Source organism: Odontomachus brunneus, unplaced genomic scaffold (genome assembly GCF_010583005.1).
Source record: "Odontomachus brunneus isolate Ranch 3 - 2012 unplaced genomic scaffold, Obru_v1 Obru_scaffold_081, whole genome shotgun sequence".
Classification (NCBI taxonomy): domain Eukaryota; kingdom Metazoa; phylum Arthropoda; class Insecta; order Hymenoptera; family Formicidae; genus Odontomachus; species Odontomachus brunneus.
The window spans coordinates 267257-337376 of NW_022639531.1; the positions used below are offsets into that span (position 1 = coordinate 267257).

The window sequence follows — 70120 nt, forward strand, 5'->3', positions numbered from 1 at the left end:
TCTCTCTCTCTCTCTCTCTCTCTCTCTCTCTCTCTCTCTCTCTCTCTCTCTCTCTCTCTGTTGAACGAAACCGGGGCTGCTGTTATTCCAAGTAATGGGGTGTGTTTATGCACGCGAAGTAACTAAACTTACCTACTCCTCAAACGAACGAACGAACCAACCTTCTTTAGCAACGGGCTCCTCGCCCTTCCGGCACCTCCTCTTCTGCCCGTTCGCTCCATTCTGAATGATAATAAGATTTGACTCGTTAGAAGTTTCATTAGAGCTTTGTTTACTGCGTCTATGGACGAGAGCGGGCGCGAGAGAAACGGAACAAGATGCAGGCAGATTCGTGAAGGAGCAGTTTGTATCCTGTCGAAGGATGCCTAGCGCCTCGAGTACCTGCGATTTCTAGGAAGCACAATAAAGAATGCCTGGTAATCTTCCGAAAATTATTCCGCTGCGTATATCTACCACAGAGTTTCTCCACACAACTCAATATTCGCCAATAATTGACTCTACAATATCTGTCTGTGATTAGACGAAAAATGATATAATATTGGAGGCTTCCGCGGTGTCCATGAATATTAGATTTGATTTTCGGGATTGAGCCACATAGATCCTTCTTTATCTGATTCCAACGTTGACAATGTCGTTGATGAGAAATGATATGTATCATTCGCTTTCATAAATTAATGGTTAAACCGATTTGCAAGTCCACATATTTAAGGATGTATTGTTCATATCTCGAAAGTAATAGAAAAATTTTGAAAAAATTTGAGATTAATCTATATTACATCTGGAAGTGATTACAAACAATTTAACATTGATTTAGAGTTTGAACCCAAAGTTATTTTACTTCGAAGTGTAAGCTCAGCAAGCATGATGACGTCGAATAATGTTTCAATGACGTGATAATAACGACTTTAACGTCAATAATATATTATTAATAGCTTATTTGACGTCATCCTGCTACTTGGGAATATTTTAAACCGTGCGGTTATAGAGATATATGATGTTACTATCTTAGTAAATGAGAAGATAATAAAAAATAATGAGAGAAATTTCAATTTTTATATACAAGTACCTTAATATTCAAAATTATGTATGCAAAGTTTCATGGTGATTCACAGAGATCAAAGTTAAAATGTAGAAATAATATAAAATAAAGTGAATAAACTATAAAAATATGATGTTAAAGTAAAAATATTTTTTAATATATTATTTAAGTGCATCGAATATGTATATATACCATACGTTTTCATACAGAAAATAGAAATGTCGTTAATTTTTAATTTTTAGTAACATTTTGCAGAGACTATACGGGTAATACGTCCTTAAAGTGAGTCCCCAACTTCTAATGCTTTTCTTTTCCCGAACTTTCAACAAGAACTTTACGTTTGCCAATCTGGAAACCGTGTACCTAGCTTTTCATTTCCATTTTAACAGCACGTCGAACCTTTCATCTCCTACCTATTCCCGTGTTTTGTAAAGTAAATTAATAAAAGCCGTTATCTTTTCCTTTCACAAATTTACAATACTTTTATCGAAAATTTTTCTTGAAAATTAGAAAAATTTTTGAAAACTTTGAATCTACGATTCAAGAAGGATTGACAGTGCAAATACTCATATTTCTACCCTTCGACGCTGGCGCTCGAAGCAGCCATAAGCGCTCACTCACGCCGACATTTCAATTTCAGGTGGAAGCCAGTTCCATTTCTATGGGAGTTACAGAGCGAGTGAGAAGGTAAGAGAGAGAAAGAGAACAAAAAGTGCTCTCGCTTTTACTTCGCAGACTAATTGCATTCTGCATTAATCGCAGTGATTCTTTGTATTCCGCAGCGCTTCGTTCAATCACTTATCTGATGCTGAAATAAATCTCGCGAGCGAATATTAATCACATGATTATAGATCTTTAAGTCTTTAAGTATTTAAGAGAGAAGATAATAAACATCAAATCGATTCATGGTGGATCACGTATCTTCATATTTCGCGACGTATAATACATAACGAGTTTAGAACCGTTTGTTTTATAGAACATGAGACCACATAGAACCGTTAGATCCTGATCGACAGTCACGAAAGAGTTACGGCAAGGTGACAGAATCATTACGCCAACGTATCAATCAGGTGGATTCGAGACTATCACGGAACTTGAGCAACTAGAACAGATAGCGAAGAGAACGCGCATGCAGACTGACTTATTATCGCGAGAAGCGGGTAGATTGACCCGCGGTATGAATGATAAATCTCGACTAGGCAAATACAGTGATTTAACATTCGCTAACGAGTCATCTATATGGTAAACAGAGGGGTTGGCTGGTAGCTCACGGCTCTGCCTATAACGCGACCGCTCTTCAGCCCCGTGCCACAATATCAAATACCCCTCTCCCGTTGCATGGATTTAACCGATGAGCTAACATTTGGACGAGTTCCCAAATTCGCTTTTACCACGGCGCTGGCGCCACATCGAGTGCCAGAGGTACTGTTTCGCACGATACCCTCGCCCCGCGCCTCCGTTCCTTCGTCCGTTCGTTCGTTCGCATTGCGAGGTAACGATAACGTTGACGTCGGGATATAATCGCTATCATGAAATATTTTAATTGCTCGTCACTAAACTGTATCGTACTTTAGCGGCGGGAAGAACGATGTAACGCGTCTTAATATTCACTCGATATGTTTCCTCGCATGGTTACGTGTGCAAATATCGGATAGTCAGATACAAACTGCGATAAATAGAGTGAGAGAGAGAGAGAGAGAGAGAGCTGCATGTAGAAAAATACACACTGCATTCAAGTGAACGTTAGTTGTTTCATAAGTATTTCATAAGTTTTATATATTCGCAAATCTGTCACAAGATCATCATAAGCATCAAGTTTATTCGAAATACATTCTGAGTCCTAATAACTTTAGCATTTCAATGAAGAAAGTATTTGATTAAAACGTAAATTACTTTTGTTTACACTGAGGAAAGGAATATCTAAACATTAGTAAATATTTATTTTAATCAATATTAACAATATATTTACTTAAATCTCAATTATTTTATTTAAATAAAATAAATAATTGCTTTATTGAAAAACTAGGATTTTTTTAGATTTAAAAAAATATATAGGTATTTTTCTATTTGAAAATATTTTATATTGTAGTATACGTAAATATGTTCTATTATATATATATATACATATATATATATATATATATATATATATATGTAAACACACACACACAGTATCTACCAAATAAATATTTACTATTTCTTAAATTTTTTCTCTCAGCATATTGCATAAAATCGAAACCTTTTTCTTCGATAAAGTTTGATAATATTCTTGTAAAAAGAATAAATTCTTCTTTTGAATATATGATAATGAGTTATTCTCAAGTTTACGATAAATATATTTTAAAACTATTATGAGAAACAATTTTTTGTTGGAGATAACCATTGTACTTAAAAGAAGGAAACTGAACAATCGCTTTTCTTAAGAGTAGAATAACATTTTTCTGTGTGTGCGTGTGTGTTTGCACATGTTTCCCGTCTCTTACGCGACAGCCGATGTACTCTTGATGCGTAATCTATAATTTGTATTTATATCATTGGGACACGCGCGTAAATTTGAATCACATGTATAAATATAAAGAAGAGATTATTTCTCTGTATCACATTTCGAGAAAAATGGATTTTCTTGCAATGAAGCAAAATCGCGAAAATATTCGATGGAAAGAAAGTCTGTCATCCGAAAATTTAGAAGACAGTATCAATTTCAGGAATCGGGCTCCTGATCTTTCCCGCCGTCACACGGAGCGTCCGAGAAAGTCCCTTATTGAACGGAGAAAGTCAGTCTGGTACGCCAAAGCCATTTTTCCATAGCTTGATCTATGGTATCAATTTGGCCGCGGCGAATTCTTGGTTGACGTTTGAAATCGTTATTTATTACTCGTAAGTCCGCGGAAGAGAGAGGGAAGAAGAAAGAGAACATTCGTGAACCAAATTAGATCAAGATCAAACGAAAGTGACTTTAAGTATTGAGTTCCTTTATATTCAACGTGCCTTGTGTGAAATTAATTCCATAATCAATAACTACAAAAGTTTGCAAGAATTAATTTTACAAGAAATAATAAATTGTTGCTCGAGAAACAATTTAAAACATTATTGTATTAATAATCTTGATGATTAGGTAGAAAAGGTTAACCTCTCTTGGATTTTTTCTATATTTTACAATAAAATATATCCACAATAAACGCAATTAAGACAAATTAAATTAGCCTTTTTCTTATTACTTAATAATACTAAAAAGTCCTTGAAATCTTTTATCTTTCTAAAATGTAAGTCTATTATATACTAAAAGTGAAGATTCTGCAAATTTTATCAAAGGCCTGTATGCAAAGCTTACGCAAACCCAAACCTTGCATAGAATCTGCTATAGGATTTGCTCATCTTTGCAGAATCTTCACTTTTTAGTTTAGTTTATAATGGATTCATCAGTTTAGAAAGGCAAATGATTTCAAAGACAAAGCAGCAATGTTATAAATTAATAAGAAAAAGGCTATAAAAATTTGCCTTAATTTTCTACAAAAAACAATACATTTTAATGATAAGATTAAAGACTATAAAAGTGTGTACAAAACAAAACAATTAAGACTATTATTCTCTTGACAGAAAATAATTTAATTTACACCACGTTACTCGTATAACGTGTATTTGTTAACTCTCCAGTGATACATATAAATAGAGAGTAAACCAAAATTAATATGTACCAAATATTAATATATTTGAAAACACTGAAGCACTGAAACGAAAATTGTAAATAAAGGAAAATAGTACATGACATGTTTATATTGATAACATGACATGAAAAAATGCGTTCATTGTAGATATATTTCTACGTAAAATTCCATTACTTTAAAGTTATACTCTTCGAAAACTACATACTACAAGCTTCCCAAGTAGCTTAAAGGACAAATAACTCAAAATTCTATCTGTATGACATCTTAAAATCAAAGTAATCTATAAGATATAAATTTTTCTATAAGAAGTAAATTTTTCTATATAATTACCATTATTTTTAACAAGCAACCTAAACATTAGAAAGCTTTATTCGCCGCCGACGTGCGTCCTTCTTCTTGAAGATAATTGCAATTAAAACGTGCGTCTCATGTGTGATATTCTAACTTTTGCCAGTACAATTTGGTCCGAGACATATTCTGTGTCTAGAAGTCAAAGACGCAGCCCGCTACGTATCACAAACACTGCATAATTGGCAGAGAATTCGACAGGCAGCAAGCAAAGCGAAATTGTCGGCCCGTAAAGCCACACCGCACTTCCGGTTCGCGTATTCAGCTCTGAAGTCTGAAACGATATCTCAGTTTCACGAGAGCCCGTCCTCGGAAACATTTTCAAGAGTTATACGCCAGGCATCAAGAGTTGTACATCCGAACATCACACAGTTGCTTTTAACGACTGATAAATTCCGTCCGACGTTTAAAAGAAATTTATTTCCGCTTCCCCAAAAAACTTACAACTTCATCACATGCGAATAATGTTATTTTTCAATATTATGTTTCTTTTCAATATCTTTCATGCTGCAAAAGATTTATGGATAAAATATTATTGTTTGTATCAAAATAATCACCATAATAAGCATCATAACAAATGAACGCAGGCGTTTTGTAATAAATATGAGCTTAGCGCGACGTGAACATAAACGTACTTAACACAATTGCACAAAATTCATTTGAAACGAGGGCTGCATCTTTCGCGCTACCCAAAAAAGAATATTCACCAGCTCCGTGATATTTCCTATATTATTAAATTGCGAATATCGCGGAGGGAACTGTAATATGCAATCGTAATGACAAAATATATGCGGCTTGTGAGGCATCGCGAACATCTAAGTATTAGTAGAAGGGACGAATCCACCGCCGCGGACTTTCATCGGATAGAAAACCCTGAAGGATTTCGGAGGTTGGGGTAAGAGCGAACTGCTGTACCATGCAATGGATCGGATTAAATATTATTATGAGGAAGAACGAGACGTGTCGTGCAGCACGGTACAGTCTCCATTCCACGTTCATCCCCCTGTCCGTCGCCGCTCCTTTCCTCAGCTAACCCTCCCAGCCGCCTCCTCCCCCCTCGTCTCTGCCCCTTTGCCGACTCTTTCCTATGCCGCCAACCCCCGCAACCGCCACTAACACTGTCTCGTTCCATGGGAGCTATGCTCGCGCTCTGAAACCGAAGTCTCGAAAGTTTGGCCCCTTCCCAGCGGCGCTGCCATCGACTACACCGCAAGGAATGCATTTTTCATATCCTCGCGATATTACCGCTTCCCGTTCCGTTCGTTGTATTAATCGGTCTGGAAAGGGAAGATGACGGGGAAAGAAAGTTGCGCGACGACGTAACGCGAATTCGAGGAGAATCGCGCGAATTGCCGAGCACGCGAGCACGCCGCGGGATAAGTGGAAAAAGAACGGCGTTGCCGGACAACCAGATACTTATATACATGGATTGCGCCTTTCTATCGAAAGGTTTGAAAACAAGACTTGAAGGACAGCTATATTCCACTATCTATAGAGCATTCCTTCTTTGTCTAGCTTAATTCCTATTGGAGAAAGATAGAGGAAATGTTCAACAGAAGTTAAGCTGGACAAAGATCGAATGCCTGCACTAACAGGACATCCTTTTCTGGTCATGTATTCACAGCTTTTTGTAGAATACTCTTGTAGAATATTCAATCTATGTATATAAGACTATATTATGTGTGCGTGCAAATAACAGAGACATCTCTGATTTCGATTATTATTTTCAGTAATGGGTCTCAGTAATCAAACATGTCCTGGTAATTGAAACATTGATAATATATATATTTAACATTTTTAAAAATGCCTTTGAAATTTTGTTAAAAGATATTGTACCAATTTATAACATTACTTAATGAGCATTTCAGCCATTGAATCTGTATTGTTTAGTAATTTGTGACTTGACTCATTTTTCAATTCAATTACTAGTACAATCCGAATTGTCTAATATCTCATTAAAATTATAATTGATATTTATTGATTATTTTATTTTTTCTATTATTTCTATTATTACTTTATACTTTATTTCTATTATTACTTTATTTCCATATTTTTTCGATTGCTAACCAACCATGTCTTATATAAATGTTAGTGTTGTTAACAATTCTATGCATTATTTATTAATAAAAATATAATCATTTTCATCTGTTCGCTTTTTCGCCAGTCACATGCATCACATTGCACTTCATCCAGCACAGCCTAAATTAAAAAGTTAGAATTCTTATTATTTCTTGCATTCTATAAATGAAAGCTTGCATAGGACGCTTATACCAAATCGCGGCGAGAATCACAAATCGCGCCAAACTACAGAATCGCGCGTTATAATCAAAATGTAATTAGCAATCAGTCGACTTGGTCGCACCGCGCCGCGCCGGATGCGCTCAATGGAAAGAAACTGAGAGGTAAAAAGTACCACGGCCAAGTAATTAAAGCCGCTCGAAGAGCGCGGCGCGGAGAAACGTAAAGACCGTCTTCTTTGACAACGATTTTCCCGTTCCTCTAGCCGATATCGGCCAACGACCGGGATATCCCCGGGAACACCTCGTATTGGACATTAGAGAATCGCAGACGATCTTCAACGAGCCGCTTTTGTTCCGGGAACGGCAGCCATCCGGTAATTCCTCCCGGAGGGCTCCAATAATTTTGATATGTAAATACAAGGTGGAATCCCTGTCTCGCGGTATCGGCCTGATTAAAATATCCCGGTACACGGATTACCGTGGTCTCGTCGCGGAAGCTGTCCCAGCCAGACATCTTATCCCTACTTAGAGGCCTCTTCCGATCCGGAATAGTCGCTAGGCCAGGTGAGCTTCATTATCGAATCATCGGCAGCCGACGAGCGATACGCTTTCGAGAGCGCGAAGTCGTGATAAACCTCGAGAGCACATTTCCAGATAGGCAGATGTACATAAATTTGGCAACAGCTTTATCAGTAGATATGTAAAGATTACATTCCTTATCAGTGGTTTATATGGCACTCATAATTATCACATCAAATGACGAAACAGAAGTATGAAAACATTATCAAATTTTACTCGAAAGAATACGTCATGCGAAATGTAATATAAACATCTGAGTATACTTTAAATAAATTTGTAGCTGCGTCAATATGACAAGAGATTACATGACAATATTACATGATGTAAATTTAATCACAAATTCAATACAGTTTATTTGCTTCATAAATGTCATTTACGAAATTGTAGAAATTTTATCAGCGATTGTTTCACATCTTGATAATTGAGAGTTTACTTGGACGGATAGACAGAAATACGTAACCTTTATTAATTATTGTTTTTTGTAAATATTGCATTTTTTATGAATGATTCATATAGCACTTATAATTATCACACAGAACGACGAAATGGAAATTATCAAAATTTGTTTAAAACAATATCATACAAAGTGTAATGTAAAAATCTAAGTGTGCATCCACTTTCAATGAATTTGTAGCTGCATTAATGCAACAAAAAAATTGCATTATTGTATAATACAAATTTAATGATTAATTTAATACAGCATATTTGCATAAATGTAAATATAGTATATTTGCATAATTTGTATAAATGTAATAAGAAACTTGCAAATGATGGATTTCCCTATCATTGATTTTTTTACTTGATAATCACAAAAGCCTATTTGGATCAATATTAAGCATTAATCGATTAAAATTTTCTTTGACTAAAATAATCAACAAATCAATAATTAAAGCTATATGATTAATCGCCATATAATTATAAATAATTTAATCGATTAATGATAATTATTTATTAGCGTTTAGTCAATCAAATCAAAGAGATTTAGATTAATAATTAATTTCATCAATCAATGTAATTGTTTGTAATTTTATATATGACAATTGAATAATTTTGATTATTGATTTGTCGATTAGTTTCATCAAAGAAAACCTTAATCCATTAACTCTTACGTCAATATCTAAAAGTTTCATGTTAAATTAATATCCATTATGCAATTTCCTATGTTACAAGCAGAAAAAGGCTCTCTATGTTCTCTGATTTTTAGAGTACTTTCACGACTTCTTGTAACAATAGTTTGCGTAACGGTCAACGTTCTATCTCTTTCCCTTTTCGACTTGCATAAATTTTTTATACGCACAATGGGATAAAAGACATTTTTTGGATTACACTCACCGGTCTAATATTTAACCGATTTTAATAATTTTTTCTTTTTATTTATTTTTTACTCTTTGCTTTACAACTTATGCAAATTAAAAAAAAATAAAGCTGAAGTTCAAAATAGCAGATCAGAGATAGATGTGAAAAATAATGAAATTCTAGGACATTGAATATTCCCAATTTTAAATAAACAGATAAATTTATGTGAAATTGTTAAAATAATGGGAATCTGGAACCATTTGGCAATATTTCAATAGAAAATACTGAAATTTTTGTGTAACGAAATCTGAAATAGATAGAGAGTATCCAGGTTGTCCAAAGGTTAATGCTCAATAATAATAATGATAATAATGACAATAATAATAATAATGATTTGGGTTGATTTCATCAAAAGTGCATAATAATATCGGATATCAAGCACTCAATTCATATTATATCGCTCATTATCGAACAATCATGCCTGCTCGACATCATTGATCAATCATTTCTCTCAACGATCATCAACCGTACAAGTGGCAATAATTACTCAAGCAGGAAGAGCGACCTCTTTTTAGCTAACTGGCTAGGAATTTTAGATATTGGCTAGTTTCTAGACAGTTTCTAATTAGTTTTTAACCAGTTCTTATTTTATACAAACCAAACCTGTTTTTATACAAAGTTTTGTCAAATAGTTTTTATCGTTTGATTCTCTACATTGTAAAATATTATATTTTATTATTCAATATAAAAATAACGTAAAACTCGTATTTTTCAAAAGATGTCTTAGAAAATAGAGTCTTTTTACGTGCAAATTCATTCATTATTAAGGTAATTGTAACTCTAGTTTTAATTATCACTTTCTTACCTAGTTTCTGGTTAGTAACTGATTAAGAAACATCACACAGCTAGTGTTTTTCGAATTTTTACTAGATAAAAAAACTGCCTAGAATTTACTTATCATCTTTTATTATTTAGTTTCTGATCAGTAACTGGCCAAGAAAAAAATACTGATCAGTATTTTCTTGTCAAGTTTCTGAATGATTCCTGTCCAATAAATCCTAGCCAGTGAAAACTGGCCAGTTTCTGACTAGTGAACAGTTATTTTCTGAAAACTTTTCTACTTGGGTACCATCGTGATTTATGTGTCTGCCAGTATAAATATGACTTCCACATGATCAAGACGAACAGTACTCTTTCTCTCTTTCTCGAACATTGAAAGCGACGTCGAGATGCAACGCGTTGCTGCCGGCAGATAATAATTAGCGTCAATCGCGACGATTTGTCTGAGAGAGATCCAAGATTGCCGTCGCGGACGATTTCCCGATATCGAGTCTACCCTCAGAATTTCAGGCGCGCCCAAACGCAGCGACAGAATTAAAAATAAAAGAAGGAGGTGGAGAGGGGGTCGCGGTGCGCGCTGACTTCGATGAGGGTGAATGAACAATTAATAGTGGAAGCAAGAGGGTGACTCGATGCCAACTCGAACGGCTATAGCCGTGTCGGCGAGGGTGGGTGGTGGTGAAACGCGAAGAGGTGGCCGGGGTTATAATGACGAGGCATTAAATAACAGCGGCGACCGTTAAGGAATGACGAGATAAAAACCTTCGTGGATCGTTAGCGAGCGTCCCGGCCATTTCTTATTCTCTCTCTGCTCGATCTGCCTCTCTTTCTTCTCCGCCACCCTATACGAGAAATGGACTCCTTCGCTCCACGTCGAATATTTCTCTCTTCTCACCGGTCGTCGTCGTGGTCGTCGTCGTAGTCGTCTTCTTCTTCTTCTTCTTCCTCCTCCTCCTTCTCTTCTCGCTATGCTCCACCCATTTTCTCTCTTTGCCCTCGTCTTCCTACTCAATTCTCGCGCCCCTTACAGAAACTTTTAATGTAATTGCCGCGGGACGTGAAAACCGCTGATACCGTTACCCCCGGCCCGGAGAAATCCGATCCGTGAAAATAAGTCGAGATAGCGGGCCCTCCTGAAATCCCACCCACTCGCTTCTTCGCTCCTTCTAGCCTGCTCCCCCAGAAACCCCTCGTCTTCCCCTCTTCGCCAAGTATCCCCCGTCGAAAAATTGTTTCATCTGCTCCTGCCGAGCCCCGTTTAATTTCCACTCTCGAGACCGTCCCTGATAACGTCATGAACGTCCTCTCCTTGAGAATCTATCTCCCTTCGCACTCCTTTATCGCGAGCTCATGCTCCCACTCTCCTCCGCCGGCTCCATTTTTCTATATCGATATAAACTTTATGCTCTAATATTTTCCATTCGCGTCCGATCACGATTCGGTGTTGTAAACAAATCGTAGAACACAATAAAATGCGAAAGTACACTGGCGTCACAAAGATCAGAATCTTCCCTTCAGCAGTGTTAAGCGTCAAACGACTAAAATGTTAGTTGACTAAAATAATCAGCAAATCAACAATCAAACTTGATCAATCGTCATACATAAATTCATGAATAACTTAATTGATTGGTGAAATTAATTATTAATCGAACCTTGATTTAATTGATTGTATGCTGATTAATAATATATTAATTATATATATAATAATAATTTAGATTATAATATTATATATGTAACAATAAAGAGATTAATAATTATATATTTATTACATATTTAAGGATTGGTATAGTTAATTATTAATGTATAATTATTAATAATTAACTTCCTCAATCGATTAAATTATTCGTGACTATGTGTATAACAATTAATTTATTCGGATTATTGATTTGCCGATTATTTCAGATAAATAAAATTTTAAGTGATTAATGCCCACACATACACACACAATACTGAGCATATGCGCTCTTTAGCAGATGCGTATTTCTTTCGTTATCGCTTTAGGTGCTTTAGGCGGCAAGTTTACCGCTGCAGATGTATATTCTGTCGAGATGTGTATTTTCGACAATATGTGATATAAACAATAGATTATGTATGTTGGAAAATAAGATATATCTTAGACTAGCGATATATAGACTTCAAATTACCTAATAGATCACGTGTCTGATGAGAGGTCAAAAGTGTTCGCATTCTCTACTCGTTTTCATAGAACTTCTAACAATAAATAAAGCTTTGCAATAACGAAGCTTTGCTCAAATGTAACAACATATTACTCGTTCTACATCAAACGATGGTGCGCTCCAGTTTGAATATCACGGACGCAGCCCTAATCGCGCGCACATTACAAGCCAAAGAGCATCACTCGGAGCCGCCTCGTGATGTCCCGAAGACCACGAAGAAGCCCGGACACCAGCGATACCGAAACGCCCCTAACGATATTATTACGCGGTTCATTTAAGTTAGATAACAATGACTCTATAGCCATCCTGCCGGCGCACAGCGCAAGCAGGGAAACAGCTACCGTGCTACAATATCCGCCACATCTCTCGCTTCCAGCCTAATTACTTTCCGGCCTCCGGCAGCGGCGGCGGCGTCAGCAATGAAGCAACGGAGTAAGAGTAACACGGTAAGGCCACCTCCATCGACCCATCGCGAGCCACCTCCGACCTAACACGGCGTAAGATAGGTAAGGTAAAGTAGATAGGCGCGACGTATCCAGGTTGAGCACCTGGCCGGCACGGTGGGAGACCGAGCGTCTATTCGAGGGGAGGACGAGAATTCCTCTGCCGTTCCCTTTGTTTTATTTCTTATACTCCAGTTTAATTAGTTCCCCGATAATGCCCGCTATCTCTCCTCCGCAGCGCGGGAGAAGAACCTCTCTCCACCGGAGCCGGGCTGCTCGCCCGTACATACCACCCGTCCAACTCGACCTCCTCGCGGCGCGTCCCACGTAAGTTCCGCAAACCGACCGATCGGCCAGCCGTCGAATCTAATTTCGACGATCGTTCTCCGTGTGCGCGCACGCGCGCTTATGTATCTCGTCGCCAATGCGGAAATCTGAGGGGTTCTCGTTACGATCTGCCAGCGAGGAGGAAACGCCAAGTTAAAAATTGACAAAACAACTTCAGCGGCTAGCAACAAAAGTATCGTAATGGATACAAGTACGAGGGAAATTAAAACGATTTTCCAGAATCCCTGGTAAAAATATATACAGTCTGCGTAGGTATCTGTTCAGTTATTGTCTAATATCAATATATTCTCATTAGTTATAAAAATACCGCGTAGGATCTGGACAAGAACTTGATAAATTCTTATTCAATCGTTGAAACTGTTTGCTGTAAAATATGTCCACCGATCTTTCCAAGATCCACATAGTATATCAACAATATTATTAGGTGTTTGCAAAAGTTTGTGAAGTCACAAATAAATGGCTATAGAAGCGATTTAACGGTTGTTTTCCTTTAAGTTGCTTTTTATTGTTTAAATTATACTTTGATCAGAATTGATGGTTAACAATTCATAGTTTCAAGCAAGACATTACGTACGTCATATTATATCCGCTGCTATCTACACTGAGAAAAATTTCTGGAAATAATTATCCAGCCTGTGTTATAATTATTACATTTAGTAAAATAGTATCAACTAAATATAAGAGGTGAATATTACTATATGAAAGTTAATGTTACTAACAATTTTGTAATTATTACCAAACATTGGTAACATTTACCATTATTGATTATTATTTACCAAATGATATGGTAAAACACATTTGGTAAGTATTACCAAACTTTTTTTTAGTATATGAAAAGTGGTTTAGAAACGATAAACCGCATTCTGGTCGTCCAAATGAGATGGAAAACAATAAATTGGAAGCATTACTCAACGAAAACTCGGCCCAAACATTAAAGAAGCTTACAGGCCAAAGTTGATGAATCAACAATATCCTATGATTTCAAAGTAATGGGAAAGATTCAGAAAGAAGGAAGGAAGATGACTTCCTCATGAGAATTCTCTGCAAACGCGATTGGAAACCGGCTTACCATATTGCTTTCCAAGCACAAAAAAGTTTTTTGTAGCGAATAGTTACTGGTAATAAAAAGTGGATCTATTTTGACAATCCTAAATGCAAAAAGTCATGGACTGATTTCGAACAACATCTATGGTCATAAGATTCTTTTGTGTATTCGATGGGACTAAGAAGTACTTTACTATGAACTATTATCACGAACAATCAGAGGAGATCGCTACAATCAACAATTATGGCGTTTGAACCAAGCCCTGAAAGAAAAGCATTCTTAAATAGCCGCGACTCGACGCAAAGTTATCTTGTTCCACAACAACGCTAGACCGCATGTTGCTGTTGCGACTGAAGAGACATTGCTCGAGTTAGATTGGGAATTCCTGCTGCACTCAGCATACTTTCCAGACATCGCTCCATATAATTTTCATCTATTCAGATCGATGCAACACGGTCTATCTGATACGGTTCCGAAATGCTGAGGAAATGCGAAAATAGATCAATGAATGGATTGCTTCAAAAGATGAGTCATTTTATCAGTGCGGGACTAAACTATTGCCCGAAAAATGGCAAAAGATTACTGACAGCAACGCGGACAATATTTTCGATTAAAATATTATAAGCCATCTCATTGTTATTAATAAATAAAAACATTTTTAATATCATATAAACTTTTGCAAATACCTAATAATTCAATATGATAATTCTCAAGTATTGTAATGTCTATTGCGAGTAAATTTCAAACATATTCACGCAACAACTATTCAGTGACACTTCAAAAACTGCATTAAATCTCTACTAGGCATGTTAGGACGTTTCTTTTTCCAGAATCAATTTCTGGAATGTTAATGTGCGTTTCAACAAGCGGCTCCCATTCGCAAAAACTCCCAACCGTCCACGATAATGTCGCGCCACTTCCGCCGTTAACATCACCAAGTTCTATAGCATCGTTACTTGTCGGGAATAAATTCTTCGGCTAGCGCGCTGGAATTGCGAGATACGGGGTTTCACGAATCTTCTTCCATCCGTGTACTCTTCAATCGCGTAACTTCGCCGACGCGACGACGAAGTAACGACGCATTCGCGGGAAATTCACGAGGCACCGGTCGATCGGTACCGGTCGGCCGAAACGCCGACAATAACTCGCGCCTTCCGCATACGAGCCGCGCAGCGATTTCCAGGCGAGCTTCCAACCAGGAAACGATTCGGCCTGTCCAAGTCGTATGTTTGTTTTGGAACAGCCGCAATGTGCCCTCCACCCCTCCTGCTGCCATCGTATAGTCACCCCTATTGCCGCGGTGGTGGTAGCGTCGCCGCTATCTCCCATCGCCACCCATCGTCCATTCGATATGTGGCCCCACATCCCGGGGTGGCGGCGGCGGCGGCGGTGGCGGCGGTAGCACCAGTGAAAGAGCACCCTTTCGGGGTTTGTGATGCGTGCAGATGGTCGTGCACGGGAAAATCACGCGTGGCTGCGCACAACTGCACGGCTACACCGAATGCAAAACGTTCGGCCGACCGACGCCAATTAGGCCAATGACGCTTCGTGCCACCTATGATAATGGTAACGCTCGTTGCCCGATGCAACCTGTACGCAACCGGCAATGAGATACCAAAAGGGCGCAACCGGCAGCGCGGTTGTTGCCGATTACAAATCGCATGAAACATTACGTTCCAAACGTATCGCGAAAAAATACGGGGAGTCTCGTCTACTTCAAGTCCAGCCAATCGAATTCGAATAAAATCGTCCGAATTAAAGTTCAATTAGAAACACGGCGGACAGCGCTTCCTGTCCCACTGATGATTTATCAATTTTTTTCGTTAAGAATGATGAATTTATAAAGTTTAATAATGTATTTGAAAGTTTGCTTCGTTCTCTTTTGTCTTTATGAAACCAGTTGCAATAAGAAACATGCCTTATAACTGCACACATATGCACGTAAAATGTTTATATTTTTTAAATCGTGAGATCTTTGACCGGCTGGTTGCAATTATTTTCAAGCGCCGTAAATGTTTTTCACCGTCTAGACTTAACTCAACTGTGCGTCGTTTCGCTAAATTGAGGTTCAAGACCTTAAACAAATCCTGATCTCCAGCTAACTGGCAATGCTACCGGAAATTACGTAATCACACGAATGCTGCAGTGCAAAGAGAAAAAACGTTTATAGCCTTCTCATTGCATAAAACCTTACCAAGTGTTTTCTTGAATCTTTTCTTACTAGGCGATCATACTATTAACAATTGCATCCTCCTAAACAATTCCTCTTTTTTATTATTTCATTGATTTTCTTCCTTTTCTCATATGCTTACCTTTTGTTATCAATCACTTCCTAACTTCCAACTATGCTTCCCATGACAAATTCCAGTTCTACCAAATCAATCTTATCAATCTATGTCATCTGCTCAAATCGATTAAATTAACCTCTTTCGAACCGTATAACTTTAGCAGACGCATGCTTCTGCTATACGTAGCACACAATGTTTAACTCTATTATTTAATATTATTTGGTCATTAATATCCATTAATATTATTAATTATACGTGAAGATATATTTCCATTGGCTTAGAAGAATTTCATTCTCCATTCTATTTCAAAGACTCACAAACTTTCCTCCTTCTTTCTTCTATCCTATATTGTTCTTTTCTCTCAAAATTCTCGAACATGTATGTTTTAGACAGCTGCACGATTATATGTTCAAGTCTAACATCATTCGGGACAATCAATTAGGTTTTCGTATATGCCACAACACTATAACCTCTCTTCTGCATATGTCCAACTACAATATTCTTATTGCTTTCGACAACGCTCAGCCAACAGTCTTGATTTCTTCCAACAGCACTTGATTACTCGAAGACTTTCGAGTACACTATGAGCTCCTTATTGCTAATCTCAAATATATAATAACTCAAAATATGGATTCTGTCATTGTGCTCGTTTTCTGCCGCTCTTTTCTTCACAACCGATTTCAGTATGTCTTTTTCTATACTTTCTATATACTTTATTTAATGACATCTTCTCCTCTGTTCTTCCCGGTGTCTCTCAGAAATCTGTTTTGGGTCCATTTCTTCCCAACATTTTTACTGCTAACTTACCACGCCAGTTGTTTAAATGAAATTTTAACTTTGTATATTTTTAATTATTAATTAAAGAAGATTGGATAATCGGTCGAGCGATAATATATTAATGTTATCTAATTAATAACTAAAAGTCTAAAATTATTAGGAAAAAAGTAAAGGAAACTTTTAAAAAGTAAACTTTTTTGTTTAGTTTCATCTAACGTACAAACATACAACGGCAGATTTCGCTACTACAATTCATCTACCATATTTCGCGTGATCATTCGCAAATCTTCTTTAATTAACATCTGGATAATTATAGTGAATATCGAAATGATATATCCCCGAGAAGAAAAGAAATTATTATATTCATCTCAATCTGTACTATATCTTCATAAAAGCTTCAAAGGTTCTGAGACTCTTTAAATACAAAGTTCTGAATCTCTATAAATATAAATTTAACTTATATCAATTTTTAATTAACTTTATTGTAAAATAATATGTGTAATATATAAAAGAAAATTAATTAACCTCGATACCAATAACATGTAAGAATAGTTATATTACATGTTACTTTTATGTTATATAATACAATTACTCTATATTTGCTTCTATTATTACATAACATTTATCTTGTATTTACTATCTTATCTAATGTATTTATTATCTTATCTAATATTGTAATTCCCTAAATGCACGTTTAAAAACACGTCGACAAATAGTAAAAAATAAGTTAAAGAATGAGCAATATAGTGAAAGCTGCTGTATTTTATTCCAAGGCATGCCTCTCGCAGTGGCGCATTTTATAAGCAGATTAATTATAATAGTTCCAATACTATAGAAGATCACTGTTGGTACTAGTTGTATCCTCGAAGTTTTCCCACATCCAACCCACAGTCAACAGGTTTGCTCATTTAATACTCCGGAGCTCGCGCTTCCAGCCAGACAAACGTGCTCCCGCAGTATCTGTGAGATACATGTTTCAATTTTTGTAAATAATATCAAAAACTCTATTAATTATATTACGGGAGAGGAGAAATAAATTATATTATATGTACTTGTAACAAAATAGATATCTTGTTGCAAATGTATATATTTCAAAACTTATAAAAACAAAATTTCAATCTTATCTAACCATGATCTAGTTACCTAGAAAGTAACCAAGAAAGTTCACCTTAGTTATTCCAGAAAGAATGAATTATGTATCGCAGATAAGTTGCGAGCACCAAAATATTAGCAAATTAGATCACATTTTATGTTTATAAATAATTCCATATTCATTTGAACGAATATTATAGTCAGATAACGAAAGTGCAAATTTGTACGAGCAGAGAAAGCATGCTTACATTATACAGAGTGTCCCGCATAAGACGTGCCAAAAGAAAAATATAAGTAGAACAGATAAAAGTGAACAAAAATATTAGATGTCATTTTTCAAACAACCACGTAAAATTTTGAGATATTAATTAAAATAGTTGGGCAAATCAAAGCGCGCGACGTGACAGACGGGACATATGGCTCGCCGTGACCGGCAAAGAAAATGGACGATTGCTCGGGTCTATCTCATAGATCTAGAGGTGGGGACTACGTCTTAGATCTGACACTGCGTGATAGGCCCGCCAGCAATCGTCAATTTTCTTCACTGGCCGTAGGAAGCCGTATGTCTCGCCTGCTGCGTTGCGCGCTCTGATTTGCCAAACTATTTTAATTAATATCTCGAAATTTTACGTGGTTTTTTGAAAAATGACATCTATTTTTGTTCACTTTTATCTGTTTTACTTATATATTTTTTTTTTGGCACGTGTTACACCCTGTATAATGTAAGCATGCTTTCTCTGCTCGTATAAATTTGCACTTTCGTTATTTGACTAAAATATTCGTCAAGTGAATATGGAATTATTTATAAACATAAAACATAACCTAATTTGCTAATATTTTGGTGCTCGCAACTTATCTATGATACATAATTCATTCTTTCTGGAATAACTAAAATGAACTTTCTAGGTAACTAAATCACGGTTAGATAAGATTGAAATTTTGTTTTTATAAGTTTTGAAATATATACATTTGCAACAAGATATCTATTTTGTTACAAGTACATATAATATAATTTATTTCTCCTCTCCTATAATATAATTAATAGAGTTTTTGATATTATCTACAAAAATTGAAACATATATCTCACAGATACTGCGGGAGCACATTTGTCTGGCTGGAAGCGCAAGCTCCGGAGTGTTAAATGAACAAACCTGTTGACTGTGGGTAAAAGATGTTAAATTTCTTAATGTATGTGACTTAAAAGTAAAAAAGCTAGAATTAAGGAATAAAAAGAGCTAAAACCACAGAAAAAGACTTGCAGTTACAATTGAAAATCTTCGATAGAAAAACTTCAATCGGGTAATAACATATTTTTCATTACATACATTTCCATTCAAAATTAATATTTCTTCATAAAAAGAATAAAAATATTTTTTCATTATCTATTGAATAAGTGCATGATTCGTTTGATAGAATTAATGAAATTGTTTTGCAAATTTCGATTAGCTTAAAGTACGAAATAATTTATTACAGTGAATATAACATCAACAAAAATGAATTTGTTCGATGGGAAGGTTAAAACAATTACTTTCACCCAAAATTTTTTCGCTGCATCAGTAAATCCATTTGTTTATAACGTTCCACTTTGCCCAGCAAGTTATAGATTTTCTCAATCAACCAATCCATTTTCTTTCGTGAAAAATAACAATTTTATCACATTGCGATCACAAAATATCACATAAAATTAAATAAACGTTTAGAAAAGGAATAACCTTTTCAAAAAGCTTCTCGAATTTCATGATAAAACACGGTATGTAATTTTAGCATTATTTTTATAATACTGTTAATGTGATACATAGATCATGCGGTTTTATAAAATCAAACTATTGGTATTAGGTCGACTATCCGTTCTGCTTTATTTTATTCCATCAATGCCGATCGAAGTGTCGAAAGTAAATCGCCTTACCTGTATGCAGTGGCATATTAAATAGAATTATATTTAACTAGCGTATACAATATATCAACCTGTTGCACACTATGAATTTTCACGCCATGCTCATCTGCTTCATATATTTTCGTTTAGCATAACAGAAATATTGTAATTTATCGAACCTGATATTTGTCCGCTTGAGGAAAAGTTTGATCCCCGCTTGAAAAACGCGCATATCGAAAATAGCCAGCCAGCTTACATTTATTATATCGCTTTCATATGCGCATTTTAAAAATACGAGCGTAACTTGCGTAACTTGCGTCACATATAGATAAATATTCGTATCACGCAAAAAAGTTACTGACGTTTACTCCGATAAATTAAATTTGTTCTCATATTAATATATTATATAATACCGCGAAAAAATATTTCAATACATTCATTATCGCTTATGCAACTCACTTTATATTTTAAAAGCACGACCGTGCTATCAATTATCACAGAAACACTTGCAAAATCACAATCGCGTTCCGTACACTGTTGCAGAAAATAAAATTTCTGCTTTTCAGCGATGGACGAGATACATAGAGAAAATATGGTAATAAAAATTACAATACAATTTTAGTAGTCCGAAAATAGAGTGGTACTACAATGAAAATTATAAGAAAACATAGTAAAAAGTGATCATGAACACTAAACCGGGTCGAATTAGGAAAAAGTTTGCGAATCATCGATCAAAAAACTACATCAAATAACATCATGATGATATTTCTTGAAATGACTTTCATGTGATATCATAGTAATATTTTTATGAGTTTTATTTGGGATATATTTTTATTGTATTCTACTTAGGATTGCTATTTTGTAATTTTTGACCTTCAATCATTTTTTTGCATTATACTTGCATTTGTAAGTAGCAACTTCTCCGCACTATTGGATTTTGATCCGCAAACTTTTCAAATCAGATAACAATAAGATCACAATAAAAATATTACTATAATATCACATGAAAATCATTTCAAGAAATATCATCATGATGTTATTTGATGTAGTTTTTTGATCGATGATTCGCAAACTTTTTCCTAATTCGACCATTTTGTCTTTTTGTCTAATGAACATAGCAAAAATAACATAGTAAAAATTATAAATGTAGTAAAAATTATCATGTTTATGGTCATTTTATTATATTTTATTATAATTTTTGTAATAGTGCTCTTGATAATATCAATTATTCGAATATCGTGCAGAATTATTGTTTTATCGCGATATGAAATGCTCGCCACTATATTCGATGTTTCTGATTCTACGATCACGAAAGTATCAAACTAAAAAATGTCCTATGATTACATTAATATTCATAATACATCATAGTATTTTGTAACTATATAGATTTCAAATATATGTCATATCTATATTATGGACTTCTAGAAGTTCATCAAATATCTAGACAAAACAAATTTCTCTTCCTCATAGGCTGTAAACTAAGTTTTACGGATTTTATCATTAAGAACCTTTATTAATACATCAAATATTTAAAACAAGCTTCTTTAATCAAGACACTGACGCTATCCACCATTTTAAGCAAAAATGGAATACTGCGATAGGAAAAGGCAATGGAAAAAGTTGACGTCAAAAAAGTTATCGTACTATTTTTGAGCCACTAAGAGATTTCGAAACCGTTGTCTTGTCAAATTATGCTGTATCGACTGAAACAAGTAGTAGTCGGAAAAGACGCATTGTATGATAAATAGATTAAATACTGAAAGACTTTATCTTTCAGTAACCTTTAAGTATACCTTTGGTTTACAGGTTCAACAGAATTTGCGCGATGGTTGAAGTGGCATTATGACTTTTGTTCTACTAAAAGATTTCTCATTGTTTTAGTTCTAAGCATCTTTCGATCGATATCGTTTCTAAGAGTTTTCGCACACAAATTACCGTAACTATAGATATAAAACGTAAACTTAATTTGAAGAATCAATCAGGATTTTACTGTAGTTTTGTGTACTCTAGAAGAAGACAGAACTGCCAGTTTTAAACTGATCGTATACAAAAATATTTACGTGTAAACTAGAATGCATCTGCTTGAAATTCTAGTAACTCTATCTGAATTCTAATTAAGCGGTTATTTCAATATTCTCTTGACTAAAAGCATTCTAAAGCAATATTCTGATTGGTTCGTTACGTCTTATGTTCATGGTTATCTGACCTGGTTCCATGTCTATAAAATGTAAATGTAACTTATCGCATCATATACAAAGTAAAGTCATGGTTTTAGACATTTGGCGTAGTTGGTGCTGATTGACGAGGATTTATCAACAGCAGTGGTTACGACAATTTTTAGATAACCGATAAATTAAACAGAAACAAAAACCTGCTGCGAACTATCGTTACGACGAATATCAATTGTTTAATTTCGATCGGCGAAACTTTTTTTACAACTTAATATTAACAAAACAAATCTCATGTTGCGTCAAAACATCTACCATCCTTTTACAAATTCATGAAACACGAATCGAATTCGTGAATTCGAATGAAACACAACTTCCACTACTATTTCTTTATTTTTTTATTTTAAATGTTTGTCGACATGTTTTTCTATAATTTTCTACTATTTCTCAAGCAATTGTCCAATTCCGTATCTACAAAATGTAAATGTAAAACCTGTATTTTAAGTCACTGACATAATCTTATCTAATATTATAATTTCCTGAAATGCATTTCCTTGCATTTGAAAGCATATTAAGAAACTGGCAATCCATCCTTCCAATTTTCAAAACATAACAGACAACAAAATTTTCTACCACCATTCCCCCTGCCAACCCCCCTACCTTCCTGTCTCCTCCTCCCCTCTTCCTCCTATGTCAACTACTATAAAGATAGTCTTCTCAGGAGCAACTCGGCATCGGGTTGTTCCTCCCTAATGAAGCGGATTGAAATGTTCGCGAAACGTCGGAATCAAACAAAGAAAAATCCACGCGGCTTAAACCCGGAAACCAAGTCTAACATATTGAGAAACGTTTAAAATAAAGAAAAAAGAGAAATAGACGGTGTAAGTGAAAGTTGCATTTCATTCTACGACATCGCGTTCGCAATGGCAAGTTTTACGAGCAGATTAATTATAATAGTGCTGGCATTATCAGCCATTGTTGATGCTAGCCGCATTCTTGGAGTTTTCCCACATCCAGTCTACAGTCATCAGGTTTGCTCATTTAACTTATTCATCCATTATTTAATTTTTTTTTGAGTTAATAAAATTATTAATGATAGAGAACTTTTTCAAGCCCCTAATATGTTTGTGGATTTATAGTTGGGCTTCCGACATTTAACCTTAGAACTGGCGCGAAGAGGGCACGAGCTAATCGTCTTCACGACGGATCCCATGAATGAGCCTAATCTTCGACTGCAGTACACCGAGGTAGATCTGCACTATCTTTATGATTACACTATGAGTAAGATTGATTTCTACTCAAAAGCAAAGCTGGGAATCTGGTCGTTTGTTCATGAAATATATAAACACAACGAGAACATTACTGACGGGACGCTATCGCATCCCGTGATGCAACGTCTCATATCGCCGAACAGCACCGCGAAGTTCGACCTGATCATCGTCCAAAACCTGTTTTACGATGGGCTTTACGCGTTATCGATTCGCTTCAACGCACCGTTAGTTGTAATCTCGATGATGTCATTGTCGGCTAATCATAACTACGCGCTCGGTGAGCAGAATGTTCAGTATTCGTGATGCGTGTCTAATTATTATTAGCCGGTATGAATCTTTCCTGAAGCTTCTCTGATGCCGCAGGAAATCCTTTGTTGACGTCTACCTCACCGGATGTGTTACTGGGCTACGACGATGATATGAACCTATGGCAACGTTTTGTCAATCTGTACTATCAGCTACGTCAGATATACGGGTACAAGTATATTGTCCTTCCTATACAAGAACGGATTAGCAGGAAGCATTTCGGCGACAGCATACCACCTATCCATCAGCTCAACTCGCGTATCAGCTTGATTCTGGTGAACTCACATCCGTTCTTTACTTACCCTCGCGCAGATATACCCGCGATCGTCTATATAGGTGGATTTCGCGTGGATCGTCAGAAAAAGAAGTTGCCACAGGTAGTACTGTTGTCTCATAGCAAGCGTGAAACGAGCGAATAGCACGATTTAGTCACGGCGCACAGAATGAAACATCTCGGGAAATATTCAATTTTCGATGGTCTTATGTCGATACTTCTATACGCAGACGGAACGAATCGATTTATGTTAAAAAAAAAAAAACTATATAACTCAATTAACAAAATCGAAGTCTTGAAGTAAGCTTGAAAAAACTTTTCGATGTTTTAATAATATTATCAGCTTATGTCTCCCTCTTTCTCTCTCGAGATTTTATAACTTATATTTCACTTTAAGCACTTTTCCGTATAATACCCGCCATTTGAGAGTTATTGGGCTATAAATGCAGAAAACGTATTTTCCTATGTTTTCCTTACGAAATTTTCCTTTATTTCGTGAACGAGCATCTATGAATAATTAGAAATTATAAATTTATGAAATGGAAAATCTATTTAGTAATGTAAATTTAGTAATGTAAAATCAACAGAAGTTTAATATTTCTCAAAATATTTTTTTTAATAATAATGCTAAATATATATAGAGACTGACTTTCTATACGCGAAGAAATGGTTATGTTTTGAATGGCATTGTTACATGGTCAAGATAAGTATTTATCCTTGGTATCTATCCTAAGTATTTATCCTCATTCAAAAGTAATGTTGTAGCGTCTACGTAAAGCTTAAAAGTTCAATAATTCTCATAAATGGTTTATTAAGAAAAAATTATTGAAATGAAAATTATAAAATTTCGAAAGAAACATAAGATGATAGCTTTTGATATTATGACATTGAAATTATTCTTTCCAGGTTATTTCAAGATCAATTTCAATCTTTCTAATTAAATCAGATGATTCTTTTGATATAAATCGATTCCTTATGTCATTCTACATATAAAAATATTAAGATGAGATTATCAAAAAGTAAATATTTACCAAGATGTTTTACCATGTACGTTCACTATTTTCGCATGTCTCGATTCACTGTGCGTCAATATTGTACGAATGTTTCTGCTTCGAATTCGTCCACGTTTTGACTCCCAAGTCTAAGCACAGTTAATTAAAGTTTTAAATTTTATCAAAATTGTAAAATTCCATTATTAAGTGCATTGTGTGTGTTCCATCACTGTGTGTTGTTGTAGGATTTGGATAAGTTATTGAACGATACGAAAGAAGGATGCATATATTTCAGTTTAGGCACAAATATAAAGAGCAATATCTTACCCATCGATAGGCGCAACATGCTTCTAAAAACTTTTGCGGCATTGCCTTACAAGGTATTATGGAAGTTTGAGTCCGATTATCTCGCAAACAAGCCCGACAATGTCGAAATAAGAAAATGGTTTCCGCAGCAGAAAGTTCTAGGTTCGTACTTTTCATCGTAGTCTACTTTTGCTGTAAAATCTGTATAGGATACACCGCAATAGAGGAGTTAAATCACAATAAGAGATTATTTAGGATCGATTGACAATTCGACAATTTGTCGTTCCTTGAAGAATTTTCGCATTGAGATTGGAACTATTTATTCTCAAACACCTCGCACACACGTTCTATATAATATTGCGTTTGTAAAGATATGTAAAATAATTGTGAAAGTTCAACTTATACGCCGTAAAGTTTAATATCATCAAGATAATATTACATAATCTTATAAAAATACGTTTTATTTCATTAGCGCATCCGAACGTACGACTGTTTATCTCCCATGGAGGACTAAACAGTATCGACGAAACGATAGAGAACGCAGTCCCCGTAATTGGCTTTCCTGTATCTATAGATCAAAATTTTAATATGAGAAGACTGCAACATTTTGGAGTAGGGAAGATCTTGAGTATAACCGATGTGAACGAGGAGGAATTTAGAGAAGCTATATTGGAGATGATAACAAATTCCAGGTAAATGCATTCAAAGATTATGTGTCTTCGAGTTCTTTTCCGTATCAGTTTCATAATTCTTGATGTGTATTTTCTTTTAACTGTAATTATATTATTTTGTATTAGACTAAAATTTACTTGAAGCCTAAAAGACGCAATTACAGAGATAGAAAGATAGATCTCTTCGACTAAGATAAAAAAAACTTTCACTGGTAGCGCCGTTATAGAACCCTTTGAATGTACAGGATTAATCCTTTTGCTCACCGCTCTTTGTCCTCAGTTACAAAGAAAATATGGTGAAGCTAAGCAACTTGTTTCGAGATTTGCCGCACAAGCCGTTGGATAATGCCATCTGGTGGATCGAACACGTGATACGTCACAAAGGAGCATCGCATCTTCACAACAAGTCGCAAGATTTAGCTTGGTATCAAAACCAAATGTTGGATGTGATGGCGATTGCACTCGGGACAATCGCGCTTATTATATATATTATCATAGTAATTATTCGTTATCTATCAAACATATTTCGTTTTTATTCAATGCGAGCAAGGACGAAGCATGATTCAAAAAAACAAAATTAACATTAATTACATTAATTTGACTATAATTAAAAGGATATATTATATATATATATTTTTTTTAATTATAATAAAAAATATCTTTCTTATACGAGAGTTAACTAAAAAACATAAACATTTTAGCAGATCTACACGCTGAGTAATTTGTGATTTAAAGACCTGATTCACATATAGAAATATACAGAGTAAGTCAATTATTATCTTAAATATCTTCGAAGCAAGAAACAAGGGTGATTTTCAGATTTTCAAAGTTATTCTACTTTAAAAAAAAAAGTTTCGTACTTAAAAAGTTACGCTTTTTTTTCTAGGAGGAGTAGCTTTAACGATCTTAAGAATACTTTTATTTATTGCTTCGAAAATATTCAAAACGATAATAGTTATTGACTTAATCTGTATAATAGATATCTGTACACAATAGATACACAATACAGGAATAGACCTACACATAAACAAATACATAGATTAAGCTCTAATATATAGTTACTAATATATAGTTACCACTATGTGTATAGATTCTAGTTCAACTTCTTTAATATCTATTAATAATGCTTCGTTCATTGTATTTTCCTCTATCGTAATCGTTTGCATGATGAAATAAACGCAACATTTTCATAATAAAATAGTAACGCCATCACAATGTTGAACAGTAAATTAATATAAACCAATATATTCTAGATGCAATACGGTTGTGCAGCCGATTGTAAAAGATCCGTACGACTCACAAAATCGACTCCTTTTTTTTGTTTTATGTTGTCGACTCGCGTTGCTTCAGGGTCAATATTTCTCTTTTTCTCCTCAGCGCAATAAAACTGCCGATTTTTCGTTCTCAATTTGGCGCACCTAATAGTATGTGTAAATATATATGTAAATATATGTATATGTATAAATATATATGTATATTAGAGTGGTCCTTATTTACTCTTGGTCAAAATTTTTTTTCGAATTTTTCTCGCGGCATTCTCCAAAAAGATTCCATTTGGCGAAAAAGAAATCCTTGCCAAACTTTTGCTCGATCGGATAACGAGAACCCGTGCCCCCGGATCGTTAAAAATTGGAGAACCTTTATATTAAGTTGTCTGCGTTTTCAATATGGTTTTTAAAGCGTGTTTTCCACAAAAATCATCCTAGACAAGTTTTTTTTTCTCTTTATACATCGTTTGAGTTCTTATAGTCTTATTTAAACAATTAGATAAATTGTTGATGACTAAAAAATAAAAATAAATAGTTATTGCATTTATTGTTTGAGCTACAACAAATCATGTATGAACTACAAAAGTTGCAATATTATGTTTGGAGGACAATATAAATGTAAAACATGATACCTTTCATGTTTTTATTAATAAAGAAACTTTTTAAATTAAATATTACATAATAATTAATAATCTCGTGGCTCCTAATCTTATACTGGGAGGGGACCATAGATGTACAGTCTGTTTGATAAGAACGTGTACGGCAAAACTTGGTAAATAATTTATTGAAATAATTTGGAATAAAATATACACATACTACTTGATTAGAACTGTGATATTTTATTATTAATAACTTGTTCAGTTGCCTTAATAATGCCTGGCATCTCCGAGGCATACTTTCAACTAATTTTATAGCATATTCTTGAAGTAAAGATCTCCATATCAATCGAATTTGTCGTACTAATTCCTTGACCAATCAAATTTTCTTTCCATGAAGTTTAAATTTTATCAAAGACCAAACATTTTCGATAGGATTTGCATCTGGTGACTGTGACAGCCAATCCAGTAATTCAACATTATTTTCTTATTTCCACGCGGTACAAAGCCGACTTCGATATTTAGGATCATTGTCCTCTTATAGTATCCATTTTTCCTTATAAACCATGTTTGAGCAGATAGTAATAAAGCCTTCTCATAAATTTTGACCATTTTGCTTGCGTTTAAGTGGTTTGTGAAGATATGCAAAGTGCCAAATTCTTGCGTGGAGCTACGTTTCAGTAAGTCATCAAAATTTTTCACCTCTAAGTAGCGATTCACTCACTTATTTACAAATGCTTTTGACTTTCTCATGTATTTAGCAGCCGCTTGGCGTGATATTTTTGGTCCTTTCCGATGTTTACAAAGAAATACAGCTTCAAAACGCGATGTATATTTGGCACTCATGGCGAAATATATATTTTTATTACGAAGATCGAATAACAACTAAAGCTTTATCAACAAAGCATCTTAGGCGAAAGGTGCCTCTATCGGCTCCTGTTTGAATTTTCCGTTTACCCGTTTATATGTAAAAGTTTTGCCGAACACGCTCTTATCAAACAAACTGTATAATACCTAGGCTGCGGATTTGCAACGTTTTCCATTGTCTGAACGCGTCAAACAATATAAAAAAATAGCATTCTTTCGGTAAAAAGTCTGTTTCTTTCTAACGAAGCCTGTTTTGTTCCCGCCACAAGACCACGATAAGTGGTGGGAATAAAACAGTCTTCGTTAGAAAAAGACAGACTTTTTACCGAAAGAATGCTATTTCTTTATATTGTTTGACGCGTACAGACAATGGGAAAACTCGCGACTTAGATATTATACATCTATAGTTCCATCCTAGCATAAGATTACGAGCCACGAGATTATTCATTATTATGTAATATTTAATTTAAAAAATTTCTTTATTAATAAAAACATGAAAGGTATCATGTTTTACACTTATATTGTCCTCCAAACATACTATTGCAACATTTATAGTCTTTTTATAGTCCATACATGATTTGTTGTAGTTTAAACAATAAATGCAATAACTATTTATTTTTATTTTTTAGTCATCAACAATTTATCTAATTGTTTAAATGAGACTATAAGATCTCAAACGAAGTAGAAAGAAAAAAGAAAAGTCCTCCAGGACGATTTTTGTGAAGAACATGCTTTAGAAATCATATTGATAACGTAGATAGCTTAATACAAAAGTATTCCAATGTTTAACGACCTGGGGGCACGTTATCCGATCGAGCAAAAGTTTGGAAGGGATTTCTTTTTTGTTAAATGGAAACTTTTTGGAGGGTGCCGCAGAAAAAATTTGAAAGTTGAAAAATAAGGACACTCTAATGTGTATATATATATATATATATATATATATATATATATATATTTGCATGCAGAATCAGATGTAATTCCAAATATAGCACGTGAAGCTTTAAATTAATTGCGATAACTTTGTCGCAGCTTAAACCGCAAAATTTTTATCTAGCACAGTAACTACCACAACTGTGGTTATGATAAAAGTGAGACAACATTTTTAGCCCTTGAAAACGTAGTCGCAATTATTTGACTGCACAGCTATTTTGCTATAAAGAGATTGTCATAACTGTTTTAAAACTTCACGTGCTACTTGCGTAAGAAATAAAAATTTGTTTCTCGCAATCAGAACACGTCTGGTTCGTTGATTGTCGCGTTAATTCAACTAATTTTCTTTTTCCCGAGTGCAATTATCTCGTTTTCAACGTTAAGAGAAGTATGTAGCAAGACGACTTTACAAACATACTAATTCAATTACTGTAATAACTCAAATTATGATATTACGTAACAAATTATGATATTACGTAATATCACGTGTTACCATTTTTTTAACGAATTTTTTAAAACGAGCACCTATGATATGTCTTCACAAGTCGCCCCGAAATAATCTGCTGATTCCAACGCAAATATACATTTAATTTCACGATAAAACTCGGCGGATGGTGACTTTTTCATCGGCTCTCGTTTACTATTTCTGTGCGCCTGCGATATTCGAAATATTCACAGAAAAAAAAAAAACTGTTCGCTGTTCCTGTCGGCACGTCCGTTTCAACGGCGGCGGAACGTGTGTAGGCGTACGTTTCAATAGCAATGAGCCGCGAAATTGCTTTACGCAATCGGCCATTATTTGCTTGAAAATTTTGCCGCGTACCCGAGAACGAGTCGCCGTTTGATATGATACGAATATTATTCAATGTGCATCGCCGAGCGCATTTGATTGTGCCGATCGCGCAATTATTGATGGTTCCGGCGGTCCTTTCGCCGTGTAATAAAACGCGACCGCATGTACACGCACACCGCGCGCGTATTTACGGCCGAGCGCACGGTTACTGCACTCACGCCTCTGCGCATAAGCGCAAAGGAGCGGATCAACGAGCAACGGTAATGGCATGTATATAGCAACGAAAAAATAGTAGAGTAACGAAAAAAAAAACGTTTCGTAAAATTTGACGACATTATACAGATTTATACAGATGAGGCGTTACACGGGGATTTTATGTATGGGTAATACGTCGCGGATAACGTATTATTAACTGGAAGGTGAATCGACGGCCTCTTTCGTAGGGACTGAAATATCAGAAGACATCGGAAATGATTAAACGTCGATTTGACAGGCTTTCAAGCGAAATACTTGAAAGTCACTGCTCTCAGATTTATTTCAGGCGCGTCATCAAAACACTTTAGTCCCTGCTATTACAAAAGATAATTTATCATTGTACGCGCTCCTGTCGCTATTTCAATACCTCGAAACGAAGAAATTTTTACACGTCGCGAAAGGAGATTGATTCGTGTCGGCTGTTTTAATACTGAGTACTAAAGATGGTCACACAGATCAATAAAAATATTTCCGATTTAAACAGTAAAAAGGGACTATCTCGCCGGTAAGCAATAAATATTCACTGATTTATAGTGAAAATATTCTTCTTTTATTGCCTCGTTCTGTTTCACACTGATTTTGACAGCAGATAGTAAGATTTCACCGTAAAATCACCGTCGAATCTGTAAGATTTGATGTATCCTATATCAAATCCAAATTTCTTTGTTTGCGACAATAGAATTAACGGCTTCAATGCGAATTCATGCAATGACATAATTTATATTTGCAAACTGCATCAATAATAGTCACTACATCAAAAGCAGTCACTACTAATAACTGATTCTTTCAGCAAGATTTTGCTAATTGCAAAGCTATATTTATATCTGAACTACTAGCTATAAGTATTTCTGTATAGAATATACTGTCTCACTGAAAAATTTCTATTAAGATCTTAAATGAGATATCCGGGAAATTTCTTATATCTCAATTATTTCATATATCTCAATTGAGATATTATATAAGAAAATAATATCTCAATTGAAATATGTGAAATAATTGAAATTTCATATAATTCTCATATAATCACAGAAATTTTTCGGAAATCTCATTTGAGATCTCAATAAAAACTTTTCAGTGGGTGTATTTTAGAGGGTCTCACATTGGCGGGAAACTTGTTATTGAAAAATTTGCACCTATTTCGAGATGAAAAATAATAATATTGCGAACTGTGCATGGGAGCCTCTGTTCTGCCGCTTTATCAGAGAGTACCTCGATAACGCCAAGTTCGAGGTCTATGTTAAGAGGAAGAGAAAGTACAGACGGAGAGTGTAAGGGAGCAGCGGTCGGGCTGAAAGGGGCGAATACCTTTTAGGAGCTTAGAGATTACACTTGGGGACGAGCTAGTAGTAATGCAAAGGTGAGTCTCTCGCGAGCGCAAGCCGCTCATTCCCACGAAGGATTCGACTGAACTTATAATACCTACGATGTGGGATCGGTTGCGGCACGCTTCGAGCCCAGGCTGCCGTTCCATTGACACCATCGTCGACTCATCACGTCGCCTCGCCCGTCACGCTTGACGCATTCATAATTCAATATCAAATGTCTCTCGTTGAGTCTCGACAGAGCCTGCGAAATTACACGCGGATCCGATTTATTGTCGCTGGACAAGAGGCTCCTTCATCCTTATTGTAGGACAGAAAGACAATTGAATGGGATAAAAATCGGTAGACGTAATAAGGATAAACGTAAATAAATTAAACAAATCCCGGGAGTACGTTAGGGATGTACGAATGTTTCATGGTGACTCGAGACGTTCCACGGTGAAGCTCAATCGAGAAAAAGAATTGATTGAGGCGCACATGACTCATGCGAGTCGTTCGACCGGATCGAAATCAAAATTAGCCAAATCTCTTTTGTAGAGCGGTCGGGTAGCGCTCCGAAATCCTCGCCACCCGGCAAATTCGCGAGATGAGACTTGTCATTTAATGCGAGAGATACTTTGAATAGCAATATCCATTATCGCGGAATTACACTCGAACGGACACCTCGTTTCATCGTGATCGGATTAGGCTTTATAGGAGCGAGGCGCGACGAGGGAGGAAGGAAGGAAGGAAGATATGGTGAGTGGGTCGCGTGAAAAAGGAAGCGGGAAATTTCTCAAAGCGGACCAAGTATCGCGTCATAGAAGACGTAGAGTGGTATCACTTTAATCTGCCACGAAGAAATCTTGTAAATAATCGAAGCAATTATCCGGCTCGATGGCACGAAGACGACGATCCTGCAAAGAAACCGGTGCAACTTTTTGCACGACGCACATAGCGAGGAAGAGAGAAGGACATCTCATTTCATTAAATACAACGATGAATAAATTACTAACGTGTCGCAGTTAATGCAATACAAATGACATTGCAAAAGACTGAAGGTTAAGTTGGAATAAGCAGGAAGAATTACTGTCACAGAAAAAACTTTTTTAAAAGCGTATGCAATTGCAAATAAACATGTAAATACAATTGCATAAGATTTTTTAATATCTGATTGCATGTGACCAGATAAAGCATTACAAAGTCTAATGAAGCATATTTGATCATATATTAATATATGATCATATTTTATCATATATTAACAAAATCGGATGACTACGTACGTTAACAGTCTGACTATATGCAAATTCGATCTTATATGAGATTATATACTGAGTGATCGAAAATTCCCGCATTCGGAGTACAGGACATGATACTTTATGCTAAAACAAACAACTTTTTCCTTTAGCAAAATTGCGTGCGACAAGTAGTTGTTGCAAGAAAGCGTGTTAAAGTTAATGAATAAATGATCTTGTCTAAGCAACGCTCAAGACTGGCGCGCACGCTTCATTCGCATGTATCTTTTCCCTTGCAAGTTACTTGAAAGCACATCTGCACCCTCAGCCAGTCGCAAGGTGCAAATCATTTAAAAGAAAAGATGTCAAGCTGATGGCTCTGTACTCTTTGGCGGAAGAAACCTGCTCTATCAACTTTGGGTATGAACACCAGCTTTCACTTTTTGGGCGTATAGCCCAGAGCTAGACACATCCTCAAGATTCTGATTAATGATTCCATGATCGGTCCCAGATGCTCTTATAAAAAAACCAAGAAAATCCTATCTAGATTAGTAGCTTTATATATATATATATATATATATAATTTGCATATATTCAATCGGAAACCATTCGATTACTTAAAGTTACAATTAGTTTGTGGATAATGTTCATACTTACTAGAGTCAATACTAGAGTATTGTGCTATATCGTGGATAGTAGCTTTATATATATATATATATATATATATATATATATATATATATATATATAGAGAGAGAGAGAGAGAGAGAGAGAGAGAGAGAGAGAGAAAGAGAGAGCTTATAGATTCTCTATTTAACCCTACCGGAACGAACAATTCCAGCAGCCAGTTTTTAATTTTCCCTCCTCACCCTCACTCTAGGGGATTTAATTTCAACACATTCAATTGAAGACCATTCAATTAATGATTGATATAAACGAAGGGAATCAAAGATTGTTCGATTAACATTTAAACTTTAGAAATTTAATTAAATTTACGATTAATATACGTTTAATTTGCAATTTATATGATTTATGATTGATATGAGCAAATTCAATCGGAAACCATTCGATTACTTAAAGTTACAATTAGTTTGTGGATAATGTTCATACTTACTAGAGTCAATACTAGAGTATTGTGCTATATCGTGGAAAATGTTGATGATTGAAAAGCGCTAATTTACGTTGAGAGGAACACTAGTTCAATCTTCAATTGAACAATCTTCGATTGAATTGATTGATCTTACTCGTACTAATCATCAATTAAACAGCCTTCAATAAAATTTGCTATATGCAATTATTAATTGAATAATCTTTAATTTCCTTCACTCATATCAATTGTCAATTAAACAGTCTTTAATTGAATTAGTTGAATTAAATCGTCAATCAAATAGTCTTCAATTGAATTTGTTGAAATCGACTGTCAATTAAACAGCTTCTAATTAAATTGGCTCATCTTAATCGTCAATTCGATGATAATTAATTTAAAGAATAATTAATTACTCCGCATGTTACTGCATGTTACATAGATAATTAAAAATTAAGTTTCAACCATTCGACTCGGTTCGATTTAAATGGAATTTCGTTGATCCGATTCGACTCGATTTGACATGAAAAATTTTTTCTATTTGATTGTTTGATGAATATCAGTTAAAGCGAACGCACAAATAAATGTGATAACAAATTCTGCTTGTCGTTAATCAACACGATTTGTCGATGAATCGCTCGAAACACTTGCTGCGTAATTCACACAGCGAGACATATCTACTACGCACGCAGACGCTTAGCTCGCGTGAAAGATTAAACCAAACTCTAATTACATCGCGACGCGCGTCATAATTTACTTACATCGAATCCCCCGCGATCGCGACGCGCTCACAAATACCCAACGTACGTATACGCCTACTCGCATTATTAACAATGTCTCCGCCGTCTCTTTGCTGTTCTCACAGTCGCTCTTCCCAGACAGTGTCGCGTATTCACGCGCAACAATCTCGGATCGTGTAATGTGCCGACGAAAGCTTTCCCTGCATGAATACCCAAGTATGCAAATGTCTCCATGGCGTTAGACGTTTCTCCTCGCCTTCGAGCATCAGTTGAGAGTTCTCACTGTCGGTGCTCTCCTTGCGCAGCGAGTCGCGTTATTCGAACTTGTTTACGCATAGCGCTGCGCAAATCGTATTCGCGTTGGAAAAAAAAGTGCGACGACGTCTATAATCACGAGTCATTACTGTACTCAATTCCATAATTAATGCTAAGTTTAATCACAATTGTCTAGATAATCGTGCGAATTATCAACACATACAAACTATTACAATCTGTCTATAGAATCTTCTGTCTATGGAAAATAACGTAACGTCGCGTAGTATTAAGATAAATTAAAAAATTCAATTCCTGGATACGTACGATTGACGATTACTATGAACCAATTCAATAAGTTTAATTAACAATTGATTTCAAGAAATTCAGTGGAAGACTCTTCGATTGATAATTAATATGAGCAAAGGGAATTAAAGATCACTCAATTATTAATTAAACTTAGCAAAACCTTTTTAATTAAAGGTCGCTTAACTGGCGACTGATATGAGCAAATTCAATCCATTTAATCGAATGTTTGGTAACGATTCATATACCCGGTGCCCCTTTCAGCGCGGATACTATTTACAATAAAAGAATCAGAAATAGAAACGCGTTTTTTGGAATGCGGTTTGTTCCAAATAGTAGTCCTTTATATTGAAAATTCCAAATTTTAGCTTCAAACATTCCTTATATTTTTTACCAATTAAGAAACTATAAAAAATTAAATTTTAATTTACTTACATCGATCGTCAAACGGACTTTAATTTTAAAATTAAATTTGCTAAGTTTAATCATTTAATTTAATCGTTCAATTAAACAATCTTTGAGATTCGCTTCGCTCATATCAATTGTCAATCTTTAATTGAATGCGTTGAAATCAATCGTCAGTTAAACATACTTCGATTGATTTTGTACGAAACAAACATCAATTAGACAATATCAATTGGACAATATCAATTAAACTGGAAAAAATCAATAACCTTATTCCTAATTCTATAAATAAATTGAGATATAGTTGTTCAAATCAATTATTAAACAGAAAAAGAATTTAACTGATATTTTTACGATTCTGTTATAGATTAGCACACACGGATATCGCGGTCACTCGTACAACTTATGAATAATATTATATGTCTGCAGTGCCACGACATACTAAGCCAAATACTACGCTCAGTGAACAGCTGACGTCAAAAAGCGAACGTAGTGTTGTTCAGCAGATGTGTGCTACGCGTGTACGTGTGTTGTCGCTTTGATTCTGCGGTATTTATGTTGGTCAAGCTCTCTTTCGGTCGTCCGGTGCCGCAGGAGTGAGTGGCGCATGCCTCAGGAGGCGCCTGCGACGTCTCCCGGTAGAACAGAGGGAGGCAGCGGAAACGCATCCTGGGAATCGGGGGTGCCATTGACGGTAGTCGGGGCACGTCTCGTAGGATAGAGAAGAGGAACGGACCGTCGTCGTGTGCCATGGCGGCGTGTGCGCTCGTGTGGACACGCGTCGTCGTCCTCGTCCTCGCCCTCGCCCTCGCCCCCGGATGCACGCGCTTGGACCGAAATCAACGACAATAGAGAAACGCGCGGCATTCACGTTGCGCTCGGGGACGAGAAGAGCGGATAAGCAGCCATACTAACGAGACGATGCACGGAGAGATCACGTCCGGTGACGCGGCGACTCGTTCCCGAAGAGAGACGCGAAGAAGGACCGTGTACTCCCCGGCTAGCAGCGCGACGCGACAGGGGAAGGGTTGGAAGGGTTGGGAAGAAAAAAGACTGGCGCATAGGGAGCGGCACGGGGTGAGGGAACGTAGAAATCGTACCACCGGAGGCGCCGCGATTCGCCTTCTCGATAAAGTAAATAAGAACGTACCGACACGTACGTCGCGTGTACGTGCGAGGCAATAACGGGCCCCCGCGCGTCTGCCAACGAATATTTTCTATTGTATTCCCCTTCTGTTAGCTCTTCAACTTCCTCTTGCCGCTTTTCCTCTTTGTCCCCCGCGCGTCACCGCCGCTTCATCAACATCGACTCTGCGATATCGGGGTGCGCGCGAGCCGACTGTATTATGTAGCGAGTGCACGGCGGGTCTACGTGCACGAAGACGTTCCTGTATATTCGCTGTTCTGAGGGGGTGATCCTACAGAATTTTATAGCTAAACTGCGCGATTTAAAGCCGCGAATCTCTTCATTGATGACATTTCACAGAGAAAAAACTTTCTTTGGATTTAGTATTGGGTAACACATGCAATTTTATTACTATCATCCAATTCTCGATCTCCATTAGTCATTAACACTCCAGAAAAGCCTGGTTTCTCTTACGACCAGTAACAGTTGTTAACAGTTTTAGTTGTGAGTTGTGTTTTAGAATCATTGGGCGCAAACAAGAATTTACGACCGCGATGCTGGTCGCATGAAAAACTAAATTCTTTTACTAGAGCCAATAATTGGGTGTTTTATCCTAGTTATTTGACTTGGATTTGTTTGACAACATATAAAATAATCTTATATTAAGCAATATAATTTTATATCACATCACATATTTAGTTTCATTAAATTAAACCATATTGTTTGATTTATGAAAAACTAAGAAAATTTTTAATCAAATAATATATTATTGGATAATTTTTTAAATTTTGTTTCATTAGATTATTCGATTGAAAAAAACTATTGTCTTAAATATGTTTTGTTTTACTATCTAATCTGTTATTTGTATTAATCAATCTAACATTTGATTAAAAATGTATGAGCCGATATTATTATTAATAAATATGATATGAAAAAATTTTTCGGATATTATAAGAAAGTGTATTATGATATTATTATAATCACAAGTATATATCGTCAGAGCTAATTAGCATTATTAATTGTACAATCGTCGAAATCGAGCAATCAAAATATGACGTAATAAAAACAGCTTATAAATAATGCAAAAAAAATGTTAAATTTTTTTTCAAATTATTATATATCATTATATATTAAACAGAATACTAATCATTATATATTAAACAGAATTAACGAGTTTTTTTTAATAAAATAAGGAAATTGGATGAACAAATTTTCTTCTTTGAATTAAACAATAAAATTATTTAAAAAGTCAGATAATTATCTTATTTATTGAAATATTAGTATTTTAAACTATTTTAATGATCAAATGCGTTCTATTAAAACTCGTTTGAATGTAATAAAATTTATTAAATCCAAAAAAATCTTTTTCTCTCTGTGCAGAAGTGCGAAAACATATATTCAAAATTCTTGCGAAATACGTTGAGAAATAGAAGAATACCTCTTTAAAATGTAATTTGTAAATCTCTCAATATATTTGTAAAATATTCCAAAAACTTTCTTATCATATCAATAATCAAAATGATTGGACATTAACAGGATATGTAACGTTTCTTTTTAACTTATTTTTTCTTATGATTTTGTCACTTCAATTTTTCAACTATTTATTGATTACTAGAGTAAGAGAAAAATTTTCGGAATATTTTACAAATATACACAATCAATAACAGATGTCATTTTATAAACATATCCTTTTATGTCGATATAATCCGCAAGAATTTTGTGCATATATTTTCTCACTCTTCTGACATTATTAATTAAGATTACCGCGACTTAAAAGTCCTAACAGGATCTTGAAATAATGTAAATCCCTTGCTGTTCATTTTCTACTGCCCCATCTTAATTTTTCATTATTACAATTTATTTCTTCTACATTCTCCGATTTATGGTTGAAACTGTACGTCAGGCAGGATTTAAAAATTACTTGAACAATTTTGTCTTTACGTAACCGCGAACAAATGCATATAGATATATAATTATAATTTAACGATTTATGTTACAACTATTCTCTTTCAAGAAAATTAATCCTTCAAATTCCTTAGTTCTTCGTTGACTCTTTAAACCTTCATCGCGCTCAGCCGTCCTTCACTGATTCTCTCCTCTTCCTTAACTCATTGTTTATACTGATTTGCTCTTCCCATCGCGTATCTGTTTACTGCTTATACCAATAGATCCTTCTAACCGTCAATTTCTCGTGTTCCTTGGAATCTTACACAACATAACGTTAAGTAACGACAACTGATTACCGCCAGCTGAATCTGTCTCTTTTGGCCAACTCATGGTAGGCGACATTTGTGACGACCTATTTGAACACTCTTGTTAGAAATACTTGATGAAAAAAATAAAATGTTTCTCCGGTTGCGGAAGTCGTTCGTGATAACTTGTCTTCAACATTTTGCCGATGAGCCGCGTTTGACGGAGACGTCAAGGATGCGGAACAGCCGATCCGGAACCGCTATCGAATTCTTGGCTTATGAAGGACCCATACAGCCCAAGATCTTGGAGCCCAGAATCTCAAGGGTCCCGTTCCAGGCTTTCGCTCACAGCCACGACCTCGCGGAGCATCGTACTCCAAACTGGTACGAAGTGATCCATGGAAGGTCGTACCGCTCGCGCCTCAACCGTTTCGGATTCCACGGACGTTCGGGATCACGTTGACTATGCAATTTTGCGGTCTCATACCGGAGAAAGCGCGGAAACCGAAAGCACTCGTCGAAGTCTCCGGATATTCGTATATATTTCACACGAGGATTCCGCCGCTCGTAATATCGGCTCGTTGCGTCGCCGTCTGATAAACGGCGATTCATTCTGAATTTTTCTCCTGGCGATTATTCTACAAGGCATTATCTCACGATTTTACCATCACTTCATATCAACACTCGGAGTAAACGAATATACATACTAGTATAACTCTCTAATATGTCATCTCTACAATTTTCGTCTTCGAATTCCAATCGAAACTTCGAACTCCTCTTATTCCAATGCATTTTTCCTCTGGTAGAAATCTGCGGTTTGTTAGATATCCGCTCAGTTATTGTTTAGTACTAATGCATTCATTAGTTGTAGAAATACTATGTAGGAACTGAACAAGAACTGGATTCGCCGGTTGAAGTAGTTTACTGCAACGTACAATATTTGGACCGATTCTTTTCAAGTGTTAGTAATATTGCACGTGTTATAATATCTATTTAGTGAATGAATGTAAAAAATATTTATTCATATAGTTAAAAAAGAGCTTCAGATTGCGCGTACAATAAATGAAGCTATAAAAAAGCACAGAGTAAAGAAAAGAAGTTGGAGCAAATGGAGGAAATAATTTGACAATATTAAGCCCCGTGAGATGAGAAATAGGAATAAAGATCAGCAAAAGACAAATGGGATATATGTTAATAATACAGAACTTCATTGTGAAAATACAGACTATTTTGACACTAATGACGCAAATGATACAAATGAAAACACAACAACTCAGACTCAGAACTTGATGAAATAGTACAACTATAAAAATTGAGAAAAGGACATATGGCCGTTTGATGGTTGTAAACGATGTTATGTATAAAAGGCGAGAAACATGAAAATATATATTACTCACAGTAAGATTTTAAGAGGCAAATAAGGAGCAAGAACGGATGTCTTAGTGCTATTAAATACTAATATTACTTTTATATAATATTAATATGATAGTGGGAAGATAATTATGTCCAGCATGTCAAACGCACGTATCGAAATTTTTCTTCGAATAACGTTCGCGGCGAATCTACCTTTCATACTTAGACCGATCCTTGACTCCTAATTTTATATATATATTTAAAATTCCCAAAACCCATTAAACCGAGGACTCAAATAGATTCACTATATATGTTGCGAAAAAACTGCCTCCGCCAGGACTCGAACCTGGAACCTCCCCACTTTCCCACTTTCCGGGTGGGGAGGTTCCAGGTTCGAGTCCTGGCGGAGACAGTTTTTTCGCAACATATATAATGAATCTATTTGAGTCATCGGTTTAATGGGTTTTGGGAATTTTAAATATATATATAAAATTAGGGCTCAAGGATCTAAGTATGAAAGGTAGATTCGCCGCGAACGTTAATCGAAGAAAAATTTCGATACGTGCGTTTGACATGCTGGACATAATTATCTTCCCACTATCATATTAATATTATATAAAAATAATATTAGTATTTAATAGCACTAAGATATCCGTTCTTGCTTTTTATTTGCCTCTTCAAGTCTTACTGTTAGTTATTCTAAAAAAGGAGTTTTCTATCATTTCTGTATATATTACTCACCAAAAATTACTAGGCCAAACCTGCCTATTTTATAAGCAGCATACTTAACAATTAATCAATCGAATAGTTTTGTGTTCATTTTTTGTTCTGTTTTCGTACAGTAAATGGATTCAGCGTATCTTTCGCAGTGATTGCAGAAAAGGCGTTACATTTTGATTGGGATCCCAAATAGTTTTACACGTCAGTGTAAACTATTAGTGACTAGACAAAACTAACTACCCAATAACTGCTCACAGGCTGCATTAAATTTCTACCAGGAGTCGTTCTTCATTGAATCAAGTTGACTGAAGTAGTAAGTCGAGCCGGGAATATCTCTGCGAACGAAAACAACGGCAACGTTAATCCGTGAATAATAATCCACGAGATAAAGTTAATCCTTTTGAGTACGTATTATCCCGTATTGCCGGCGACACACGCGCAAACACCTGTGAACGCAAGCACGTTGACGCAAAGCTGTGTGACGCATTAATAACGCGGTAAACAAGGGGAAACTAATTGTCTCCGCGGCGACGTTAAGACCGAGCGCGTGTCCTGCACATTTCGAGCACTCGTCGACACGGTGACGATCGGCCGGTAGGGGGAACCGGTAATTAGTCTCAATGTAGCCACCGCATAAATAATAAAGCGGCCGCGGGTGGATCGTAAGCGTGAAATATGATCGGCGGCGCGATCTTTACATGGGTTTATGCGACGCGTGTACGGGCACGCCGACGCGACCTGGGGATGTGTGTGCGAGTAGAAGGTATAAAGCCTTCGTTTACCTCCGTGTCCTGTGTGACAGGCATAAACGAGGCAAACCGCCGCGCGGCGGTCGACCGGGCGAAAGCAATGAAAACCGCCGCGCCGCCGTAAGCGACCGCCACCATCCGCGGATCGTAGGTAAGCGGCGGATAGGCGGATAGGCCATGGTGAACGGAAGTAATCCCCCTGGCGCCATAAACGCGAGCGTACATCACCGGCGTGGATAACGTCCGGCCGAGGATCGCCTACCTGCGAGCGAGCGGCGGACGTTACGCGCGCTAACTCTTTTACGAGATTTTGTCTCGTAAAGTATACACCAGGCGTAGGTTCTCCGGGGGACAGTTCCTCCTCCTTAGACCGTTAATGGCAACCCTTCGCGTTGCGCGCGAAAAATAAGAAAATGGAAAACTCCTTGGGATCTGATCAGAATATCAAATCAGTCCGATTTCCCAAAACAATTGTGGATTTTGGGGGTTAGAAGTGTAATGTCTCAAACATGCAATTCTAATAAGGAACTATTTCAGACGTTCATCCCCGATTTTAATGAAACTTCGTAGATTTTGTAAAGAGGGTTCACATTCGATATGTTATAATCGTTAGTATTATTTTTAGCGTTGCCGAAACGTTTCGTAAGAAACCGCTTCGACAGCGCTACAACATTATTATGATTTTGCAAGTGCTACGCTAAGCGTCGCCTTGAAAATATATTATAACATATTGGGGACAGGTCAGCACTAAATGCAACAACTCTACAGTTGTCTAAACACCCCCGCCTATGACCTAATTATAGATTATAAAAGGACCAGAGAAGAACGCCAAACAGGTTATTGCTCCTCCGGTCCTGAGACAGCAACTTACGCGACCGTCAATTTGTATTAGTTAATAAGAACTCGGGAAGTTCACACAAGAAGTGCATTAAATTTATTTATTAAACTACATCACTTCGCCTTTGCATTCTCGACCCACCGATCCCGAACCTACTCAACGTGCCTCTCCACTTGGGGCATAACAGATATATAGTTTTTTTATTGACAACTAAACGTGTTTAAGGGGATGTTTTTTTCTTATTTTTATTTTTTACACATACAGAACTTACGTGTGTTGCTTTGTTTTACCATTTTTGCAGCGGAAAACCTATCCACGCATGTGTAGAAATCTTTCCGCAAACTTTTCGAGTATTCTTAATTTTTTGAATTCAAATGCGAACGTATTGCACACAGATGCTAATACTGATATAGCTTGAAATTTTATATTAAAATTTTCTTTTCGTTTTTGTCACATATTAAGCAATGCTCCTATATATTTTTTTCACGTACTTTTATTGCGTAAAAGCATTTATAATTCTATATAACTAATACAACGTAAACTTTACAGAAAAATGTCAGTGTTCTGTCGGTAAAATTTTCAGCTTTAGTATCCTCTTAAGGAGTGAAATCAGTTCAGAGAAAATCCGCAGAATTTTTGTTTTTGGCTATAACTTTTGAGCGAAGCATGATAGATAATTTCGTAAATGTACAAGATTTACAGAATTTCGAAAGCTTTCCACTAGTATAAACGTTAACTTTTTTGCAATAAAAATACTGTGAAACTCAACTTTTTTACTTGCTACTAGTGGACATGAAACCTTTTCTAGTAGAAAAGTTTTATTTATAGGAAAAAATTAGATAAAATGCAGCTTTGTCTCTGTATGTTGGAAAGGACCAGAAATTTTTTCTCCCTTATATCCGCACTGCAACGTTGCCATCTGTCAGAATGATATAATTAGCATGGATATCTAAACTAATAGTTTTGTTATTGTGAGTTTTCTCTGATTAAGATTCCATTGAGTTCTATATTCATGCTAAGACTTACTTTAAAGTTCAAAATCGTGTTAAATCGAGAATATTAAATATTTTCAGCCTTTTGAAATGACAGCTCCTGTGATCAAGGAATTTTGAAGTTAGGACGTTAAGTGAAGCGTGTTTTGTATTTAACACTGTGTTTAATCTCTGTTTGTATTGAGTTAATTTTTAAATCGTCCTAGATATATTTATTATTGATGTAATAAAGTATATTTAGCATATTACGTAGTGTCTTTGTTTGAAAATGTTCTAGAATATCGATATTGTTATTTCTGATTGAATTTCATAGTTGATTTCCATAAGTTTTCAAACTGGTTTTAAAATAGACTTATAAAGCAATCTTACAATCGGAGGAAAATTGCAAATGCCTGCCAGTGATCCAATATATGTTACGCAGTCGCGTATCGAGTTGTTTTCGTTTGATAAAAAGACCAGAAATATATTTTTATTTAACTACCCGCATATACGGTGTGATATTTAATATACAATATAATATACAATTTAATATACAATAACATATTAGAGAAAAGTTTGCAAGTCTACAGGTTTTTAAGTTTTTATGGATTAAACGATTGAAAAAAAGAGCACGAGTTTCTGTAGTATTTCGACTCCGGGTAAGAAATCCAAGTTTGGGATAAGATTGAATTCAATTATTATTATAGTAAGATAACTAATTTAAAACAAACTTAGGCATTCTAATCAGAATCTGTGCTGGAAAAATCGTGAAAAAGAATAATAGTAAAAAAAGGTAATTTTTTGTCTACCAAAACAAACGTGAAAACGTTATCATTTCTTAATTTTGATTCGCCATTTTAGATATCGGAAGCCAGTCATCCACAATATCGACGAGTTCAGCAATACTTGTACGATATAGAAGATTATATGGAGAAATACAACTTTAATCTCAAAAAAGAAGATATTCCGGGTAACCAGGTGTTTCCTGGTAATTCTATTAATAATAGCACCATTGTATTTAGCTGATCAAGATTAATAAAGAATGATAATGTTTTCACGTTTGTCTCGGTAGACAAACACGGCCTTTTTTTACTATTGCTTTTTCTATGCAGATAATCGTCACTTGCGTCAGATATTGTATAACAATCATTGGTCAATTTTCTGATTAATTCGTAATCGATGCACGTCTCATGCGCGTATTGTGTGAGTATTAGAAATCGTTGCGTTTTTCCGATCGATTCTTAATGACGCAATCGCGTACGCGTGTATCTATACGTGCATCACACAACAGCTTATTTATTAATACATTAACATAATATCGTCGCGACAGTTAAGGTCATACAAACGAAGAATATTGTTCAAGATTTATAGTAAAAATTAACAATATATCCATGATGTTCCTCGCAAAGAATTTCAGGGCGGCTGTTAGTGGCAAATTAATTGCGCTGTAAATCAAGCATTGAAGGTTGCGTATTCTCACAGTCGTAGACTGTGAATAATACGCATTTTCTCTCTTCTCCATAAGAATGAATGAAAAATTATCAAAAGGGAAAAATGAAAGATATGATTAGAAAACCTAGAAACTTCGACAGCTATAAACTTAAGCATATTATTATCCAATAATATAAACAGAAAACTCGTCAGTTCACAAGAACGATGAATTGACTACGAGCTAATTCTCCATATTAATCTGAGCTCTCGCTAATTCTAAATTAGTTTTAATTCAAAATTAAACATCTCCGACCTATTTTCTAATTCATCACAAAATCTACAGAAGGAAGAGCAAATGAGCAAGGCTGTTTTAACATTGTGTTGCGTCCGTGAAGCGCAACACGTGCAATCAATGTCACGCCCTTCCTTTCTTCCAGACTGATCTTTGGTCGTGTAACAATCGATTGCCGATTCACATAGGCAGTCATTCGCCAACCACGGAGCCACCGACTCATTGCACGGAGTGTCTTGACATATCAACGTGTCACAATCGAGCTCTAATATTGAAAACGTGACTCAATTAATTAAGAGAAACTTGGACATATTATAGAGATATTGACATTTTTCTGTAAAGTTTACGTTCTATTGGTCGCACAAAATTACAAATGTTTTTACACTCAAAGTACGTGCAATAATAAGTTGGAGCATTGTTAAATATATGATGAAAACGATAAAAAATTTTTAAATTGACATCTGGAGCTGTCAGCGTAAATATTTATTACTGGATATAAAAGTTCTGCGGATCGTACGCACCGCACGTGTGCTACTAACGAAAGTTTCAAGGAATATTTCTGTATCTTCACAACTGAGTGCAGAAGTTCAAAAGTATAAGAAAAGTTTGTAAAACGATTTATATATATATACGTAGTTATTGTTCTGTTGTGGTAAAAAAAAGCAGTATGCATTTATACAAGATCTATATATCCAAAAAATACGAAGAGGACAGTGTGATTGTGTTAGTGATCATCTCCACGTTATCATTTTTCGAGTTCGTCCTTTTAAATATGCCAATCTATTATTATCGAGGACAAAAATGACGGAATAAAATTACACGAAATTACATTATATTGTTGTTATTTTTATAAGTGATTCATAATCGCGAATATCTAGGATAAATTGTCTAGAAAAAGAGTCTAGATAAATTTTATCTAGGATATTCAGTGGACAAATCCACTGAATTTGTTAAAATTAACTCTCAAAGATTATCATTTATTAATCGTGTGTTACAACATTTGGACAAAAATTGAAAGTGTTATATACCTTTAACTTTTTGCATAATGCATACTATGTCACCTTTCTCTACTCAGTTTTTTACAATTTTATGACTTTTACATATTTTTCAATAAGCCAAAATGACTTTAATCACACATTTAAGTTCCTAATATATCTATTACTACAATTGAGATCCCATTTGGATCACTTTCTTATTTTCGTTCCTTTATATATATTTTAATTTTATTTTTAATAAAATGTTTATCTTTATCTTTAAAGAATGCAAGTACGAATACTGCTTCAGTGTAAGAGTACAGCGATGTACAGCAATCTCGGTTAGACCTTGAAAGAGAAAGAGCAACGAAGAGATAAAAAATAAAATTGAAAAATCACGCGTAAGAAGAAGAGCAACCAGGAGAAAGGGAAGTTATTGAGCGGACCGTTTTCATCAATTAGCAACAGTTACTTCGCACAGTTAGAGAAGCGACCAGCCACGAAACCAAGATTCACTAATCGGTCTTTCAGTCGCGATTACTCCAGGATCCTTCGAGAACGAAATTTATCAACGACCGAATCGTGAATTACTGGATTCCGTCATATTGGCGCTCTCTTCTGAAACGTCATTCAAGATGTTGCTCTCTCATGCAAGGACGAAGATAGTCCTATTCGCCGGGGCTTCCTAAAGAATAAACTTTATCCGACGATCAAACATTAAATCACGAGAAAGACTCTTTTTCGGCCATGATTTCGACCATGATTTCAAACGCGTTTCGACTAGTGCTTCTCCTGATGATCGCACGTGGCTCTATCGCGAGTGCCGAGCATATCTTCAGGATCAAGTCAAATGGTTCGTCCGTCCAACACGAAGACATCTACCCGCTGTACGACAGTCACAACGAGAACGCCGCGTTACTATCTCGTGAGCTTGAGTTGCTCCAGCAGACGATCGACGCGATCCGCGACGACACTTGTAGAAGTGAGTGCCGATCTGTTCTGATCGGCCTGCGTGACCTGACCGGATGGGCGGTGAAATTTTACGACGCTACCGAGAAAATTCCGACCGGCGTCCTGGCGGGCTCAGTTTATCAGTTAGGCAACTTTGACGAATGTCTGAACGTGGGTCTGGACGACGGGGCACCGGCGGGTATTCGCGGACGATACTGCCTGGGCGAAGTCGACGTCGAAGTGCCCGAGATTTATCTCGCTAAGAACGGTTCTATATGGGAGGCTTTCAGAGACACCGAGGAACGGTATCGAGAACCGATAAGGAAATTGTACTGGGGTATCTGCTTGCCAGCCGGATGCGCGACCGAGGATATCGAGGAGGTCGCCCGGCGAATCCTGGACGCGGCCTTCGGCGGCTCTCGTCTGAAATTGACGGTCACGATGTCCGAGATGTCGTGTTACAAGGACGAGTTCGAGCCCATTGGCGCTCCGGATATTGTTTACATGTGAGTTACAGAGACATTTCTTTCTGTTTTCCGCAAACATTAGCAAAAGTTGTAAAAATACCAGTTAAGTTTCTCCTAATCTCTCATAAGAAGCTACAGAAAAATAAGAAAAAACATATTGGCTATCACTGTCGGTAGATCGAAAATCGAAATCTTTTATTATCCAAACAATTGCTTTACCAACCTACACGTCTCGACATGTTCCCCTCTCTCTCACTCTCTTATTATAGATCTTAATTGTCAAGAAGATTGTATTCTTACATAGCATATACTCCCATCTCTCACAACGAATATAATATATCTATTATGATTTACTGAATCAATTCGTATGAAGCAAGTTTTTCTTAAAATAATAATTAGTTGGAACAAATATACTTCAACTCAAATAATTGACGATCGGTTTTTAGAAAACCAATTCAATTAAAGACCATTTAATTGATGATTGATATGAGCAAATAGGATCAAAGATCGTTCAATTATTAATTAGCACATTTAATTGAAGGCCGTTTAATTGACAATTTATGTGAGCAAATTCAATGGAAGAAATTCGATTACTTAAGGTTACAATTTGTTTTGTGGATATTATTAATTTTCAGAGCATCGTGACATTTCGTGGAAGATATCAATGATTGAGAAAAACTAAATAGGGCCTGCGTTGAAGAGGACACTACATCAATTGTTACCAAATAATCTTCGATTAAGTCGATTGAAATTGTTTATATCAGTCGTCCATTAAACGGTCTTTAATTAAATTTACTAAGTTCAATTATTAATATATAATATTCACAATAATCTTTAATTCCCTTTATTCATATCAATCGTTAATTGAATATCCTTTAATTTGTCGAAATTAATCGAATGGTCTTCAATTGAATTTATTAAAACCAATTGTCAATTCAATAGTTTTCAGTTAAATTGACTCATACTAATCATCAATTAAAAATCATAATTTATCAATCCTCACGTTAACTATCTATAAATAATGTAAGTACAGAGACGAATACACAATTAGGACGGATTTTTTTACGATTGTTAATGTTCCTGTGTCCTCGCTGCGGCCGTCTTGTTAATAACGTCAGAAGCAAAAAAAACAGATAATTAAAATTCTTGCGAAACACGTCATGCGAAAGAAAGCTGCGTCTATAAGGCCGGTTCTACATTAGTTGCAAATCGCAAGATCATAAAAAAGTTTACCAATCACAGTCGATCGTTCTTCTTACGACCAAAGAAGAATTGACTGTGACTGGTCAATTTTCTTGCGACCTTGAGACTTGCAACTAATGTAGAACGACTCTAACATAACTTTTGTGAACAATTGGATACATTTGTAAAATATTTGGAAAACTTTCCTTTCACTCTAATAATCAATAAATAATCGTAAAATTAACGTAACATGCAATCTTTTTTTTAATCTACCTTTTCTTATGATTTTGTCATATTTATTTTTCGGCTGCTTATTGATCATTGGAGAAAAAGGAAAGTTTTCGAAACATTTTATAAATGTATTCAAAATCGATCACAAGTGTCACTTTAGGGACAAGCTTGACTCAAAGGAGCAGAAGTCAATTCAGAAGTTTCAGGTTAATTTAGAAGAAGAAGACACTTTAGAGATATATTCTTTTTATTTCAATGTATTTCGTAAGAGTTTCATACGTTTTCTCGCTTTTGACATCATCAATCGAGAGTTTCACGGTGAAGGGCCAGGAGACTTAATTCATGGCAATCGATAGAAATATTCTCAGTTGTGATAAACGAAAGTAAATTAAATAGTAAAACGAACGATGCGATAGAAAAAAGGAGAAATAAAATTTGTATATACAGCAAACATGTATCCACTCTTCTTCCTTTCACAGAAGTAAAGAGAAATTTAGAAGTCGTTCAACTGTCAGAACTATCTGAAACTGCCGGACATTTTTTCACAACTTTCTCAATTAACGAAGTCCATGGTCGCTGAAAGCTCTTTAGTTAAATCTCGTTCTGTTAGCTAATATTATCAGCAAAACCTTTTAATTATTACAGCAAAGTGAATCTCAAATTGAAATGTAAAATGTGTGTGTGAATGTATACAATAATATATGGATTATTAAGTAACGAATAATGATTGCGTCATTCTAAAAATGACGGATGTTTTGTATGCAATATATGAAAAGGTTTTCCATCAAGTATATCCAATGTCTAATTTAATTGAACCGAAATGTAATATCAACACATTAGTTCATAGATATGGGGTCAAAAAATGTTAGGTGACTTTCTTAAAAACAAATAAAACACGTCTTGCCAAAAATGATGAATACAAAACAATAAGATCCAATTAAAATCGTTTAGTTCAAATTTCAATGTAAATCAATCATCTTATTAATTAGATTGGAATCTTATTATTTAGATTAGATTCAGGCTAAACTTTATGCAATGTTACTGTGTAATATCCATAATTTTAAACAGAGTATCTTATGTGTCCTCTATTGTAGAATTATAAACATTTAAATGGTTCTCCCGAGAAATCTTGTTATTGGTACTTAACACGTTTACTAATCATTCCTTTTATATTGGGCCACAAGAAAGAATAAGTTTTTCTGCCTATATTGCGCAGGTGTGTGATCCTGTCCGTGATCTTGATGATTCTCAGTGGAACCGTATTTCATACTGTCTGCCTAAGAAATCAACACAAAACATCGGATGGAATCTTACCCAAGATTCTGATTTCTTTCTCTCTAATATCAAATCTAAAGAAACTTTTTAGCCCTGCGCACATCGATAATTTACATATAGACTGTATTGCCGGTATAAAATTCATCTCAATGGTGTTTATCCTTGTCGGACATTCGCTCATATTCATCATGAGTGGTCCAATGCTTGATAAAAAATTTAATGATGAGGTATTAAGTCAGACTTTTGTTTTTTATTTTTAAAAAATACGAGAAAAAAAATATGTAAAAATTAACAAATATTTCTTAAACGAGTACTATTAACATATTTAGTTAAATCAAAATTCTTTTCATTTAAATAAATATGTTAATGGTACTTAAGAAATATTTGTTTTTTTAACATTTAGATATTTTTTCTCAATGTAAAAATCTGTGTTTTTTCACTAAGAAAGAATATTGTTTATTTAATAGGCGGTAACCAAGATCGAGAACTCTATATTCCTCAATAATCCTCTGCTGGTTGATACGTTTCTTATGTTGAGCGGTTTCCTTTTCTGCAGAATACTTCTTCAAGAACTCGATAAGAGAAAATCGGTGAATTTCCTTCACTTATACGTCATACGTTACTTCAGGTTGGTATGTGAAATTAACAGACCTTTAAAATAAGCATTTATTACTGATATTGTTCCCTTCGTATCCCTTTTCAAATTCATGTTGATTGTATTTTTTGAACAAAAAGCAACAAGTTTTTCTAGGCAAGAAGATGTATCACTTCCACAGACATATTTTGTGACGTTTCACAGACGTATTCTCACGAAACTTGTTAAGTATGCTAATTGTTTCAGTATGCTAATTTCTCTTAACGCAGGTTAACACCAGCCTATTCTGTAATACTGGGCCTTTATGCCACATGGTTGACGCAACTGGATCGTGGTCCACGTTGGTCTATAATGAGGCACGAGAAAAAAAAATGTTTGTCTTCGTGGTGGACTAATCTTCTATACGTGAACAATTATGTCAACACGGACAAAATAGTAAGTCCTTCAAAATCACCGTGAATAAAATCTTATCAATTATCGTGAAAGAAATTCATGCAGAAGAAATATATTAATAAAAATATAGAATGATTGGTAAAATTATCAAAGGGACATATCAAAACATTACTTACGTATTACGTAGCACATTAATAGCTATCAACTTTTTCTCACAATCATCGTTTGCGATTTAGTGTATGTTCCAATCTTGGTATCTCGCAGTGGATACGCAACTTTTCATATTAGCACCAGCAATCATATATCCTTTGTGGAGATGGCGCAAAATTGGAAAATGCTTGCTCGTCGGTGCAACAGCAATTTCGATAGCAATACCTTTCGCGATAACGCTTTTCAACAACTTGGATCCAACATTGATGATCTATTCGCGGTATGCAAATTTAAATTTGAGATTAATAATTTAAAAAATTATATATATATATACACACGCACACAGAATGTCCCATTTTAACATAGACACTGTAATATCTCGAAAACTATACATTTCTAAAAAAGTGTTTCCAACAAAAATTATAGAATATCGAGGAGGAAAAAGATAATAATATTTTCTTCGCCTTGAACTGACTTTGAAAAACCCTATCAAAGTCAAAACACTTTAATTTTTAAAATGAAATCATATAGTTTTTTAAGGATAAATAAACTTCTCTAGCCATTTTCCAAAAGTATTGAAATAAAATTAAAAGTACTGAAATAAAAGTAAATATTTTTCAAAACATTCTACATTTTGTTTCGACACTTCTCAGCATAAAATATAAAAAGTGTTACTCTAATATGTTTGTACGCAGAATGATGGATAAAATCAATTGTTGCAGAAAAACACACAAAAACTTTAAACAAAATTCTATATATTTTAAAAATTTATTGATGTATTAGTATACAAAAATTAATACTACTGATCGATTTTTTTCTTCATTCTATATATAAAAATATTTAGATAAGGTAGTCGAAAGTGAATAGATTACAAGAATATTTCATATTTTGTGTTGAGAAGCAACAAGACCAAATATGAAATATCGCGGAAAGTATCTACTTTTCGATCATTTTAACCTAGTATTTTTATATGCAGACTAGAGGAATTGATTTATGTTGAAAAAGTCATGATTCCATTTAAAAAATTAATATTGACCAAGATTCTACAAAATCATCTCAAGGTATTTTTTCTCTCAATATTTTACAACTTTTTTTGAAAATGCGTTATTTTCAAAATATTACGGTGTCTAAATTAAAATTAAATACACCCTGTATATATCATTATGTGAGCATCATTTCGATAATAATTTATATATATTGTCATTAAATGTAAACGCTAAAACAACACTATACTAATATAAACACTAAAACCAATTATAACAATTATTATACTAATATAAACACTAAAACCAATTATAACAATTATTTTATAATAATATGTGTTATGTAATTAAATGTAGAATTATATTAAGATTAAATATCTTTACAGTGAAATTAAAGATATTACAACTAATCATTTCTTTGCGAGTACTTATATTAAAACGCACATGAGAGCAGAATCGTACTGCATTGGCCTTATGTTTGGATACGGCGCTTATCGATTACAAGCAGGCAAACATCAGTTATGTAAGGTATTAATTTCTGTTTAATTTAATGCAAATTTTTCGGAAATATATGTCCTTATTTTAACGCGGCAATTAATATGAACGTCAAATTAAATTAACGAAATTTACTCTTAGGTATATTACATTCTTTTAAGAGCCGAATATATGTACGCGTTATTTTCGCGTTTATATGTAAAATATATTAGATAGCGGCGGCTAAATTAGGTTAGTCATTAAAATGTAAATTGTGTGATGCAGAAAATTATCAAATTTGGATGGTTATTTGCAACGCTGTCGCTGCTGGTATCGATGTTCTCCATTACAATATTTTACAACGTAAGAAGGGACTTCACTGTCATCGAGGCTGCCATATACTCACCTCTGCATCGATTGCTTTGGTGCACAGGCATTGGTTGGATCTTAATTGCATCTATCACTAATAATGCAGGTATATAAATGCTTTTCTCAAAAACGACACGATTTACATATCCAGTCGTTAGATCGAAGATTTACTGTTTACCAAGAAAAATGTATTCTCTTTGACTGCAGGACCCATAAGAAATTTTTTAAGGTATCGAGTGTTTATCATTCTCAGCAGAGTGACATATTCTGCGTATTTGGTAAACGGACTTGTCGAATTACACAGCGCGGCGACTCTGCGGACACCACAACATCTAAATAATTTTCAATTAGTTAATACGATTATCGTCAAGTTCAATATACATATGACAATTTAGCTGATCCAATATAAATATATGTTTTCTTTTAGTTACGCACAACGTTGTCACATGTAATGTTAACTTTCGGGGGAGCTATCGTGCTATCAACGATGTTCGAATCACCAATACTTAGTCTTGAACGGACGTTTTTGCAAAAAGGTATATGCATATTATAACAATTATCAATAGTAAATAGAAACTGTAGGAAAAAATTGTATTTGTAAAATGATAATAGTTAATAATCTTTTAACAAAAAAATTAAGTCAGCTGCTTACATCGAAATCGGCAATAGAATTAAAATCAAATAAAAAAATAAATATTAATTGCTATTATTAACATTAAAATTACTTTAATTATATGTAGCAATTCAATTAATCTGTAATTATATTTTGGAAAGCTATTTATTTTATTGGTAATTTTATTACCGGTTTGTTATAAACACGGTATCTTATTAATCCATGTATTTCAGCTTACTAAATTAATACGTCATTAACTATTATTGCAATTACGATGCTAATTTTAATAGTATTTTATCTAAAAACCATTCAGTCAGTGATATTTTTTAAAAAGTCAATATTTCCTTTAAGGATAGCATCTCAATGAAATAATCGTGTATGTATGCAGGAATAATACCATCCAATCTTAAGGCTTCTGGAGAGTTGCATCATCCATCTCTTTTTAATGACGTCAGAAGCGAGAAAACGCATGCTAAAAATTCCTGCAAAATACGTCGAGATAAACAGATATATCCACAAAACGACATTTGCGATCGATTAAGTACACCTCTAAAATACTCCGTACACTTTCCTTTTGTTCTAAAAATCAATAGATAATCGGAAAATTAATATGACAAGATAATGAGGAAATTAGGTTAGAAAAGACGATTGCACGTCACATTTATTTTATAATTATCTGTTGATTGTTAGAACAAAAGGAAAGTGTACGGAGTATTTTAGAGGTGTACTTAATCGATCGCAAATGTCGTTTTGTGGATATATCTGTTTATCTCGACGTATTTTGCAGGAATTTTTAGCATGCGTTTTCTCGCTTCTGACATCATTAAAAAGAGATGGATGATACGACTCCCCAGGAGCCTTAACTTTTCCTTTTGCCCCACGAGTGCGAGTCATTTCTGATCATTTTTGGCTATTAAACATAAATCCATTATTCAAATTTAGCCATCATGTCATAATTTTGAGAAAAATAAAATTGGCCAAAAACGACGATTCTGAGGAATTTCATGACATTGCACTAGCTATAAAAATTCTTTTTCTTATTTTATTAATGCCAGAAGGAAGTAAGAGCTTTAAGCCTGAAAATATGTTTTGTTATTTTTTTTTATTTTGGAGATATAGCTATTTAAAGTTAATCCTTTTTTATGTAAAAAATGAATAAGTTATTTATTCCTATCTTAATGCTGCATTTCATGGAAAGCATGTGCCTTTTATAGTTACATAATATAATCGATAAATACGAAATAAAACAGCAATTGTTTCAGCCATTTTACATATACGTTGATCTATAATATAAATTATGTTGTTATCCGTAATATAGACAAACGTGTATATGGAATTGCTGAAGTTACTACTTCTTTATTTAGTATTTTTCCGATTATATTATGCAAAAGGTACTTACCGCTATTTCGTTTTACATTTTATCTCGTTTTTCTCGAAATTGTGACGTAATAGTTAAATTTGAACAACGGATTCATGCTTAAGGAGCAAAAATACATCGAAAACAACTGTTCACACTCATAGGACAAAATAGTATCGGACAATGTAATTATCCGTTTCCATTTGTATTTTTTCAGATAAGCAAAACACCGGGACATAATCCCGACGAGAGAGTTAACGCGTAATGTACGTGAAAAATAAAATATTTAGCAAAATTATGTGTACAACACTTCCTTTATCATTTATTAACTTATATAACATAATGATTAATATAAATCTCGGTCGTATCTTTTTCTTCAAATATCTTCCTGTCTCTCGTATCTCGAGAAAAAAGTCCCTCTCGCCAAACACGTAGCCCGTTCGAGCGCCATGATTCAAATCGGTCGCCTCCCTCCATCGAAGTATCCTCACATTCAAGCAAACTTGAAGGCAAGACGTAATCACTCTCGTGCAATCGTCTAAAATCATTTTCGTCAAGTTTCCTCCTGCTCCCAATCCCAATCTGCCTCCTCCGACTTCCCCCTCCGGCCGATTCTGCGGACTTCATCTTCAGCATCTTCCTCCTCCTCCTTCTCCTCTGGCCAATTAAATCTCGCGGAATCTTCGTCGGTTTCAGATTTTGAGCTCTGTCTGTGGTCTTCGTCGCGCGCAGACTTGCTGTAGTCTGTCGAGATCGAATCCGCCTCGTCCGTGCCGGATTTCGAGCCGGTCTTGTTATCCTCCGTGTCGGTGCTTCTACTTCGTAACATCGTCGTCGCTTCAGCTTCATCGTCGGCAAACGACTCGATATCCTCGGATTGCTCGCCGCTGTGCTCGCGCTTGATCGGCGTCTCCTTCTCCTTGGATTTCGTCTCACTCTGTTGTTCTTTGGGATCCTTGATGGCGTACGCCGAAGAACCGTCTTCTTCCGATCTAGATTTCTGCATCTGCCAGGCCTTCTTGAACGGATGCTCGCGCTCCTGCTGAACCAGCTTGGGCCTCTCCGGCAGGAGGTACTCGGGATCCTCCTCACTGGCTTGACTCTTTATGATGGATTCTCGCTTGAACAACCCTGTTGATGGTTTCACCGAGAGGTCCGCGCCCTCCTTCTTCACAACATTCCAGCCGGAATCCGCCAATTCCTCCTGCGATAATTTCGACAGATCTTGCAGAGACTCCCTTTTGCTTCCTTCCGTCAAGACGAAGTTGTAGCTGTTCATGTCGTCCTCCTCCTCTAAGGAGGTTTTCTGACTGCCGCTGGTGTAGGACTGCCTCCTCGAGGTATCTTGACTACTCTCCTCCTCCTCGCTTTGGCTCTCCTCTCTCGATGGTGGACCTTGCTCGCGATATTCCCTTCGTCGCATGTAAATGCCGTCGTCTTCAGGCTCACTCGGCTCCTGAGACAATCCGAGCGACGCGAGCCGCGGCCCGACACTGACAGTCCACGAGTCCATGTTGTCCTCACCCGAGAGGTCGTCCTTCAACATGGCTATTCTACCTTCCGCGGAGGATCTACGCTTCAAGGGCTCTACGTCGTTCTCATCCTCTTCTTCGCCCAACGGCTCGTCCTGAGAGATCAATTTCCCGATGAACTGTTTCCTCCGTACTCGCAACTCGCGCTCCCACTCTTCTTCGTCGCTCGTCTTCGCCTCAGAACTTGAAACGCGCTCAGGCTTCGGCGCTCGTTTACCTGCTAGCTCCTCCTCGCTCTCGGAGGAAAACGTCCTTCTCGCGACGTCTGTCGACTTCAATGCGGGCGCTTTCAATTGTCTCGCGCTCGACTCGTGTTGGTCTCTGGCGAACGAAGCTTCCTTCCCAACGAACTCCCAAGAACGATAATCGTCCGCTTCTTTGGCCGCAGTCCTTCCTCTGGACTCGGGCCGCCGCAACCCCTGCAATTCATCGTCACTCTCTCTCCTACGTTGTCGTTCATCCTCACTCTCGCTCTCCCTCGACGCTAATTTCTTATTATCCTTATTTCGGGATAACGAGCGTCTGTTTCTTTGTCCTACGACCTCGTACTCTTGCTGAGTTCTCAGGAACTCGATAGCTTCTTCTTCGGATTCATCGGTTATGTATATTCGACTGTTCACGGGTCTCTTGTTATCGTAGTCGTCCGTGTCTCTAGATGGTTTTCTGGTCGCTGCTTTAGTTCGATTTCTATTCGATACCTCCTCGGAATCGTGCGTCTCACGATCGACGAACGGTATACGTTTGCCGTTCACTTTTTTCATGGTCGGTACCGTTTCCTCCTCCGCGTCATACTCCGCGAGATTGGTTCTAGTCTGAGCTACATTCTCCTCCCAATCATCGGAGGCGATCTCTTCATCCTCCAAAACGTCCACTTGCTCGCCCGTTTCCTTCGCGGCCTCCGCCACTTCGTCTTTATCCTCGACGCTTGTCTTTTCATCTTCGAAAGCTTCGAGCGCCAAAGCATCCGTGCTTTCCATTATGACGCTCTTCACTTCCTGCATAGGAAGATCAAAAAGTAACGTCAGAACAACTGACGCGGCTATCACTATCGTTACTTCCAGAGGATCAATCTGCAAACGTAAGAATAATATACTCATGTGTGCATTCGCGTTTCCATCACGCGTTAAAAAAGCTATAAACACAGCTGTCCGATTCCAATTTTCACGTCCGATTTACTTCTAGTCGTGACGAGTCATTACTCTTAATCGTTCGCGTTTCAGGTACCGTATTCTTGACGTGTATTCGAACGCCAAGTGTGCCCTTTTTATTTCAAGTTCTGTTTTTCTTATACGAGTGTCCCGTATAAAGTTGTTTAGCTTTCGAGAATCAGAAAGTTGTACTTAACATTCGAATACGTTCGCGTCAAGCATACGGCCTCTAAAGGCACATAAAAGCTAACAATTATTCCTAAAAAAAGTTTTTAAAGTTAGATTTTCTTTTTGCTACCTTTTCAGAAAATAGTTCAAACTAAGTATCTATGTAGAAAAAAGAAAGTTATTTTAATCTTCTTTAGACGAAAAATGTTCCGTCTTACTCGCCCTTCTTCTACTCGAATAAAAAACGACAAACAGAAAGACGCGTTTAATGCCGCAAGTGCGATGTGACGTGCTGCGATATTTTCAAGTGACGTGGTCTTAAAATATCTCCGTGACTTACTCTTTAAATTTCTTAGAAAGAAATCTCACTCAAAATGAGTTAAAAATTGCAATATTTTTATTCTAAATAACAGTAAAAATATTGCCACTTCAAATAAATGTTTCACTCTTTAGAATTAATTCTGAATAAATTCTCTCTATATTTCTCTATATGAGTGAATGATTCAATCGATGTAAGTGAATGTTTTTGTGATGATAAATACATCGTATCCACTCTACAATTTTGAGTGAAAATATTTACTCAACGATTTAGGATGAATTCATTTTATATGAATGAAAAATTACTCGAATTTAAATGACTCTTGGTAGTCATTCTATTTTTCGAATGAAATTTCACTCCAAGAAATTTAAAGAATAGTACACGCGACTTACTGCCCTGTAAACTTGAAATTCCGCGGAGAATCTCGTGGTCCCAACGTTGTGGAAAAATACTGCGAATTGCGTTAAATAGACGGCGTACGATAGCCTGCTGAAGATCACCATCCAATAACTCGAGAGAAATCTATTAATGACGCCTGCAGAGCGAGTGATTATTGCATCAGTGTTTCGTGTATTTGCATGCCGCTCGGCGTTATCACTGCGTTAACAGACCTCCGTGCTCCGTGAAGCAGGCAAATATTGACCAGCATAGAGCTGCGGCCCACAACACCGGTCCGATTACTGCATAGTGAGTAGCCTCTTCAGCATCGTACACATAGTCCCGTCTGGCCTGACGCCAGGGTGAAAATAACGACCATGAACCCAAGGCCGTCGCGATCAACCATCCCAAGATCACTAACACCTGAAATTAGGACCTTGTTATTTCGATCAAGCGCGAGTAAGATAAAAGCATCAATGCTTGGATACATACATAATCCTGGATACTTTTTTATAATCTTTTGATCTTTAAATATGAACATTTAATCCCTTAAATAGTATTCCCGGAAAAGTCTCGTGTTTCTTTTGTTCTGTTCTTCAAATTTTTTCAAAAAAGTAGCAATGAAAAGAAAAGAAAGCTAACTACTTAAAAAAAGATTCCCTTTCCTAAGAGAACCCGCTTAGTCATATTAAATCACCGCTGAAGAGGTTGGACTTTCAACATAGAATATATGAATATATATCAAAGTGTCAAAAAAAAGAGTTCAAAACTTATAAAGCTAATATTCATTAAACTGAATAAAAAAACTTAGTGAACATGGATAAAAAAATTAATTCTTTCAGAATTAGAAGGGGGATCTTCAAGTTTGATGATGTACATAATTCTCTTGCTTATATTATTACATATGTCCTGAAAACAGAATATTACCTTATAATATTTTCATTGCTGTATTTATAAAAGGTATTCGACATATCTCCCTCTTATTCCTATACATAATTTATAATAAGAGATGATTCTATCATCTTACTTCAATTAGGAATATTGGACTGTCTTCGCGATCTATGATTACATATCTGTTCAGTCTTATACAAGGTGTGATTCATTAGATTTTACAAACGCTTTAAAACGCCATATTTGGATCAATCATAGCATTTCTTTAAGTGGTGTGCTTTAAAGCATTTGCAACGTCTAATAAATCACACCCATAGTTACACTCATAGTTACATAGTTATGAAATAATTTTCTGTTTTCACATTGTAATAATATAAGCGAGCAATGATGGATTTTATCAAAAGCGAAAATCGTTTCTAACGCTGAAAAGGTTGATTTTCAATTCTTGTTCACTAAGAATTTTTTTACTTAGTTTAGTTAATACTATCTATTCTATATAAGATTTGAGGCTTTTTCAACACTCTATATTCACCCTATATTTTCTATATTGAAAATTAAAATATTAGTATTTCAAGACTAAGATAATAAGTATGCCTAGAATTAATTACGTGTACAGATATTGACATTTTTACTTTTCACCAGCCGATGAGTACCTTGTGGATCCTGACGTTCTTTCCGGTGTAATCCAACATTACACCGAGACCCACGCCGAAAATATACGGCGTGGCTCTATGCAGTGGTAATGCGTAAGTTAAATTAGCAGTCTTGTAAAGGCGTTTCAATCTGCAATCGAAAAAACACACACTGTGATCAAATCACGTCGTGCAGACGCATTGTTGAAATTGATATTTAAGATGTACTCACGATATCCCGTGAAAGATGACGAGAGACAGATAATTGTTCACCGTCGCGATGTAACGAAGCGTGGCGGATAAGAGGATGAGGAAGGTCATCAGAAGGATACCGATGAGGGGTTTATACTGCAGGAAGAAAACTAGCATAGGAGCCAAGAGCGACAATTGCATGTCCAAAGCCAGCTGATGCGTGTGCGTGGCGCACTGTTAAAGAAAAAAGAAAGGAAAGAAAGAAAAGGGAAAACGCATTATCAATGCTCGATTTGTAAAATATCGCTCTCGTCTACTCACCATCTCCTCGAACGGGAAGAAGTTCTGCACGTATAACAAATTCGTCCACGCGTTGTACTTACAGAGTTCCGCGTTCGTCGCGATCACGCTGTTCCACTGCGGACCCGAGCCGATGTGTTCCATGACGAAGGCGTACCAAAACACCACTGCGAGCAATGCTGGTGTAAGTCTGAAACGTACCGCAAAATATAACAGTTGAAACCTTCATAAAAACGTTCCACCACTCGAAGCAATTGTCATAAGTATTGATTGAAGGTCAACAGAAATTTAGCATATCGTTTGTCTCTTATTAACTGTTAATTTTAACAAAACAAAACAAGGTCATACATTCAGTGTACGCGGATGTCTTACCACTCGATAGATGTTTTACCATTCGATAGATCAATAGCTATTAAAAACTTTAGCTATGCATTTCTCATAACTGTTCATTAATCAAAAAAGCGAAAATATATTCAAAGCAGAAGTGATATTTTAACAGCTTTTTGTTTCGTCGGCAGAAGAAGAATCAGTATTATATCAAAAAATATAAGAAATTTATATATATATATAATATAATATAATAGAGAGACAAAAAGAAAGAAAGAGAAAGGGATATATACTGATTTGTATTACGTAGAAGTGGACAAATTTTGGTTAAAGAAAATGGAATTTCTGGTTCTTAGAATCAAATTTATGTTATAAAAATAAAAAAATCCGTGCCTTTTAACAAAAACGCCTTAGTTTGTTTATTAAAACCAAACTTCAACAAGCACATTTTTTTCCGTGTGAAGAATACGAAATGTCAAGATGTCAAAATACGAAAAGTCAAAATATTTCATTTCTGCTTTGAATAGTTATCGCTTTCTAAGTTAATAACTAAAAGCAAATGTAGCTAGTTAATAATGTTTACTGACTGTCAATCTAGTGAATCCGCGGGACTGAGGTGTACAAGGAAAGCCAAGGTGAGCCAAGGAATTTCTTGAGCGAATACCTAATAAATCTGGCGATGAAGCGACAAAACCAGCGAATCTCGCCGCGAGTCTTCAGCTCGTTCGCCATATTGTAAGCGGTGAGAACGCCACTCAGCAGCAGGAAAGCATCCGTGTAAACTAACGATACTCGCAAAATAGAACTAGCTGGGCTGTTGGCGATCTGTTTAAACATAATTCAATCGAAGTAGAGATACGCCAGAATGTTATAATCCCAAAGGCGGCTTTCCGCACGACGGTCTCACCTCGGTAAGAGAGGTACGGTTACTAAACGGTATTCGGGAAATTGTTATAAGCTGATGGGCAACGTAAAGAGTGATCGTAGTCAGCGCTCTTATTCCGTGGATACACGTAATATCCGTAGCATCCGTCGTTTCCTTCAATAAGGCTTTAATCGTCCTTCGTAAGGAAAATGACATGATTATCCTTTCAGAGTAATTTCCTGCGAAAAAGATACGCGCATTATATCGAGCGTTATAATCGCGCGCCGGTACCGAGCTGAAATAATTCTGTAAACACAATCTTGTAGTTCTTCATAAATGAAATCTGTTTATATAAAAGGAGAAGAGATCGCATACCCTTTTCTTGCGTCTCCACGAGGTAATCCCTCACAGTCGCTATAATAACGAGACAAATGATCATCGCGTAAAAATATCTACAAGATAAAATAACGAATTAAAACAGTACGGATTCGCTTGGTATTATATTATTATCGAAATATGCTTCTCGCGTTTCTTGTTCTTCAATATTAAGAAAATATTGAAGATTTGCTTGCTTATATTATTACATGCGCCGTGAAAACAGAAGATTATCTCATAACATTCTTATTGTCGTGTTTAAAAAAGATGTCTGTCTTTCTTCCACATTTCTATAATACAACACACAATAAAGGATCATCTTACTTCAATTCAGAATAATAGACATTTGTCTTTGCAATCTATAATTGTACATCTGCTTAGTGTTACACAGAATGCAATCCATTAGACGTTACAAGTGCTTTGAAGCGCTATATATGGACCAATAATTGTTTTTTCTTTAAATGCTTCAAAGCGTCTAATGGACTGCATTCATAATTATAAGATAATCTTTTGTTTTCACACCGCATTATTATAACACAATTCTTCAATAGTAAGAAAATACGTACAAGACGCCGATCGTCTCTTTCGAGTAACTCTGAGACTTTTGCTTGACGTAACACATATTGGGATCGACGTCCACCGTAAATTTAATTCCAACAGTTGTATTATAATCGCTCAAGGTGCTTTCTAACGCGCGTTCGGCGTCTTTTGCGGAACACGCCGCGGGAAGACATAGCGCCCAATTCATCGTAGTGAATTTCGGAATGAAATGACCCGGCTGAAACATTCGATGGCTCGTTGGAAGATTTGTAATCTCAGACGTAAGTATCTAGACCAGTTTTCTAACGTTGAGTTATTTCAAAGCCATACTTGCGTGTCAAAAAAGTTCTTTCGTTGTTTAAATAAGACAGATGCTTGTGTATATACGCGCGTGTTTGTCTGGCATTCACTAGGCATTCAGCCAGTTAAATGTACATTCGGTAAGATAAATGATACTGAATGTGTGCAGTCTCAAAAACGTTCTATTCGCGGTAACTTATTTTCCACTGAAACTTCAACGGGCGGAACTTCTTACGTCGTGCATGTTGCCTCGTATAAAAGCGCGGGCCTGCATTAGATTGACCGGCAACTTCATATCCGGATGGGATGCGTGCAGGTCCACAGTAGCCAAGCAATACTTCCCCTGAATTCTTATCGTCCTCTCATCCACTTTGACATGCGCCAACACACCTAAGCACTGGTCGTAATCCCCGAGTTGATTCACGTTTCCTCGTAACAAGCCTGACGGAATCTTTGCACTCGAATCCAGCACTGGAAACAAGGTAAAGCCCTTGTACCGACAAAGCTGATGCTACTTTTCCAAACCGGAAACATTCACCTAATGTCGGATGTACAAATAAAAACGGGAAACTTCTGATCGAAGCTCTGATCATTCGATCACATCTACATATTTCGTTCAATTAATGGCAGAAAAAGAAAGAAAGAATTATAAAATGCGAGTAAATTACACGAAAAGGTTAAAACTGTAATCTATTCAATTTTATGGCGCTTGAAAACAGTAAGGTTAAAGTACCAATGTGTGGAAATTAATAACACTAGTAGCTAACTCTTCTTATTGTTTTGGTCTTTAAATATGAATAACTTACAAAATATAGAATCTACATGGTGTCTGATAATTAATGACGGACTCGTGCGCAACTCATTAAACTGAACACAAAATTTCTCTGCCATTTCGCAAACAACCATGTAAGATTTTTAGTTATTAATTAGAGAAGATTGATGAATATGATCACACGTGATATATGATGGATGAAATATAACGGTGACGTTTGTCGTCATGCGCTTGCATTATCTCAAACTGGACAAAAAACGTCTACTCTAAATGACCACATAGATCTTTAATTATTAATTAAAGAAAACTATTGCATTATTTCGCACAATCACGTAGCAATCTTCTTTAATTGATAACTAAACATCTACGTAATCACTCTGGACTTTGCAAAATAATAGAGGAATTTTGATGAGAAAGTTTAATGAGTTTCATCTGCACATAACAGGTGCGTCATTAATTATCAGACACTCTGTATATTGAATGCACACATATATGCTACGTACTGAAAGTTTAAATATATATATTTAAAAACCAAAACAATGAGAATGTCCGGAGTTGGGTGACAGTTCTATTAATATCCGAGCGTTGGTACTTTTTTATTTTTTGTTGGCAAAGAATTTCGACGGAAATAATAGATATTAGAGGCGAAGAGCACTCTCCGAGCACCCTTCGGGTGAAATAATCGTAATGACTTCAGTTCGTCAATGCTCGGAAATAGAATCAACGCAGTTATTTCTGTCAATCGACTCACTTTGCAGCGCCCACAACTTGTAACCTCTCAATTGTCGCAGGAATATCTTGCCGTGCTGCTGACAAACGGGGTCCTCAACGTTCGTAAAATTTGGCACGAAGGTCGGCACATGCAGAATTGCATCATTCAGCTCGGACAATGTAACGGATGCGTCTGTGTGTTTCCTCGTTTTCGGCTTCGTCTCCCGCTCTAGAAAGTATATCGCGCAATCGATCACGCTAAAGTGTTCATCCCATGGCCGCTTTCACGTCGCACGAAGAAACACGCTCAAAAGCATGTTTATACTTTCACTATTAATGCGCTGCATTACCGAGGAAAAGTACATGGAGAGGAAAACTGGAAAATTCTCCCTCCGCGGAGAATTCTCTATTTAGAAAGAAACAATGAGGAATTTCTCCGCGCGGGAGAAAACTCGATGAGAAGAATAAGAAGGCTTGAGAGCGCGCGCGGCTCCGTTGGATTAAGCTAGACTATTAATTAAGTTACTACCGCCGATATATATGAACTGCCTATTCACGCGGAAGCACTAAACATCCTCAGACGCGAATGCAGCTTTCCATATTGAGCCAATTTTCACGTCATAATACTCACTCTCTGCTCGCGAAACTTCCTTCGACGGTTGCGAAGTTGGTTTCGCCGCTGTCTTTTTCACGTCCGCCTTCTGCGGCTGTTTCGCTTGCTCCTTGATCTTCGGCGCAGGTGTTGAAGTTTCTACTTTCGCGCGCGTCTTCGATTTCTCGTCTACCTTCGCTGAGGTAATAGGCGCCTCGGTTTTAGGCTTAGAGCCAACCGTTTTAACTGCTTGTTTTGCGCCTTCAGGTAATTTCTTTGCTCCTTCGGCTGATCTCTGCGTAACCTCGATGGACTTCTTCGCACTCTCGACGGGTTTCTTCATGCCTTCGATCGATTCGGGTTTCTTCGTGCCTTCAACTGTCTTTTTCGCGATCTCTACTTTTGGCTTTGCGACGTCGACCGGTTTTCTCTCTTCTTGTTTTGACTTCTCCACAGCGAATGTGCTAGGTAAAATTTTAGCCATCTTATCTTTGTCTTTATCCGCGAGCCTCACTTTCTCCAACTTTCTGGGTGCTGGAGCGGCCGGCCTAGTGTCAGTTTCTTTGTCTTTTCCGCCGTTTTCGTCGTCTTTATCATCGTCGCTTTGCGAAACCTGGACTTTAGTTCGGTCTTGTTTCTTACGTGACACACTCACTTGTTTCCTAACTGGTTCTGCGACTTTTTGCTTATCTACTTTGGCTACTACATGTTCTTTTTCTTCTGCTTCGCTTCCTTCATCCTCATCCTCATTGTCGTCGTCGTCGTCGTCACCATCGTCATCATCAACAACAGCAGTTTTGCTTTTGCTGTATTCCACCGCCCTAACAGTCTTCGCGGTCTTAATTTTCGTCTTGATTTCTTCCACTTGCTTCTTCGAATCCTTCTTAAGAATTTTCTTTTCGACACCTTCGTCATCGTCGTCATCACTATCGAGCTCTTTCTTCAATTTCTTCGGACTCTTTTTCTCATCCTCAATATCTTCATCTGACACCTCGGCCGTTTTGTCTTCATCTTCATCCTCGTCTTCATTCGTTCGATCTCTCTCGGAATCTCCTACTGACTCACCATCTTCTTCCTGCTCCGCTTCGTCTTCTACTTCCACACGCGCCTCTTCCTCCTCCTCGTCATCATCTACCTCGACACTCTCTATTCTAAAATTCCTCGGTCTAGTACCCTTATCTCTTGGATGTTCAGCGGCCTTTTCGATTCTCGGACGGGTCCCCTCCAGTTCATCGACTGACGTCGGTTCGGCAGGTGGTTTCCGGCCACCAGTAGTTCGCAACTCGTGCCACTTCCGAGCCAGGTACAACGGTGCCCCGCTCGTCGTGGTCGTCGTCGTGGTCGTCGTCGTTTTGTCGGGGCAGGCTCTGCCATGCGTGAGAACGCAGGTACCCGTCGGCGGTCCAACGTCGCGAATCCGGAAGCCATAGCAGGTGGCGTAGAGCAGCACGACGAGCCCCAGCAGCGCGACGTACTTGCCCAGAAGGGCGACAGCCATGACAGAGCGACCTTCACATCGAAGAGACGAGGACCGGACGCCGCTGGCGAGGCGAGGCCCACCGTCCTTCGATGACGCGTTCCGTCGTCGTTCGACTTCTTCTGCGAGCTAACGACAAGGACAACCGCGACTCGTCACTCCTCCGCTTCTTCGCGCCCGCGATCACGCAGGATCGATATCTATCGGCGATCTATCGCGCAAGTCGACGTGGCAGACCCCGGGCCAACACGTCCACAGCCGGCCGTGCCTTCGAGGAAATTAGAGCGCATGGCATCGGCCCAAGCAGCTAGGAGTTTTATTTAGCATCAACATCTCGACCACCACCAGCGGCGGCAACGGCAGCGGCCTCTCCTCCGTAGCTGCAGCTGCGACTGCGTCCGCGCTAACGGAGCAGCGGCGGTGCGACCGGGCGATTCGCACTGGCGTGAATTCATTACGCGAGCTATCGGGAATCGCCTCCACAGTGCTCACGTAATTCCGATGTGTGCGGTCGCAAAAAAAGGAAACAGGAGCTTCACGGGGCTGGAATAATAGAATTTAATACTGTGGGAGCGGCGCGCCATTGCGACTCGGCTGCGCCGAATTTCAATTCGTATAATTCCGCGGCAAAGCGGTAACAAATGCCACTGAGGGAGCGCTCTAAGTTGGCAGTAATCTCTCTGCGCTCTAAATTTATATTTCGAGTGTTATCTCTGTGAAAGGAATACACGGTCTACAAAGAACATAAATATGTTTACAATATAATATTCTTTCCTAATTTCTAAATTAATAAATAAATTGATACAATGACAGTGCGCGGAAAAAATGTTACAATAAAAATTACGTTATACTGACTGTATATATTGAAATTATAACAAACAGTATTCAAATAATTACAATAATTTTGTAGTAAAAAGTCAAATGTCACATCTTTAAATATCAAGTAATTAATATATATATAGTAATTTCAGATATAGTTATTTTGTAATATTTTTTATAAAGCTGGTCTATATTGATATTTTAATGTAAATACAAAAAAACAGTAAATTTGGCGATTTACCTCTTCCCTCTTCCTAATACACAATATAAAAATTATTCAAGTAATTACAATAATTTTTTAGTAAAAGGTTAAATGTACATAACATTTTTAAACAAATATATAATAATTTCCGTCACAAGTTCTTTTTACGATGTTTTTTGTATGACTAGACTATACTAAAATCGAATATACAATATAAAAAAAAACATTCATGTAATTACAATAATTTTGTTATAAAAAGTAAAATGTGTATAAAAAGTATAAAAAATATAAAAGTATAAAACGTTATAAAAAGTAAAACGTGTATAACATCTTTACAAATGTATAGTAATTTCGATCATAATTATGTATACACCAAAGTTTCAAAAATTGTCGAAAAGTTGTAATTTTTACTATACAATATTTTCTCTATAATTATTCTTTCGGCTATTTCAACTCACGTCGTCGTGCTAGTCTTCTAAGATTAATTCTAATATTTTCCATTAATTCACTTAATCTCACTTGTACCCTGATATGTTAATTTCCCAAACAACGTGTAATGAAATTTTAATGAGCATTCCCGAAACAGTAATTGTATTCAAATGAATATGATTACACTTGGTGATTGCGATTATTTATTCATAGTTCTATTTAGATTACGGGAGATAACACGTAAACGAAAACACGTTGATCCGCTTACTGCGAATTTAATCAATCTCAGAGAACAGCGGTGACGAATTTTGCGCACAAATTAGAGAGAACGAATACACGAGAAGTCAACTGTCACTTAAACGTTACGGTCGTTTTGGTGACGAGATTGTCGCGGTCAAAACTTACGTATTCTCTCTCGCCGATTTCGAAACCTCGTCAAGAGCAATTGGCTTTATCACGCGTTACAAATTGGCAGCTAGAATTCTGAAATTTAAAATGGCTGTACAATCCACGATATAAAGCGTCTGCAACGAAAAAACGAAAGTCTCATCTACGACGCGAAAAGAAACGCCATCGTTCGTGGTGAGATCCACGTTGGAATGGAAATTTCAAAAGCCGAAATGAAAATGTATCGCGCGAAACATCTTCCAAGACGAAAATCAGTCGTTCCTGTAGCAAACGGCAGGATCGGCTACTTATCCGCAGGTGGCTACCAATACGACATCTGACTGATAAAATTTGACATATAATAATCTATATCTCTAGTCATATATATAAAATAGGAAACGTGAAAATTCGCTTCACGGTCACTTTAGCTTATCATTCATAAAATGAAATGTCCCGTATTTATAATCAACAAGAAATCTCCACGAGATAATGCACTTTATCTTTAGATGACAAAATAAACAGGTTTGGGCGTTTAATACATAAATTACAATATTCTATGTCTACATGTAGATAACTATGTATAAGATAATATATTTATGTAGATAATAAGTGTAATGTATGAATTTTACAGTATGCACAGAAAGAAAAGCCATTCTTGCGTGGAAAGTTTATTTTTAACATGTAAATCTTTAAATAAAATTACATAACGATAAATGAAGATAAATTACTTGCAAGAATGAATTTTGTATGATTTTTTCCAACATGAAAATAATTTTCATTAATGCAAAGCACAAAATATTAGATTAAGGATATGATGTTATTAAATATCGGAGGAAGATATTAACACGAAAATAATCATTGTTTTTTTTTATGACACTATTGTAATATTTAAAATTATATTATCGAAATTCAAGACTTCAAAATTCTTTTAATGTAATGATATATCGTTGCATATACATATATACATATATATATATATATATATATATATATATATATATATATATA

The 70120-nt window shown here is 36.2% G+C and overlaps 3 protein-coding genes across 5 annotated transcripts; 2 read left to right on the forward strand and 1 right to left on the reverse strand.

Annotated features, from left to right (window-relative positions):
• Positions 1-22929: 22929 nt before the first annotated feature.
• Positions 22930-27710, forward strand: LOC116847619 (UDP-glucuronosyltransferase 2C1-like). The gene is made up of 6 exons (XM_032822773.1): positions 22930-23249; positions 23358-23766; positions 23853-24172; positions 25307-25529; positions 25840-26059; positions 26319-27710. The coding sequence occupies exons 1-6, from the start codon at positions 23142-23144 to the stop codon at positions 26617-26619; spliced, it is 1581 nt and encodes a 526-aa protein (XP_032678664.1). The 5' UTR covers positions 22930-23141; the 3' UTR covers positions 26620-27710.
• Positions 27711-45784: 18074 nt separating this feature from the next.
• On the forward strand, positions 45785-56066 carry LOC116847601 (nose resistant to fluoxetine protein 6-like). 3 transcript variants are annotated; one of them, XM_032822745.1, is made up of 11 exons: positions 45785-46346; positions 47002-48173; positions 50764-51049; positions 51290-51450; positions 51687-51852; positions 52047-52240; positions 53330-53471; positions 53703-53892; positions 53994-54136; positions 54214-54322; positions 55974-56066. In XM_032822745.1, exons 2-11 carry the CDS (start codon positions 47464-47466, stop codon positions 55994-55996), a joined length of 2124 nt encoding a protein of 707 aa, XP_032678636.1. In that variant the 5' UTR covers positions 45785-46346; positions 47002-47463; the 3' UTR covers positions 55997-56066. The 3 variants fall into 3 exon arrangements, with proteins under 3 accessions (XP_032678636.1, XP_032678635.1, XP_032678637.1); XM_032822744.1 differs by having other exon boundaries at positions 45785-46335; positions 55974-56047; XM_032822746.1 differs by lacking the exon at positions 50764-51049 and having other exon boundaries at positions 51379-51450; positions 55974-56047.
• Positions 56024-67557, reverse strand: LOC116847600. The gene is made up of 13 exons (XM_032822743.1): positions 65838-67557; positions 65247-65435; positions 63959-64194; positions 63450-63661; positions 62884-62960; positions 62551-62747; positions 62308-62468; positions 61338-61506; positions 61057-61250; positions 60846-60975; positions 59535-59724; positions 59316-59458; positions 56024-58358 (listed from the first exon to the last, which is right to left on the reverse strand). Exons 1-13 carry the CDS (start codon positions 67294-67296, stop codon positions 56310-56312), a joined length of 5406 nt encoding a protein of 1801 aa, XP_032678634.1. The 5' UTR covers positions 67297-67557; the 3' UTR covers positions 56024-56309.
• Positions 67558-70120: the final 2563 nt, after the last annotated feature.

Coding starts and splice junctions, on each gene's coding strand:
- LOC116847619 (XM_032822773.1), top strand. CDS start 23,142: ATGGCAAGTTTTACGAGCAGATTAATTATAATAGTGCTGGCATTATCA. Junction 25,530..25,839: donor TCCGCAGCAGAAAGTTCTAG/GTTCGTACTTTT, acceptor TTATTTCATTAG/CGCATCCGAACGTACGACTG. Junction 26,060..26,318: donor GAGATGATAACAAATTCCAG/GTAAATGCATTC, acceptor CTTTGTCCTCAG/TTACAAAGAAAATATGGTGA.
- LOC116847601 (XM_032822745.1), top strand. CDS start 47,464: ATGATTTCGACCATGATTTCAAACGCGTTTCGACTAGTGCTTCTCCTG. Junction 53,472..53,702: donor GCAAACATCAGTTATGTAAG/GTATTAATTTCT, acceptor TGTGTGATGCAG/AAAATTATCAAATTTGGATG. Junction 54,137..54,213: donor ATCTAAATAATTTTCAATTA/GTTAATACGATT, acceptor GTTTTCTTTTAG/TTACGCACAACGTTGTCACA.
- LOC116847600 (XM_032822743.1), bottom strand. CDS start 67,296: ATGGCTGTCGCCCTTCTGGGCAAGTACGTCGCGCTGCTGGGGCTCGTC. Junction 65,436..65,837: donor GGAAGTTTCGCGAGCAGAGA/GTGAGTATTATG, acceptor TATACTTTCTAG/AGCGGGAGACGAAGCCGAAA. Junction 63,662..63,958: donor TACGAGGCAACATGCACGAC/GTAAGAAGTTCC, acceptor CGAATGTTTCAG/CCGGGTCATTTCATTCCGAA.